This window comes from Camelus bactrianus, chromosome 10 (assembly GCF_048773025.1).
Source record: "Camelus bactrianus isolate YW-2024 breed Bactrian camel chromosome 10, ASM4877302v1, whole genome shotgun sequence".
NCBI lineage: Eukaryota > Metazoa > Chordata > Mammalia > Artiodactyla > Camelidae > Camelus > Camelus bactrianus.
The window spans coordinates 9,092,751-9,153,698 of record NC_133548.1 but is presented as its reverse complement, the minus strand read 5'-3'; the positions used below and the strand labels follow the sequence as shown (position 1 = coordinate 9,153,698).

The 60,948-nt window shown below is 51.6% G+C and overlaps 2 protein-coding genes across 8 annotated transcripts; both read right to left on the bottom strand.

Moving 5' to 3' along the window:
* Positions 1-234: 234 nt before the first annotated feature.
* On the bottom strand, positions 235-15,202 carry FADS3 (fatty acid desaturase 3). Of its 2 annotated transcripts, none has more exons than XM_074371908.1 (12): positions 14,758-15,202; positions 5,899-5,985; positions 5,220-5,417; positions 4,668-4,769; positions 4,423-4,545; positions 4,084-4,144; positions 3,469-3,545; positions 2,873-2,970; positions 2,403-2,499; positions 2,189-2,268; positions 1,900-2,025; positions 235-558 (listed from the first exon to the last, which is right to left on the bottom strand). In XM_074371908.1, exons 1-12 carry the CDS (start codon positions 14,962-14,964, stop codon positions 507-509), a joined length of 1,308 nt encoding a protein of 435 aa, XP_074228009.1. In that variant the 5' UTR covers positions 14,965-15,202; the 3' UTR covers positions 235-506. The 2 variants fall into 2 exon arrangements, with proteins under 2 accessions (XP_074228009.1, XP_010954713.2); XM_010956411.2 differs by having other exon boundaries at positions 5,899-6,009; positions 14,758-15,198.
* Positions 15,203-20,518: 5,316 nt separating this feature from the next.
* Positions 20,519-40,525, bottom strand: RAB3IL1 (RAB3A interacting protein like 1). 6 transcript variants are annotated; one of them, XM_074371909.1, is made up of 11 exons: positions 40,267-40,522; positions 29,696-29,948; positions 29,247-29,342; positions 29,081-29,158; positions 28,191-28,409; positions 26,957-27,085; positions 26,745-26,857; positions 26,442-26,465; positions 25,216-25,315; positions 22,398-22,464; positions 20,519-21,561 (listed from the first exon to the last, which is right to left on the bottom strand). In XM_074371909.1, exons 1-11 carry the CDS (start codon positions 40,416-40,418, stop codon positions 21,479-21,481), a joined length of 1,314 nt encoding a protein of 437 aa, XP_074228010.1. In that variant the 5' UTR covers positions 40,419-40,522; the 3' UTR covers positions 20,519-21,478. The 6 variants fall into 6 exon arrangements, with proteins under 6 accessions (XP_074228010.1, XP_074228013.1, XP_074228011.1 ...); XM_074371912.1 differs by lacking the exon at positions 40,267-40,522 and adding an exon at positions 37,537-37,759; XM_074371910.1 differs by lacking the exon at positions 26,442-26,465 and having other exon boundaries at positions 40,267-40,523.
* Between the last annotated feature and the right edge of the window lie 20,423 nt (positions 40,526-60,948).

Here is a 60,948-nt window from a genome sequence, read left to right as displayed (position 1 = left end):
GCCCAATGTGACCGGCCACAGTTGCTGGTGAATAGGTGAAGAAAGGAAGAGACCAGGGCCTCAGGGCATCCAAGCCTGGAGCAGAGGCCAGCTCCCCCGCCCAGAAGAGGGGAACTCAGAAAGCCACTCCCCACCCTCCCACCCAGTCTGATGGCCCAAGGGCCTCAACTCCTCTCGGGGAGTCTCGGGCAGACTCCAGCTCCAAAAATCATACAAATTCAATACTCCACTCCATAATATATCTGGGTTTGTTTTTATAGAAAAATAACAGCTTTCCCTAAATTTTTCTCTAGGAAAACATGCCATGCTCACCATGTGACTTTATATACCACCCCCCTAGCCCTGGTCCTGTTGGGCCTAGGGCCAGGGCCGCAGGGCTGTGGAGCAGACCGGGGAGGGGCCCAGGAGGGTGGGCAGGGGCCGCAGGCTGAGGCAAGGCCGGGCTGGGGACTGCTGTGGAGCCCACCTAGGCAGCTTAGTGACTGCCGGGGCCCTGGATGCTGCCTTCACTGGTGGAGGTAGGCTTCCAGCCAGATGTCGCCAGACTTCTTCAGGGACCTGGGAGGCAGGGGTGGGAGAGTCGATTGCAAGATACTAACCCCCTCCCTCCAAAGTGATGAGTGTGAGTAGAAATGTCCGAGTTCCCTATGAGTCCCCTTCCCCTGGGGCAGGCAGCTGGGTGGGGCTGGAGGGGAGGGTTGGGAGAGGAGGCTACACTCATTAAATGGAGTGGGATCTAGACCTTGGGTCAGGGGAGAGGCATAGCTAAGGCCAAATCCAGGCAGAAGCCAGGGCGGGCCATCTCTCCTTCACCCAGCTCTCTCTGTTGCCTCGTCTGCTGGGCCCTGTGACCCAGAGATTTGTAAGGCATGGAATCTGCCCACCAGGAGGCTCACATCAGGCAGAGAAACCAGCAATAACAAGAATTTGCTGGAAAACCCCATGTTCTAAAGGGGCCATGCCAAGTGGCAAGGGGTCCAAGGACTGCACTGGGAAAGGTCGTGAAGGAGAAGCAGGAGTTCAAATACCAGTATAGAATGAAGGGAATCCAAATAAAGGGAACTGCATGTGCTAAGGCACAGAGGTGGAAGAGCTTTGGCTGGGAATCTGGCCTCTGTCCCTCACTGTCAAGGCTACCACTGGGACCAAGCCCCACCACTCCTTATCTGGACAGCTACAGGAAACCTCGCTCTGCTCTTTCGGCCCCATCAGTGCATTCCCACAGTCAGAGCAGCTTTCCAAAATCTACGTTCTGTGTGTTGCTCCTCCGCTCAGTGGTTCTCCCACACACCAGCATGCTCCTGCCTCAGGGCCTTTGCACAGCTGTTCCCTTGCCCCAGATGATCTTCTTTCAGATGTCTCCGTGGCCTGCCCTCTCTCCTCCTCCCTGTCTCTGCTCACATGCTGCCTTCTCAATACCACCCATCCTGCTACCCCACTAAAAACTGCAACCCAGCCTGGCACTCACCATGCCCTCTCCTGCCCCACCCTCAGGTTTTGTGGTTTTGTGTTGTTTTTGCCAAAGCACTTCTCTCCTTCTCTCATTTTCTGAAATTTACTTATTTTAACTGCTTGTTTTGTTTCCCCTTCTAGGACGTCAACCCCAGGAAGGCAGGGATCTCGGCCTGTTTTGCTCACTGATGTGTTCGTAGCACACCTAGGACGGGGCCTGGGCCCACGGCAGGGGGTCCCTACATCCTGGCTGTGTGAATAAATGCTGGGAAGGGAGGGAAGGCCCAGGCTGAGGACAGAAAAACTGATCCGAAAGGCCTTAAGTACCAGCTCTTAGAGAGTGACCCGTGTGGGCTCAGAGAGCCAGGTGGGAGCTCAGGACGAGGCTGACCAGGCAGAAGGTGGGCAGGGACCCTGGGGAAGCCCCTGTGAGCAGAGGGCCCTTACCTGATGATGTCCACCAGGGCGGTGAGGAAGGGCTTCACCTCATAGCTGAGGCCGTGCTTGGTGCACAGAGCCTTGACCAGTGGGGCCACCCTGTGATAGTTGTGCCTCGGCATTGTGGGGAAGAGGCTGCGAGGGGAGAGCGTGTGCTGGCACCCCCCCACTGCGATCTGGGCCCTGCTCACCACCTCCCTCAGGCCCTCCAGGAAGTTCAGGGCTCACGGGGGGAAGACCGGGCAGAGGGGCTCAGGCCTCACTCCCACCCCCGTGGGCCCCCAGGGCCTGTGCTCACTGGTGCTCGATCTGGAAGTTGAGGTGTCCGCTGAACCAGTCAATGAAGAGCGAGTGCTCCACGTTGCAGGTGGCCGCCAGCTGCCAGGAGTGGGCGGGGCACAGGTGAGGGAGGCTGGCATGGAGTCCTGCTCCTGTGGCAGCCCCTGACCCTGGCAGCCCCATCGGGGCCCCTGTCCCTCCCAGCTGGGGCCCCAGCCCCACCTCCAGCTCACCTGAGAGCTGGCCCAGTCCCGGTGCTTCTCGTGGCCAATCTCCTTGGGGATGTGGTTCATCTGTGTGATCCACACGAACCAGTGGCTCTCCAGGACCCTGCGAGGGGAGGCTCAGGCACTGCCCCGTGTCCAGCTCACCACTTGGACCTGGGCCTCAGCTTCCTCATCTGTACAATGGGATTGCAGCAGCCCCTTCCCGCTGGTGTTTCAATCAAGCACCAGTGAGCGCAGGCCCATTGCTGGGCTGAGCCCAGAGCAGCCCTGCTCGTGAGGGTGGACACCCAGAGGGCCACTTGTGAGCTAGGCCACTTCCCCTAGACCTGCCTCCCCCGGGATCCCGCCACTCAACCATCCAGGGAGACAGTACTGTTGTCCCCATCCTGTAGACAGGAACATGGAGGGCTGAGGTCAGGGTCCCTACCGCCTGTGGGTGAGCTCCTCATTCCCTGCTGTCCTGGCATTGGCCATACCTGACAGCCACAAAGAGGAGCAGCGCCCCAGGAACACCGTAGAAGGGGATGTAAGACAGGAAGAAGCGAGCGTAGAAGCTGGCCGCCCAGAGCAAGTCCTGCAGAGGAGGGTGGAGGAGGGCAGAGGACTCGAGTTAGCCAGGAGGGGGAACCAGGGTCATCCAGCCTTCTGCTTGATGTGCCTTGGGTGGACATGTCCTCACTCCACTCTGGGCCTGGTTTTCTCAGCCGGGTAAGGGCACAGAGTCCTTGCCAGCCTCATGGGGCTGACCACGGAGGTGAAGGGGCCAGGAAGGGGTGTGAGATGGGGGAACCCCTGCCTGGGACCAAACGCCTTGGAGGGATGCCTGGGATCCTGACCCCCAGGGAGGACACCCCATCATGAGACCCACACCCTGCCTGGTGCACATACTCACTCTCCCCTTTCAAACACACACGCACCCACTCCCCCTGTGCGCCTGCACACACATGTACCACCCCGTCACCTGTACACAAGCACACCTGTTTGCACTGGTGGACAAGGGCTGCCCTCTGTTGCCCCCCCTCCTGCCACCACAGTCACATGCCCAGGGGACCTGGGCAGGGCCCCCACTCACCGTCCACCGCATGTACATCAGCACATACGCCAGATTTTCCACTTCAAAGTTCACCAGAACGAGCAGCGGCGGGCCAACTGCAAGGAGAGGCATGAGGAGGCTCAGGAACAGGGCTGGGGCGCTGAGCAGGCTGGGCGGGGTGGGGGGCAGTGGGGCTCTGCTACTCCAGGAACGCCAGTGGGACTTAGTGCTGGTCTCATCTGGCTAGGGAGACCCCGCATCACCCACAAGGTCTGGTCCACACTCAGTCTGTCAGCGACTGAGCCTCGCCCCGGCGCCTCCTGTGTCTGTTTAGCAGGTCGGGGCCAGCTTACATATCCCCACCCTTGTTGGCCCAACAATTGCCCTAGGACTCTGGGTCACCCTGAAGTGAGGGCACGAAGGAACTCTGAAAGCCCTGGGCAAGGCTGTGGCTGTCTCTGGCCAGAAGGCATCCTGGGTGGACAAACGGCTGGGGCAGAGGCCTGGTGATGGGAGTGGGCACGGGCTGTGGGCGGAGCAACCAGAGACAGGCTGGGAGAGGCCTGGAGGTGCCGGCTTCTGTCCAGTACCGGTGGACGTGGTGTGGATGGCGCCGCCCCGGCCCTGTCCCCGGGAGGACAAGCGGACACTCACTCAGGAAGAAGTACAGGTGCTGGCGGTTGTAGGGTAGGTATCTGCGCTTCTTCTTGCCATACTGTGGAGACAGGCGGCCGCTGGGGAGGGCAGCTGGCCGGGCCCTCCTCGTCCCCAGCAGGGTCAGGGGGCTGGCGGGGGCTGAGGGCCAAGCTGGATTCTAGATTCTAGCACCTGGGCCCACCGTCCCCGGCAGGCTGGGAGGTGGGGAGGGGGTGCTCCTGGGGCAGGGGCTCCGCCTGGAGCTAGAGCAGGTGGCGTGGTCAGGAACCAGGGCTGGGGCCTAGTTCCCCTCAGCTGCAGGTCCAGCCCTAGTGTGTCCCCGTCCTCCCCACGCACCTCGATGGACAACTCCCCCAGCAGGAAGACAGGCGCCACGGTCACATCTGGGTCCTTGTGGAAGATGTTGGGCTTGGCATGGTGCCGGAAGTGGCGGAAGTTCCACCAGTGTGCAGAGAAGCCCTGCAGGGGAGGGGGGCCTCAGGGGTGGAGCCGGGCCGTGTCCACCACTCCATGCTGGCCCACTTGGGCAGACCCAGCACAGTCCCCCAAGCTCAGACCCTGGCTGCCTACCCCGTCCTCACCTTCAGCTGCCCCATCACAAACTGCTGGGCCACATGGTTCCACTGGGACTTCCTGAAGACAGAGGTGTGGCCCAGGTCGTGCTGCAGATACCAGCTCTGGGCCTGGGGAGAGGCAGGGTCAGGAGCTGGGGCAGGGAGCCACGTGGGGCTCAGCCCTGGAGCCCCAGCAAGCCCTCCCCGCTCCCAGGGCACACGCATAGCCAGCACGTCAGTCTAGACCCTTGTGGGCCGGCTTCCTTCTTTAAGAGACAAGGACAACTGAGTTTGGGAGGTAGAGGGGCTGCAAGTCTGTCGTGGAACTGTGGACACCAGCCTTCTGGCTCCCGGGCCTGGGCTCCCTCTGAGTTTATTAAGTAAGGCGCTTCCTCAGTTCATTTAAAATGCAGCTCGACCCACAGATACACGGCTTATGGGACTCTGGCTGGTCATTTGTTCATTCATTCATTCATTCATTCATTCATTCATTAAGCAAATATGTCCTGAGTGTCTGTGTGTACCAGGCCCCATGTCTGTTGGTCCGTTTAGGTGGCTGCAAGACAGTGCGGGGGTCACCTGGGAGATGACTAGGATGAGGGCAGCGACGGTGCTAGGCACCCAGCCGGGGCCGAGGAGGTAGATGGTGAGCCAGGCGAGCACCTCCATGGCCAGGATGTGGCCCAGCAGGAGAGCGAAGAAGGCGGGCTTGGCCTCAAACAGCTTCATGTCCTTGACAGCCTGGCGCAGGGCTCGGAAGTCCTCGACAAGCTGGGCCTGCCAGGGCGGAGTGGCCAGTTAGCTGAGTAAGCCAGGGAGTTCCCAGTCATCCCCAGAAGCCTCCCACAGCCACTCCTCCCCAGGGCCAAGCTCAAGGCCTCTGGCAGAAGGGGATGGAGGGATGAGAGCATCCAGCCTGGGGTGTGAGCTGGGTCGCTGGCTATCAGTGAAGGCTCCCCCAACAAAAGGTGTGGGGTGTGTGAGAAGTAGGGAAACCCTTAGAGCTCAGCTCATCAAAATTCTCATTGTAGATGGGGTCTCAGGGTCCAGAGCAGGAGAGGGGCTTGCCTGGGATTCCCTAGCAAGTACTGATACAGGTGTCCCTACAGCTCTGCCCTCAACATCTGCCCAGGAGGGGATGGCAAGCCCAGCCTCGGTCCTGGGCCCCTGGGGGTGATTCGGATGGAGCTGCTGCTGGCAATGCCTCCCACCCCTCCAGTCCCCACTGGGGGCTTAGCCAGAATATGGCCCTGCTCACATTCTGGGGTCCGTCCTGGCTGGGCTCCTCCGGGGCCAGCTCTCCAATCAGCAGGGGCTGCAGAAACTTGCACACGAAACTGAGGTCCTGGTGAAAGGCATGGAAGGCGTCCTGAAGGAGAGTAGACAGTCAGGTGGACAGACAGACAGGCAGCTGGAATAGCACCCAGAGGCAGGCAGAGACAAGGTAGGATTGTTGATGGAAGGGCAGGCAGACAGGCAGGCAGCTGGAATAGCACCCAGAGGCAGGCAGAGACAAGGTAGGATTGTTGATGGAAGGGCAGGCAGCTGGCTGTTCAGCAGTCACAGAACAGGCCCACACGGGTCAGCCTTGCCCCTGAGTTCTCCCTGGTCCTCCGCAGCCCCGGGGTGCCCCGCCAGGCACCCCTCAATTGCCAGGCTCTGGCTGTTTCACCCCGCCATGGTGCCCTTCTCCAAACCTGGTTGGGTGTGTGAAAATCTGGATTTATAGAAAGTTCTCCCTGGAAGACTCTGATTCCTTTCATCAAAGGGTTGGACTTTTCCAAAAAGATCTCTGGAAAGCTTTCTTGAAATCATATGCTTTTCTAGTGCGTCACAAACATAGATGTACCCAGCTTGCACAAACACAACTAGCAGGTAAAGTATAAGTGGGGAAACGTGTAATTGAGGACCACAGGGCCACTGGGAGAACAAAAATCAGTTGAGGGCCACACAGCGTGAATTCTCGGGGGGTTTGCAAGGAAGATGCTCAAATAGTTAAACTCATTTGATATTATAAATGGGAGTGGAAAATAGAATTTTTTAAAAAGTAAAGTAAACAAACAATCTAACATTCCTGTGGTTCTCTGTAAATAGGTGGGGGTGGGGTGAGAAAGGGTGAGAGGAAGAGCGAGACCCCCCTGGCAAAGATAAAGGGCTGGAGGCTGGAGGGCATAGCTCAAGCGGTAGAGTGTATGCTAAGCATGCCTGAGGTCCTGGGTTCAATCCCCAGTACCTCCTCTAAAAATAAATAAATAAACCTAATTACCACCACCCCCCCAAAAAAAAACTAAAAAAAGGGCTGGAGAAAGGGACCAGTCAGGAAGTGACCCCCCCCTCCCCCTCCCACCTCCTCCACCGGGCAGATCTGCAGTGTGAGTAAACTTGAACTTCACGCCTGGAGCTCACTCAGTCTTCCTGATCTAGCCCTGGTGTCACTGGCTCAGGCTTGTTCCCAGCTCTTCTGCTGATTTTTTTTTTAATTGAAGTATAGTTGATTTACAACGTTGTATTCGTTTCTGGCGTGCAGCACAGTGATTCAGTTACACATTCGGTTTTCATTGGAGGTCGCTACAAGCCACTGAATACAGTTCCCTGTGCGATACAGAGCTACACTCCTTGTTGCTCTACTCTGTACACAGCAGTTTGTCTCTGCCGATCCCAAACTCCCAATTCAGAGGCTCTCTCTGAGGGGAGGTGACTGCTGGCTGCTAGAGGGAACACCTTTGTGTTTCCTATTGTCCTCTCTCTAATGAACCTACCAGTTTCTGGTGGGAGTTAAAACAGCTGTGACAGCCAACAGCCGGGTCCCTGGACTTACTGCCGCACATTCCACACTGACCCAGGACGGAAACACCTTAGGCCCCTCCCGTCCCCACTTAGAGGCCACATCTGCAGGGTTCCCCAAGAGGTCCCCTTTCCTGTTGCCTGTGATCTTACTGGCCCAGGGCAACCTGAGGACCTGGGGGCTCAGAGGGTGCAGCTTCTGGAATAACCTAGGCCTTTGGGAAGGCTGACTTGGGGTCCCTCCTTGGAGCTCATGACAGGGGAGGGGGCTGTAATAGGTACAGATCTCATCCTTTCCAGGGAACAGCCTTGAAGGAGGGGCAGCACCCCTGGGAGAGAGGGGTGGTGGGGAGGCTGGCCCCACAGGAAGCTGCCCAGGGCCCAGGGACGGGGGGCGGGGTGCAGGTGACATTCCCAGGGGGGCTAAGAAGGAAGACTGCTCTTGGGCTCAGCTGACCTTGCTGACTGTGACCTTGAGCGAGTCCATTCTCCTGCCTGGAACTAGGCAAGTCCAGAGAGGGTAAGTCAAAGGGGCAAGACCCCAGGGCCTTTCTGGCTCTGGTGTAGAGCATTAACTTTTTTCTTTTCGATTATAGTCAAACATACATAAAATTTACCATTTTAACCATTTTTAAGTGTGCAGTTCAATGGCATCAAGTGTAGTCACATTGTTGGGCAACCATCGCCACCACTCATCTCCAAAACATCTTCACCTCTGCAGCTGGAACTCTGCCCCCACTAAACACTGCTCGCTCCCCACGTCCACCTCCCCCCGCCTCTGGCACCCACCGCTCTGCCTTCTGTCTCTATGAATTGACTACTCTAAGGACCTCACAGAAGAAGATGCATAGAATATTTGTCCTTTTGTGACTGACTTGTCACTTAGCACAATGTCTTCAAGGTCCATCCATGTGTAGCGTGTGTCAGAATTTCCTTCCTTTTTAAGGCTGAACGAGCATTGACTCTGACTCTCTCTCATTTCCTTTGAAACCCTCCGTGACCCCGGTGGCACATGGAGACCACATATGCACAGAGGTGCACAAGCACGCTCAGAGTGTGACACCAGAGGCACACACATGTCACAGAAATGCTGTGCCTTAAGCATGTGCCTTCACACATGCAGCCACCACCACCAGCCTGCCTCAGCACCAGGGCTCAGACACACAGACACATTCAGGAACACACACACAGGCAGAGCCATGAGAACACCCAGACTTAGCCACAAACTCACAGAACTGATGTGTGTCCTGAGGCTGCAGCCCCAGGACTTCCTCCCTCTCAGGCCTCCTCTCTCTCCTCCCCAAGTGGACCCCAGGTGCTCCAGGGCCGTGCCCTTGAGCTAAGAGTCTGTGGGAACAGGTCCACCTCATCGATGCCTTTCCCTTGGTCCTGATGCACCAAAGACAGGCCTAGAGACGCCCTGAGGGAAAGGACAGAGCCAGGCCTGCCTGAGGGACCTCCAGCCAGGTCTGTTCCTTGCAGTGATGTGGGGTGGTGTGAGCCCCCTCAGGGCCAGGTGGGGACATCTCAGAGCTCAAGAACAAGTCTCCAGCTACAGGGAGGGGATGGACAGAGCTGCAGCTCCTTGGAAAGCAGCTCAGCCTTGTGGGGCTGGGTGGGCTGCGCTGAGCCTATGTGTCTTGTGCTCTGAGTCCCAACAAGGTGGGTCCCTGGCCTCAGACCAGAACCTCAGCAAACAAGTTTTTTTCTGAAACCTTGGCTGGGGCCATGTGACCCAGTCCTCTTTGGGCCTCTGCTTAAGGATTCAGGAGCTGGGCGGAAGACTCAGAGAGCCTGAGCCACTTACCCAAGGTCACACAGCTCCATTTGATGGAGGCTGGACCAGAACTTGGTCTGACTGTAAAACTGTGCTTGTGGCCACTTGGCTGTAGCCCCAGGGTAGCTACTCCTGGTCAGAGGGGAGGCAGTGAGTCTCCGAGGTGGGTGGGTGACGGGGTCCTCATCACGAGGCTGGTCACCATCCTGAATAGCCAAGGCCTTGGCTGCTCTGAGATTGGGCTGTGGGGGTCAGGAGGGTGGTCCTGGTGTTTCGGGGGTTTCACTGACCAAATTTCACAGTACTATGGGAGGCCCCACCCTCCCCTATCCCTGGTGCACCTGGAAATGTCCTCCCAGGGGCATGAGTGTGACCCCTGTGACCCTCCCCAACCTAATGAGTGGAAGGTGGTCTTCGGGGCTTCTCTCTAGGTCTTGGAAACTGCGGGGACAGGGACAGGCCCTGTTCACAGCGGTGTCCGCAGAGCTCTGCACAGAGCAGGGGCTGGACGAAAGGTGAGAATCAGCGGACAGGAGTCAAGCCTCCACAGCCCACAAGCCAGGGGTCTGACCCATCCTCCCGGGGAGGAAACAGAGGCTCAGAGTGGTGGGGACAGCTGCCCAGGGCAGAGTCTGCAGTGGCGGAGCTGGGATTCAAACCCGGGTCTAACTTCTGCGACGTCCCTGCCCTCTCAGGATACAGCCACCACCCTTCCTGGCATCAGTCCCTGGAAGCCTTGGAGTGGCTCCTGCCCTGTCCCCTAGACCCGCTGTGAGCTCCGTGCAGCAGCTGGTGAAGGGCAGCCGTGGGGGGCACTTGGGAGCCAGCCTGCCAGGGATGGAACCTGAGCCACCACTTAGGGGTGGAGGCGTGGAGCTGCAGACAAGGTCACACTCCCTCTGTATTCTGCATTTTCTCCTCGGTAAGTCAGGAACCACAAATGCTCATCTCATGTGGCTTCTTAGAGCACTGAGGCAGTGCAGGGAGAGCACTTAGAAGGGCCTGGCGTCCAGCGAGCTCCAGCTGAGCTCCAGCTGAGCCCCAGTCTCCTCCCTGTGGTCTCCCATGCCCTCCTCCTGGGTCCAGCCAGAGATTCGGGCCACAGGCAAGAGGCACGAGGGTGGAGGTGGACCCTGCCAGTCAAGGCCTGACCGGCCTGAGGCTGAGAAGCAGGAGGGGCTGATAGCCTCCTTCCACTCCAGGGATAAGGTAGGGGTGGGGACCATTTCTGGTCACTCTCCGGAAGAATCTGGAATGTTCCAGATCAGGAAGCGGGTGGAGTAGGGAGGGAATGGAGCAGGGCTGCTGGGGGCTCAGGGAGTCTGGGTCTGCTCCTTAAGCCTCGGCTGGGGAGGCAGTAGTGGGTTGTGGAGATGGGGGTGGGGGGCTATATGCCTCAAAGGACACACCCAGGAACTGGTCCCTTTCTCCCTCTCCCCGGGGGAAAGATAACACAGGATCTCAAGCCCAGCAGTCAGATGCTCCTTCCTGTCCTCTTCTGGCCACTCCCCACAGGGCCAATGAGGAGGTACTATCATATCCCCATTTTATAGGTGAGGAAACTGAGGCACAAAGAGGCCAAAGGGCACACAGCTCTGAACAGGAACATGCAACTCCTGCCCGTGCAGCAGAGCCCAGCTCAAAGACAGATGTCCCTGAGAAGCTGCCCCCCGAGTCCCCCAGCACCCCTGGTGATGGGCGTGGGGGTGGAGGGGATCCTCCTTCAAGCACCCTTGGCCTCACAGGTGTCACTGACCCAGCGATGATGGCCCAAAGCGGCCAGGCCTTCTGGCCCTGGGTCCTCTCCACCACTGAGCTCTGGCTCTTTCCCGCTGTCTCATAAGAAACCCACGCAGCTTGCGCGCCCTGGGGTGGGGAATGCAGGAGGCTGCCAGGGTGCTTAGGCTACCTGCATATCTCTGCTCCCAGAGTTCTACATAGTCCTGATGCCTCTGCTCGGGCACTGCACCCCTCAACCCTGCGTGAAGTATTGAGTGGGTAGGGACATTACAGAACTGTCTCCTATGACGCTCAGAGAGGTCACTCTTCATGGGGAGCAGCCATCAGGCAGCCCTCAGGGCAGCCAACATGGTGGGTGGAAGCAGTGTGGGCCCCGGAGCCAGGCTGTCTACATTCATGGCCAGGCCCCACTCTGCGGCCCCACCCTCACTCCAGAGCCTAGAATCTGCCCAGTCCTGCTCCTCCCTAACTCTCACCAGATACAACCCCCACCCTCTAAGCCCAACGACAAAGGCCCTGATCTTTGAAGGTTCCAAGAAGGTCCCTTTAAATCACCCATATTCAGCCTCAGTCTCAGCATCGGCAAAATGGGCTCACGTTAGGACTGCCTCTTGAGATTGTTGTCTGAAGACCACATGAGCTAAATCTTAATGGTTCCCACTGGGGCACCTGTGCTCACAGCATAATGTGCCCCATCCTGGACACACCTGCACTTCAGGACCCAGGTGAACGGCCACCTCTTCCAAGTGGCCTGCCCTGGGGAGGGCAAGTCCCCATCATCTCTTAGTCTCCCAACCACCCTTCTCCTCGGAGGCTCTGCCTTCCCCCTCCTCATTTGGGATCCTTTTAAATAGATTCCCCTGTCTTCCCTGCTCTGCCCTCCACGCTCCCCTTAGAATAAAACCAAAGTCCTGCTTCCCTTGATACCTCTGGGCCTCACTGCCTGCCCTTCTCACTGCCCTACCCCAGCCAAACTGACAGCTTTGCTGGTTTTTGAATGCACGGAGTTCAGTCCCACCTCTGAGCCTTTGCCCCAGCTGGTGCCTCTGCCAGGGAACTCCCTCCTCGCAGATTTTTCATTCACAGCTGTATCTTCAGAGGTCAGAACAGAGTTTGGCACATAGGATATGCTCATTGGATATCTGCTGATGCATTTGATGATTCAATAATTGAAGAGTGAATGAATGAAATAAACAGCTCAGTGTCAGTGGAGCAGGAGGTTCAGAGCTTGGGTTGTGGATTCAAATCCCAGACCTAGCACCTAATTTCAGTGACTTTGCCTCTCTGAGTCTCAGTTTTCTCATCTGTAAAATGGAAATAACAATACCAAGCACCTGTCCCTTGTTTCTTGAAGGGTAAAAGGCAGTATCTATAAATCAAGCAGTGAATTCGGAGCCTGGCACACAGTAGGTGCTCGGCGCACAGCCATGGTGCACCCGTGACCAGCAGTGGCTGGGCCTCACCCCTTCCTGGCTGGCTTCACTAGTCACAGGCCATCTATGACTCTTAGACAAACCTGGCCCAAGGCCCAGAGCACTCTCCCCAGGGTACCCGGCTTTGTATCCCAGGATGGCCACAAGCTGATTTCATGGTACAGGAACTCTGGGAATTTCCTGGCAGGAAGGCTTCCATCGCCTAAACATGAGAACAGCTGATGGGCGGCAGGGGCTAGTAAGGGGTGGCTGCAGGAATACAGCCCTGGCCAGACGGCTGTCCCCCACCTGTGCTCCAGGGCCAGGGATGAGGCGCCTGCGGTCTGGGCTGGACCACACAGGGCACTGGGCTGATCCAATCCCTGCTCTGCCCTTTGGGCCCCCATGGACAAAGACTGGCAACCCCCAACCCCAGCTTCCTCAAAGCCCCTTTGGCCTGAACAGACCAGGTATTTCTGGCAACTCCAGCCCAGTGTTTGGGGCCTTGGGGAAGCTAAGAGATGGTTTAGCACAACTCTTTCCTGCTACAGACATGAATAAATGAGATAAGGTCACTCAGCAAAGGAATGGCTATGCCATGGCTGTCTACTGCACTCTACAGTCTGCAGAGCACTCACACTTATCAGCAGGCAACATACAGTGACCTGGAACAACTACGTGGCAGCTCTGGGGCCACAGAGCTGCGAAGGCACAGTCCTGCCCTTAGCCGGCTCACTGTCTCAGCTGTTCCCACTCTACAAGTGAGGAAACTGAGGCTTCGAAGAGTGACATGCCTGGTTCAAGGTCATTCAGAGCCTCCAGTGGCAGAGCCAGGACCCTGCCCCAGGGAACAGACAGGGTGTCTTAATGGAAATGGGAAAACAGACCTTACTGATGACGAATCAATGAGAAAACTAGCATGTGGAGGTCTCAGGGTTGAGAGCTAAAGGTACAACGAGGTTTCCACACATAAGGACCCCCAGCACGGGCCTAGGCACCAAGCAGGAAATAGCGATGAACACCCTCCATGGTCTTCCTCTCACCAGCCTCCATCCTGTCCTTCAGGTCAGAGGTTGAAAAAGGCCAGAGCAGTCACCCCTGGGATCCTGGAGGGGTGGCCAGGATTCAGCCCGGCTGAAGGGGAGGGGCTCTGACACCTCACATCCCCCCACACGCCGGCAGCAATGCACACGCGTGTAACTACACACACAAACATGTGCAGCGCTCACGCATGTGTGGGCCTGGACACACTCACACACTCACTGGCCCACAGTCAGCTTCAACTCCGTGGCCACCGCCTGGCCCCTCAGCACCATGCACAAGGCTTTCTGTCAGTTTCTAGAATTTTGGGAGGTTTCTGATCCTAACCTCTCAGCTTCCTGGGGTGAGGGGAAGTGAGGAAGAGAGACTTTTTCCCCTAAAGAGTCCCGTGAAGTTCGCCCAACCCATGGGAGAAGGCAGCGGGCAGGGAGCAGAGAGTCCCAGCAACAGGGACACTGACCCCTTCAGGGATCAGACATAATCTCTTTTCTTATCTAAAGTTTGCCCGTTAGGGATTCCTCTCCTGGAATCTCAAAGACTTTCCTGATACCCAGTGTGACCAACCCAGAATTCTGAATGGTCAAGGACAGAGTATCATGGCCCCAAGTCCTATTGTCCAGATGGGGGACTGTGGGAAAGGGGTTGGTAGGAGTCTCGTCTTGATAGTTGCTCTGCCAAATGGTCCCACTGGACAGACCACTTTCCTCCTTAACTAAGACATGTCTAGACATGGCTGGAAAGGGGAAGTTGGGGTCTACAGAAGCCAGCCTGTTCCTGGGGTGACTATGGTTCGAGATGAGGCCTTTCCCAGCCTGGCTGGCAAAATTCTCCCACATGCAGCTGCCAGCCCAGGAGAGGTGAGTCACTGCCCCTCAGCGCCATTTACAGCAGCTCTTGGGAAAGCCACAGACCTCCAGGCCCTGCCCAAGCTTTGCTGCCCAGCCTCCAGCCACTGATGGCACCACTTTGCCAGCCTGTGGGGAGCCCGCCCTACCGCTGGCATCCAGCAAGCACCCAGCACGAGGAATCGGGTCTGGGAGAGGAGGAGGAGGAACCTCAGAGAATTAGGGAGGACTCTCATCTAGGGCAAGTGCTTGCTGCCATGACACACCCACCTCTGAGAGCCCCTTCCCCCCCGCATGGATCTGTTCCAGCCCAGCCCTGGTCCATGGCCTGGTCTGCGGGTCCTCACGCCAGGACGTCGCCTCTTAACTCCACATCAAGCCCCGGCTAGTCCATCCCAACTCTGGGTCCCTAGCCAGGAGGTCAAAGGTCACAGAGTAGGAAGGATGCTACGGCCCGGCGGGTGGAGCAGGCCCTAGCGAGCGCCACGCTCCACCCTGCCAGCGGTGGGCGACCTTACCGTGGCGTCCTCAGCGCCGTGGTGGCCGATGAGGCGGCTGCCCCCGGGGTGCCGCTGTGCCCAGCGGCTGATGTCGTAGACGCGACGCTCGATGACCAGCCACTTGTCGCCCGGCAGGTTGTGCGGGCGGATCTGCTCCCAGCGGAAGGTGGGCAGAGGCGCCCCCGGCTGCGCGGGTCCCCGGCCGGGCTCCCCGACGCCACCCATGACTGCGTGCAAAAGTCCTAGCGAACCCGGGACCTCGCTGAGGCCGGAGCGAGACTCTGAAGGGAGCGTTCCCGGGGACTTCCTCCGCCGCCACTCGCTGCTCCGCGGCCCCGCCCAGCCGCTGCGGCCGCCGTACGAGCGTGCGCCTGCCCGGCTCTCGGCGGGCAACTTTTCCCTTATAATCGCGCTGACAGCGCTCGCCTTGCCCCCTCCCCGCGCCCCGGCCCCCTCCCGCCGCTGTCCCCGCGCCCGCCCCAATCCCGGCGCAGCGCCTCGGCCCCCATTGGCTGCACCGCGCTCCGGCGGGGCTGGCGAGGCGGGCGGCGTCGAGGCGGGGGCGCCCCGCCCTCAAGACTCCTAGGCCACCACATCCTGGCCTGCTGGGAGCACTGTCCGCACCCGCCGCCCCCCCACCCCCACCCCCACCCCCACCCCCACCCCGCCCTGGCTCGCGTCTCGGTGGGGCGGGGCAGGAGCCGGGGTCTGCCGCGCCCTCGGGGGCGGGGCCCAGTCGGCTCCGGGTGGGACCCCCAGAACAACCGAGTCTGCGAATAATGGGCTTCCGGCCGCGCCTCCTAGAACGTTAAATCCTGAGCACACAGAGGTGGGGACAGTACCCTGGGCTGACAGTAAACAGCTCTCAGACCACGGGTCCCCAACATCGGCGCAGCGAGGCCTCCCCATCGGGCCGAGGTTACTGGCCTGGCAGCCCCCACCCACGAGGGCATCATCTGGGGAGGTCGTTGGACTTCCTGCCGTCGGGGCTACAGGGTTGGGGATGCTGCAGGGTAGCCACCGGGGAAGGGGGAAGAAGAGCAGGAGCACCTGAGTGGGGAGTGGGGTGCTGTCATTCACCGGATGCTGATGCTCCGCTGGCTGGCTTACTCGTGATAGTACCTTCTCTTATTTTTCACTTAAATCCCTTTTGAGAGTGTAGGTTGCTCCCCAGATTACATTTTTTTTTTTGAGACAAAGATACCTGTTTCTAAAAGTTAAAAATTCACACTTGACTTGGAATGAAATGAGATGAAGGTTATACTACAGGGCAGCAGGTGTCAAACTTGAGAGCACCTCAGAATCACTGGAGGGCCTGTTAAGACAGACTGCTGGGCTCACCCCCAGAATGGGATTCAGCACGTCTGCTTTGGGGGCGGAGAACTGCATTTTAACAAGTTCTCGGGTGATGCTGATGTACTGGTTTGGAGAACACACTTTGAGAATCCTAAATTTTATCTTGGTTTAACAATTTGTAGGAAATCATTGTCACTAATATTGGTGGGACAGGTGGGCCAGGGTCCAAAGAAGGGGTGAGGGGGCCTCTGGGTTCTCCTTGGTACCAGGAGCACCTGTCTTCTGTTACCAGGACAACCAGTAAGGCCTTGCTGTCACCAGAGCTGTGGGCTGCCTGAGCTCTCTCCACTGAGGCGTCCTCAAACCCCTTCCCTGAGCATGTGTTGGGGTAGAGGAGTGTGGTTGGCAGTTGAGCCTGGAGGTGACTTCAGATACCCCTGCCTCTATCATGTTCACACATGGGCACAAGGATGGAGGAGGCATGGCCCTCACCCTGTCTTCAGTAGCCCTCGGTGGTCAGCTGCTGACCCTTGACCCTTTCCCTGGGCCTTGACCTTGAGAAGGAAAAGCCAGGCTGGACCAACTCGTAAATCTAAGTGTCAGTTTACTGATCTGCTTCCTGCTGGGCCTACTCGTAAATCTAAGTTTAATTAGTGTCGGTAACTGATCAGGTCTTATTGGGTAAGTTCTGGTTTACTGATACCCTGCTTCCCTTTTGTGATATTGCTGAGCTGTTTGCGCCTTATTGGCCAATATACCCCAAGCTTGTAATCTACCCTATAAAACCTCACTTACACTTCTTAGAGGTGCTCAGAGCCCCGGAGGGATAGCCCTTCTGAGCCTGCCAGCGTAAAAAACCTGAGTACTCCAACCCTCCGAGTCGTGTTTGCTTCTTGGCTGGCCTGTCATTTCCATAACAACCTCATCTCAGTTCATGTGAGGTAGTGGGAATTAGGGTGGGTTAGAACCTCCACTTGCCCCCAGCTGCCCCCAGAGAGATGCGGAAGATGAAGACCTGTGCAGGATCTCATAGGAGGTAAATAGGCTCAGGACTAGACCACTGCCTCCAGCTGCTTCATCCCAACAGAGGGAGAGAGGTGGCTGAGCCCTCCTGCTACATGGAGTTGTGTTGCTGCGAAGCCTGAAGTGTGTCTCCTCCCCACAGCCTAAACTTCAGTCTCCCACATTTCTCCACGGGCCTCAGGGCCTTCCGTAGCCTCTCTGGGCTTCAATGCAGTGGACCCGGCAAATTTCCTGGAATCAGGGGCCCTGGAGGAACTTGGGATTCCATTGTCCATCCAAACCCCCAGCAGGACAGTGAGGCCTCTTAGAGTGCTTGGAAAGAGAGAGGTACCACTTGACATTCCTGAGCTGCCGTGGGGCCACTGTCATGGCGTTGGGTTTAGGCAACGGGAGGGGAGAAGTAGCCAAAAGGCAAAAGAGGATCTGCCAGCTAGAGCAGTTTGGGGGGGGGGGCACATAGGTTTGAGGGAAGTCCCTCAAACCACTTGAATCCAGCCCCTGTCCCAGCTGCTGCTGGGCTTCTCTGCGCCCTGAGCTGCTACACAGGCATCTCAGACACACAGAAGTCTCCGCCCACTATGGTGCCGCCAGCCACGGTCCTGGAGCCAAGTGATGCTTGTGCCAGTGGGGGCTCAGGCAAGGGCAAGCCGTGTAGGGGCAGCAGCGGCCCAATCAGGCAACTTTACAAAAAAGCTCTGGGCCTAGCAGGTAGAACAGTCACAAAGCCCCGTCATTGGTTCTGCAGAAGACACACAAAGTGGTCCCAGGTCAGAAATTTACGATTTGGCTTTGAGTCAAAGCTCACCACGCTGCGAGCTTGGTTATGAGGCCCTGGGCACAACTGATCAGTGAAGAGTTATTATTCAAATGAATTATTGACGCGCTGTGGCCCTACCAGCCATGAAAGACTCTCTCCGAAGGCATCACGATGATGGAGCAGCAGAGCTCCTTAGAATACCCCTTAGTAAAAACAAGAGGGTGTGGCATACAAATGGCCAACAAGCATATGGAAAGATGCTCAACATTACTAATTATCAGAGAAATGCAAGTCCAAACCACATTGAGACATCACCCCATAGACATTAGGGTGGCTATTATCAATGAACACCAACGGAGAGGGGAGGGCGTAAACTCAGTGGTAAAGTGTGCACCTAGCATGCACGAAGTCTTGAGTTCGATCTGCAGAAACTCCATTAAAAATAAGTAAATATATAAAATAAATCTAATTGCCCCCCAAATTACAAAAAAAAACCCCAAACCCAAAAAACCAAACAACAACGAAACAAATGTTGGCAAGGATCTGGAGATATTGGAACACTTGTACACTGTTGGTGGGATTGTCAGATAGTGTAGCTACTATGGAAAATGCTAGGGAGGTTCCTCACAAAATTAAAAATAGAACTACCATATCATCCAGCAATCCCACCTCAGTATAAATATCCGAAAGAATTGAATCCAGGGACTCAAAGAGGTAGCTGTACTCCCATGTTCATAGCAATATTGTTCACAATAGCTAAGAGGTGGAAGCAACCCAAATGTCCATGAATATAAAGAGATAAACAAAATGTGGTCTCTGCATACAACAGAATATTAATTAGCCCTAAAAGGAAGGAAATCCTGTCCTATGCTACAACACGGATGAACCTTGAAGATATTATGCTGAGTAAAATATGCCAGTCACCAAAAGACAAATATTGCATGATTCTACTTATATAAAATACCTACAGGAGAGAATGGTGGTTGCCAGGGGTGGAGGGTGGGGACTTGTTTAGGGGTATATAGTTTCAGACTTGCAAGGTGAAAAAGTTCTGGAGATCTGGTTCACGTAACACTACTGAACTGTACGCTCAAATCACAATCCAAAATGGTTGAGAGTAACCTTTTTCCTTTTTTTTAAAATTTATTTTAAAGATAGTAAACTTTGTCTTAATTTTTTGTTTTAACTTTTTAAAAATTTTTTGAGGGGGGAAGTATTAGATTTACTTATTTTTAGAGGTGGTACTGGGGATTGAACCCAGGACCTTGTGTATAGTAAGCATGCCCTCTATCACTTGAGCTATACCCACCCCCCATTTTACTTTATTTTTAAGATGGTAAATTTTATGTCTTTTTAAACCACAAAATGAATGGGAAAAAAAAAAAAAAGGGAAGGAGTTAGAAAAGTCATTCAGTCCAATATTCCCAACTCAAAGATGAGAAAGCTGAGGCCCGGAGAGGAAAAACTTGCCCAGGTACACAGCCCTGGCAGGACCAAATCAAGACAGGCTTGACAGATGGTAAAATGTGACACAGCAGTGCAGTGTGTGAGGCCAGTGTGGGGCTGGGCTCAGGCTCAGTGGCTGTGGTTGGTGCTGGCTTCTAAGTGGTGGCCATCTGAGTGGGTTATCTAGAAAATTCACTTAAGAGGAACAGCTCCTGTGTGGCTGTTGTCAGCTAACCTTCCCCTCCCAATTCCAAAAGCAAAAGTCCTGGGGCGTCCCCAACCCAACCCCAGAAGCCTGCAGATCAGGGGTAGGGGCGCTTTCATGGGGTACAATTTGGGCACCAAACCTAGATTAAAATCCAGCTCTGCCACGAGCCTCAGTTTCTACATCTCAGAAAAACAGGGAAGGGCCTAATTCAGCAGTGGTTCTTTTGGGGGGGAGGGGAGGAAATTAGGTTTGTTTGTGTATTCATTATTTATTTACTTTTAGGGGGCAGTAGTGGGGATTGAACCCAGGACCCTGTGCATACTAAGCACGCACTCTGCCGCTTGAGCCATACTCTCCCCTCTGGTTCTTAGAGTCTAGGATGCTGGCCAACACTATGCGCTCTGGAACTGGGCTTGTTCATCCCTATCCTGGGGCCACTGTTTCCTCTTGGTGCCTCAGTCGACTCATCTGCAAAATGGGAGAACTAGTACCTCTGATGGCTGCAGTGAGGATTAAGTGAATTTGTTTATTTAAAGGGCTTGCAACCCAGGACTTCAGGGGCCTGGGCCACCCCAACTTCTAACACCTGTCACTATTGTCCCTCATTAAGAATCCATGGGGGAGTCAGGGTTACTACAGTCCCTGCCTGTGCTGCTGGCAGACATCACCGGTCATCAATCCTGCCTTCATCCTGTGTGCTCGGCAGCCCTGACACCTTGACTGAGCTCCAGGCTCCTGTTAGACTAGGCAGGGAGATGGGAAGGGGATCTGCTCAAGGTTTTCTGTGAGGCAGCGGCAAAGCCCCCACTCTCCTGACAGCAAGCAGCTCCACATGGAGAGGAAGCCAGGCTCAGCCTCCAGTAACCCAAGCCCTGGGGAACCCTGGGGAGGACTCCAGTGATGCTCCCTGCAGAAATCCCTTCAGGATTTGGGTTTAATCCCAAGCACGAGGGTGGGCGAGGAAAGGATTTTGTTTCATTCCTTCAGAGGCCCAAGCCTTGGCCCAAGCCCCAGGGCGCAGGAGTAAAGGCTCGTGGCCACCCCGCCTCTACCAACAAAGCCGTCCTTTATTAAATAGAGATCGCATTACATTCCGTTCAGAGGAGGAAATCAGACGTGGTGAGGGATGTGTCCAGGTTGGCCTTGGACCCTGGTACCGAGTAGGCTGTGAGAGGTGAGGAGGGGCCCGGGGCCTGCCCACCCCACCCCAGTCCTGGGTGCAGGGCGCCCTCTGCCCCTGTTCTCTGGATGGCCATCCACGGCTGTAAACAGGCCAGGGCGTCCACTGTGTTTTACTTTGGGAGATGAGTGCCCCAATCCTTCCAGGAGCGGTGGGGGCAGGACTTCTTCAGCATAGGGCTCGGATGGGGAGGGGAGGGGGAAGGTTGAGAGGGAGGGCAGGAAGAGGGACCCTGCTACATCTTGAGAACATTTGGGGGCAGTTTTCAGGCAGACATAGGATGGAGTAGAAGACAGCCAGGGAGGCCCTGGCAGTCACAACTCTGCGGCCCCGTGGGCACCTGGGACTGCAGGCCTGCTGGGCTTTCTGATGCGGAGGCCTCCTGGGAAAGTGGTGAAGGATGGCCACAAGGGGGTGCTGGTGCCCAGGGACTTGGGAACTAGCCTGTCGGATACCCTTGAGATCCAGCCAACAAGGCGCCTGCAGGCAGCAGCTCCTGGGACTGGGGAGGGGGTGCTGGCTGCCCCAGGGGCCCCTCCCAAGGGCTGAGCCTCTCTGTATGGCTCCAAGCTCCTTGGTCTTTGGTGCTTTCTTGAAAGTCTCCTAGTGGCTGTAGTACCACTAGGGAAGAGAGGTCACCTCTTGAGGTCCTGTCCAGGGATGGACGTTTGGTGCCAGCTCGGCGCTGCCTCCATTGCCTGGCCATTTGTCCTTCTGTTCAGTTTCTGGCTAAGGGCTGGCTCAAGGACCCTGTCCTGCTGTATGTCTGTCTATCATGGAGTGGGTGTTGGCTCCAGCTCAGAGCCCCACTCCAGGCCTGGGCCATGCCCTAGGCCTCCTGGGGGAAGAAGCCAAGCTTGGCCAGCGACATCTCCTTCCGCAGCCTTGTGATCTCCCAGAACATCGGCTCCGCTGCAGGCAGAGAGAGCGTGGACAGCTCAGTGACCACTCAGGATCACCTCAAGCAGACGGCCTGGCCCCTTTCCCTGGCTTTGGGCAGGGCAGCTAATGGGCACCCTGAGGCTCCCCAGTCTCCCAGGATCGATGGCCTTAGTGAGTGGCTGGACCTCTTTGAGGCTCCACTTTGAGGCCTTGCAAACTGTTGAGTGCTGAACACATGGGAGAGATGGAGGTGACGGTCACCCCCAGAGCCTGACGTGGGCATTCATGTACCCACTGCCACACACTTGAGAGGCTGCAAATGCTCTCCAACCCCATCTCCCCGGGCTCTCCAGCGACCCAGAGAGTAGACAGATCCAAAGCGTCAATCAGGGCCCTCAAAGTCCATCCCCTGCTGGCAGAATGGGGCAAGGGGACAATGGGTGGACGGACTCAAGTCAGGCAAGGGTACCAGGGAGGTGGATGAGCCTGTGTTCAGGCGACCACACTGCGAGGGGAGGAGATTCCGTAGGGCCTCGAATGCCAGGCCAGTAACAGGAATGCAGTCCCTACTGGCCCCGGGGCTGGGAAAGGTTTCTGGGCAGGAGAAAGCAGTTGGATCCAGGAACGCGGGGGGTCAGGCTTGTTTTCCTGGTGAGGCAGGGCCCAAGAGGACCGTTCTGCTGTTAGTCTTTCCACAGAACTCAACAACAGGGGTTCACGAGCCCTTTACTAACCCACAACCTTCCCGCTCGCAGAATCCTCATTTCGGACCCGGGCAGCAAAGCTCTGGGGTTGGCCCTGCCGCCGCTGGCCCGCCCCGCCCCTTCCAGGGCACCACCCACCGCCAGCCACCAGGGGGCGCTCACCGTCCTGCCGCACCAGGCCTTGCTGGATGTAGCGGATGTAGGTGAAGAAGTTGCACACAGCAGTTATCTGTGGGCGGAGGGGGCAGGGTGTGATCCGCCGGCCTCATACTTGGGGTTCCCCCGCAAAAAAAAACCAGCGCAGACGAGAGACAGGGCAGAGCGGGAAAACCCACATCAGAGCCAGAGCTGGGCTCTAAAACTGTAATTAACAGCCCCAATACTATCACACCTAATAAAAAAATGATAGCAACAATTAAGCGTAATCAAGTAGTTCAAGTAGGCGTATCCTACGAGGCAGACATGCCCATCATTCCCATGCTGCACGTGGGGAGAACGGGGGCTCCAAGAACGACCTAACAACAACTGTGGAGGTCACAGAACTTGTAAGTGGCCGAGCTGGAAGATAAACTGGGCAGGATGCCAAGAATCCACTTCCCTGGTCCCCCACCCCCAACCCTCGCCCCAACCAGGGGCCTGCTTGCCCTGGATGCTGGAGGCCTTGGCCAGCCAGGCCTTACCAGGGGCTATCTGTAATGCCAGGAAAGGCAAGGGGATCAGAAGGTGCTCACCTGGCTGCCCTGGAGCCCCTCGCCTGAAGCCCCCAGCCTGGCCATGAAGACTCTCATACCGTGGAAAGAGTGCTGTTGGTGCACTGTCCTGGCCACTTCTGCAGGCTGGGGCCCCATCTCCCTGCTGTTCAGAGTGTTGCCCCTCTGTACCCTCTACCCCCACAGGCCTCAACCAATGACTGACTGACATCTGAGATGTAAAAGGCCAGCCCACCCCAGGGTGGAACCCACTCTGGGCTCCAGTCCCTGTGGATCAGGCTGAGCCAGACTCTAGCTGAGGCCACACCTTCGCCTGTTTCCCTCACCCCATTCTGCTTCTCCCACTCGCCTCCTGAGAATTGCACACAATCTCCATCTTAGGCTCTGCTTCTAGGGAACCCAACCTAAGACAGGGTGGGAGGTGGCTGGCAGCTGTGCCCACAGCTGCTCCTGCTAAATATCCAAGTGCTTTGAGGGAGGGATGTCAAGTGTGTGTGGGCCACAGGCCAGGGAGCGGAGACGGTCAAAGGGTGAGGCGGTGCTTCTGATAGGCCCTCAAACACCCAGGAGCCCTTGCCAGGAGGACAAAGTGGGTCAGAGGCAGGGAGGTTTGAAAGCCAGGTCAGGGGACTGACCCAGCGTGGCCGAAGTGCCACCTGGGAGGGCCGAGGAGGGGCTGCGTGGGGTGCAAGCAGGACAGGAGAAGCTCGCATCTCAGGCCATGGTGATGTGCAGTGGCCAGTGGGCCCCACGGGAGCAGGGGATGACAGGAGTGGCGGGCCTCCCCCCAGTGCTGCTCCTTGGGGACTGAACTCTCTTCTCCCTGTGGATTCCACACTCCGTGGTCTCTTCAGGATGGAGACCACATCCTAAAACTTCACACCCTTCTCATCTACCCAGTTCTGCCCAGCACAGCGTGGACACACAGGCCTGGCAGATAGGACGTTCTAGATGTCATTTTGTTGGCATGGGAATGTCTGGCATGGATCCCCGGTGTTGGTATCAGAAAACACAAAGGGCCAATGGCCATCGAACAAGGCCGTGGGCACAGATGCACAGGGCGGAGGCTGGATTCAGAAAGGGGAGACCTGGGTCTAGGATGAGTTGCCTGGGGCATACCTCTTTCCTTTCTTTTTTGGGGGGGAGAGTAATTAGGTTTATTTTATTTATTTTAATGGAGGAACTGGGAATTGAACCCAGGACCTTGTGCATGTAAGCACACGCTCTACCATGGAACTACACCCTGCCCCCTCTCCTTTCTAAGGCTCAGACTCCCTGTCTCTAATGGGGGCCCAGCTTGTTGCTGTGGGATTGGCCAGGACATCATGCTGGGCTACCCTGCAGAAGCTTTCAGGACCAGATAAGCTGCCTTTGCTTGTCAGTCTGGTGCCTGATGATGGGGGCCATTTGTCCACTTTAGTCCCAGGAGGCGCCTCTGGGAGGTCAAGGGGAGGAGATGGTTCCTCTAAGAGGGCCCGTCCACACTGTGTCAACTTTGCACCAAGCTTCATTGTTTTCCAAATTTTTGTTTCTTCCAATCATCTTTACTGTCTTTGAAGGGACAGAAGAACGGGGACCACCTCACCCTCATCCCAGCTCAGTAGGTCCCCTGATCCAGCCTGGGTCACTTGGCAGGTGAGGACAGTAGCTGGGATTCCTGGAGGCCCCTCAGCACCCACAGCTGACTGTCAGCTTTATGTGACAGACAAGTCTCAGAACATTCTCCAAAACCTGGGGCCGGACGGAGCTGGAGCCAGAAGTCAGGAGCCTGGAACTTTAACCTGAACTTCCGTGTGGTTCCCTTGGTTAGGTTACTTTAAATGACAGGTGATGGGTGTCATTTTCACGATTACTTTTTAGCCAGCAAGAACATGGCTACCTCAGTCCTTCAACCACAAGGAACTGACTTCTGCCAAGAGCCATGTGAGCTCAGAAGGGGGCCCTGATCGTCAGAAAGGACGCAGCTGCTGACACCCTCATTGCAGCCCATGAGACCCTGGCAAAGGACCTAGCTAAGCTGTGCCTGGACTCTGGATCCAGGGAGACTGAGATAATAAATGAGTGTCACTAAGTTCATGGAAATTTGTTGCACAGAAATAGCAAACCAATACACCTGGCTTGGCTGTGTAGCCCAAGTCAATCTCTGCAGCTCTCTGAGCCTGTGCCCTGCCCTACTCTGGAGATAGAGGTTGTGCTCCTAGGCCTGGGGACTGGAGTCTCAGCTCAGGGAGCCCTAAGGAGCCAGGTAATTCCCCCATTGGATGACTCACCCTGGCTCGGGAAGATGGCGAAATGTAGTAGTGGCTCTTGGAGTCCCCAAGCCGGATTCGGTGGCGACAGGCACAGGCCAGCCCACTCAGGGCACATGTACTAGGGGAAAGCAGAGGGGGTTGTGGGGGCTGACTGGGGCTTGCCCATTCAGCTCATGCAGGGAGGATGCGGCAGCCAGGAGGAGGCCATAGAGGGAGAGGCAGGCAGGCAGACAGCAGGGTGGGGCCTGACATCCTCTCCCCTGGCGTCCCAAGGAGTCTGCAGCCAGGCCAAGCGGGAGTAGGGGCAGTCCTGGAAATCCCTGCGAGGGACCTTTAACCAAGCTGGACCCCATCCCTAAGCCCCTCACCTCACCCTTGGTGGGCAGGGGAGCTTGGTCAGCTTCATGCCAGGTGTACCAAAGCTCCACCCTCTGAAGGCCCTGAAAATGCCCCCCTACTTTACTGGGGCCCTCAGACCCAGTCACCCCTTCCCCCAATTAAGCAGGAGTCTGCTCTCTCTTCCACTGAGCCTTTTGCTTTATCTCTACTCTTTATTGTTACAGCCAAGGGCTCCTCAAAAATCCACATCTAGCCCACAATCTTTCCCTGCTGCCTTCTTATTGCCCAGGAAATGGCTATGGAGAATCCCGAGTAAATGAAGGATAAATAGGCTCCTTGGTTGCAGGACTTATCAGAGCCTTTGCTGCCTCCAGGTTCAATGTGTCTCTCTGATTGGACCTGGGAACCTTCTTTTCAGGGAACATTTATCGATGATTTGTGAAATTCTGGTCTAGTGGGTCAAAGCCCCAGCCTCATTCGAGGCCCTTTACACTCTGGCCCCAAACACCCTCTGTGGCCTCAGCCCCAGCTCCTTGCCCACTCACTCAAATGCTCCACCCACCAACCCAGGGGAGTCTCCATTAATACTCTGGCTTCTCATACCTTCACTTATCCCGTTGCCTCTGCCTGAAAGGTCCTTCCCTGCTTGGCAGACTGTTATTCATCCTTCAAAACCCCGCTCAAATGTTCCCCTCAGTGACAAGGCTCCCACCCCAGGACCTCCCTCTCAGGCCAGATCCTGGGCTGCTGAGGGGAAGTGCTCCCCAGTCCCTGCTCTCTCCACACTGTGGCAGTTTCACTTGGCTGCTGGCCCCGCCCAAAGCCAGCTGAGAAGCAGGGAGGACTAGACGCCAGGGCTGTCCGGTTATTGGCAGGAGGCAGAGCCAACAACCAATATAACTTACGTGTCAATCGGGGCCCGGAACCCACTGTGGGAGAGAGGGAGTGGGAGAGGGAGGCACGTCAGGGCAGCCGGGAAGGGAGAGACCCTGGCTCCGTGACGAAAGGCAGGAATTTCTACCAAAGATGCCTCCCTGCCCTGCGTGGGGGCAGCCACAGTCCCCACCCAGTGAGGTGCCCTGGCCCACCCACACCAGGCCCCAGCAGGCAGGCCTGAGGCTCAGTCCTCCCAGGCCACCCCCTTGGCGGGGGCCCAAGGCTACGCAGGGGTTTCCCAGGGGCCTGGAAGGGTGCAGAGCTAAGCTTACTTGGTGCGGCCACACTCGACAGCGGCCACCTTCACTGAGGGCAGTGTTTGCGAAGCCACAGGCTCAATGGTGAGCGTGTTGTCCTCCACGGCGGCCCGGACCAGTGCCGAGAGCTGCTCCAGAGCAGGGCGGTGGGTGAGGTGGTGAGAGGCTGGTCCCTGGCTGGGGGGCCGGCCTCCCCTCCCCAGCTGGCCGCCCTCTGCCCACCTCACCTCCTGCATGGTGAAGTCCAGGCAGGGGCCCACGTCCTCCCGGTACACCCTTTCCAGGAAGGGGCAGGTCTTGTCCAGGGAAGGTGATTCCCTCCAGGCTTGGAACTCTGCAAACAGGGTCGCATCCACCTGTAGGGGAGGGCGAGGGGGGTGGGTGGGGGTTAGGGTGCTGGGGGCCAGCACAGCAGAGACAGGCAGAGCCGAAGGTGGTGGGGAGCCAGGGAGGACGCAGGGCAGGCCCAGTGGGGACCACGCAGGGGAGCCAAGTCCCAAAGAACTCATCTCCTGTCGCTGCACCGAGAATGCAGAATTCAAAGTTGCACTTTCAGGCGTGTTTTCAGTTTCTCGGCACTAGAGAATTACAGACTTGGGTCCGGGGCCTCGTCCTGAAGACCCTCCCCACCTCCTTGAGGAGGAAAAGTTGAAGAGTGACCCCGCAGGGACCCACGGGTACACGCCGGGACCCGCAGCACACACAGGCATGGTACACGGGAGGAAAGACACACGCCCCCCCGGAGCACATGCAGTGAGAGGCTGGGTGGGCGGGAGCGGGGCGGCCCCTCTCCGGAGCCATTACCTGTCGGGAAAAGGAGAGAGAGGTGGCAGAGGTGGGGCCCACAGGCAGCTCACCAGGTGGGAGCTGCCAGGCCGGCTCGTAGGTGAGGTGAACCGCCCTGCTGGGGACCACGCAGAGGAGCAGAGAGAGGAGGGGGGGCAGCCCGGGCTGGACGCACAGGGCAGACAGACAGACAGGTGCACAGAGACAGAAGGAAGGAGATGTTAGTGTCCAGTTGGAAGCTTAGAGCCAGAAGAGGGTTGAAGGCCCCCCCCGTGCCTCCTCCTTGGAAGCTCCGGAGGCCTGGGGCAGGATGGAGCTGGGGGCCACCTTGGCATCAGAGACCCCAGGAAGCTGAGTCCCACTACATCCCTCATGGGTGTTCACTGGGCGCAGCCCTGAGTGAACTCCTGAGGACCCACAGCCAAGGACATTGCAGCTCATTGTCCAGCCTGGACCAGACCCCCATGTACCCCACTGAGGGCCAAACACCTCATATCACAAGGAACCTGCCCAAAGGAGCCCTCATAGCCAAAGGACACAGAAGTCCAGAGAGGGTGGGACAGGCTCCTGGTCACACAGCAGGAGTCAGGCAGGTCCCCACTGGGCATCACTGCCCGGCTGACAGTGGGCGCTGTCTCTCTTTCTGGTGTCCACTGTCTGCCCGCAGCCTCTCACCTCTCTGCCCTCCTTGTCCGGGGCCAGGGCGTGTCCTGCAGCAGGGCACACAGCAGGGCAGGGGGCGCTGCTGGTGCTCTTATGACGCAAGTGGCCCTTGCGGGGTCCGGCCTTGGTGGGGCTGAGAAGCTGCGGGTGGAGCTCGCGGTTGGGAGAGGCTGGTGTGGACGTGATGACCAGTGTCTTCAAGGCTGTCACCTCTGCCTGCAGCATGTCGATCTGGCCGGAATGAGATGGCTGTAAGTGTTAGCCCAGGGTTGACTCTGCCCTGGCTGCCACCACCTGTCACCCCAGCTCAGGATGGCCCACCCTGACTAGTACCTAACTCTACCTGTTACAGCTTTTGAAGTGGGAGCTGAGATACCCATTTTACAGATCAGGAAACTGACGCTCAGAAAGAAGACATGGCCTGGCTTAGGTCACTTTGATAGCCAGGACTCTGTTTGATACACGTGTCTGAGAGCTGGTTGGGTCTCCCACTGAGTGGCCCCTAGGAGCCAGGAACAGCCCAGCCCACACATTTTACAGATGGGCAAACAGGCTTGGAAAGCTAAAGCTCCTTGCCCAGGCTCATACAGCCAAACTGAGGTTTCTGCTTTGCAAAGGGGACATAGGAGGAGGGAAAAGAAACTACAACGGTTACAAGATCCTCCCAGACCCAGAAAGGGCCCAGAAAGATCTCCTTGGTGCAACAGAAGCACAGCTGGGGTCCCAGGGAGCTGGACTTCCACCCCAGCGGGCTGTGTTCCAGCGGGGTCATTCAGATGCCTCTGTCCCTTCCTTCTGGGCCTTGGTTGGCCCATCCCAACCGGCATCCATCCCCTGGCCAATGGCAGGGCTGGGAGGGGGTCAGGAGCTCTGGGCTGGCCGAGTAGGTAGGAGGGCCTCACCTTGCCCCGCGCCTCCTTCAGCTGCTTTTCTGACGCTGCCTGCTTCATGTTGGCTTCTCGCACCATCTTGTGGGCTTCCTGGGAAGAGGGCAGGCTCCAAGTGAGTGGGGCCATGCTGACAGATGCCCTGCAGACTCCCTCCCCAGCCTGCGCCCAGGCCCCGTACCTCAAACAGGCTGGCCGTCAGCTCCTCCAGCTCCTGTTCCAGCTGCTCCCGCACCTTGGACAGCCGCTCACACTCCTCATCCTTCAGTTTCAGCTCCTGGGGGGCACAGGGGACAGAGCCGTCAGCCCCACTGGGGGACCCCAGGCCTGGCACTGGGGGCGCCAGGCCCACTTGACCAGGCCCCATTCCCTGGGGTCATCTTCCGTGGGCCTCTGGAGCTGACTTCCTCCATGGCCCTACAGTTTACCATGTGTTTTCCATTTAGCTTATAGCATGAGGTTGGAGTCAGGACTTCTAAAAGTCGATTAAAAGTCACAGGAAGCACTGGTCTCCCCTTTGTTTGTGCTGCCCTCATGCTCAGCACAGGCCTGGCATGCAAGTGGCCTTGACAGGTGCATGACGTCTCCCCAGGCCGGCCCCTGGCCCCCCACCCCACCCCCAGGCCCCACCTTCTGGGCTTTGTGCAGCTCCTCCTTCAGGAACTCCGAGCCCTTCTCGCGGATCTCCATGGAAGAGCTGCGCAGGCGCGACACGTCCAGCCGGGTAGCCACAGGACCCTCCTCGCCTTGCACCTCCTCCCCTGCAGGGGTCTCCGCCAGGCCTCCCGGGGACTCCCTGTGGCTTTTGCAGGGGCCCACACTCTTCCAGGGGACTGGGACAGCTTCCAGGGGTGGCGGGTGGCCCTCGTCCGGGTGGGGCTGGCTGCCAGGCAGAGAGCAGATACAGGGTGGGGTCCTAAGGCCTGGAGAGCTGAGCCCAGGGACCAAGCCCAGGCAACACACCTGCCACTCTGGGCCTCAGTCTCCCCATCTGTAAAATAGGCTATCACCAGGGTTGTCACAAGGGCAGAATGACCAAGCACAGGGTCCCCTGGGGGCAAGGACAGGGCTCATTCATCTATGTCAACCACCCGCTCCAGCCCAGGCCCACAGTAGGTGCCCAGCACACAGCAGGTGTTCCTGTTGGTTCGCCCAACAGATACTGTAAATGCATCAATGGTGAGGGCCTGCGTTTCCGCCTCTTTAAAATGGGGAGGATCCAAACGGCCCTACCACAGGGGTCACTGACTAGATCAGAGATGTGCAGAAAGCCTTGGCACACGAGACACTTAAGTGGGAAGTGCCTTCATTGCTACTGTCAGGGTGGACCAGAGAGGAAGGACCAGCGGGGACAGGCAGAGCTCAGGCAGGAAGGTTCTGCAAATGGCCCCGGGGAAGGCAGCCCACTTCCTGCCCTCTGGACCTTGTGGGGAGCAATCCCAGTTCTCCACTGGTCCACCTTGTGACCTCAGGCAAACTCCCCTCTCTCTGAGCCTCAGGACACTCTTCTCCCTGAAGTTGAGGAACCCGGAGGCAGTGCAGGGCGCCCCCCGCCTGTCCACGCTCCCCTCTTCGCAGCAGACCCTAAGGAGTGGGGGAAGGAGAGGGCTGGGCAGTGGTGGTTTGTGCCAAGACAGCACCTCTGGACTCGCTCACTCAGCAAAAGTTGGCGGCTCCTGAGCCAGCAGCTTCTGAGCTGCAGTGGCTGGACTGAGGGTGGGGGGCTGGGCTGCTGATCGAAAGGGGAAGTGGAGGGGAAGGGGCTCAGAGGGGCCCACACAGGAGGGAGGAAAGACAAGTCCAAGGGGTCGTGGAATTCAGAATTGCCAAGAGGAAATGGGAAAGACAGGGCTGCGGTCTGGTCCCTCCTCCCCGTCCTCTGGACCCAGGGACCATCACTTAAGCAGCCCCCTATGTTTTGTGTTTCCCCTTCGGTAACACAAAAGGACCTGGTGCCCAGGGACCCTAGCAATGAACCCATTCCCAGCCCTCCAAGTGGCCCAGTCCAGCCACCAACCCAGCCTGCCCTCTGCTGGAACTAGCCGAGTGTGGTCTTGGGTTCCTCGGGCTGGGTCCTGCCCAGCAGGGACGCAGGCTTTGACGACTAAAATTGGAACACACACCCATCACTGCATTAACAGCATTTATGCTGGACAGGGATCTTTCCTAATACCCTTGTCTGAGGGGTCTTGTTGGCCAGCGGGTCCCTGAGGCTTAAGGAGCTGTGGCAGCGCTGTGGTGGCCCCAGGCTGAGTCTGCACCCAGGGGACTCCCAGGTGCTCTGCTCATGTTATCTCACTTAAAACTCTCAGCCGAGGAGGGGAGGGGATAGCTCAGTGGCAGACGTGTGCTTAGCATGCATGAGGTCCTGGGTTCAGTCCCCAGTACCTCCATTAAAAAAAAAAAAAAAGAAATCTGATTACCCCTCAAAACAAACAAACAAACAGAAGCTGCACTTGTGGTATTGTCTCCATTCTACAGATGAGAGAGGTGATGGGACTTGCCCAGGGTCACACAGCTGGTCAGCAGCAGTGCTAGGAATGGTGGCCAGGTCGTCAGCCCAGGCTCCCAAAGCTCCCCAGCTACAGCGGACCGGTGGGCGGTGGGCAGTGGGTGGGCGGTGGCATCGTGCATCTGCCTCTGGATCAAGGGCCACTGGGTCCAGGGGTACCCAGGAGGCTCTTCCTCAGCTGCGCAGGGAAATCTGACCCAATTCCAGCCTGAACTGGCTTCTCAGCCTCTGCTCCGGCCCAGAAACTGCCCCCGAGAAAGGAGGCCAGGGCTGGCGGCAGGGGGGCTGTGGCTGAGCACACAGGCCAGTCGGGCAAGGATGGGTCCATGCCAGGCTCCGACCCTTGGTACCTGCGAGCCCCTGGGAAGGTTACTGAAATTCTCTCAGCCTGCCTCCCCATCTGTGGGTTGGGGGTAAAACCTGCAGGAAGCGCACTAAGAATGGAACTGAGTCACTGGACAAGGCACGGGGAGAACAGTGGACTGTCTGCAGCTATGTTTGGCAGGGACCCCCACTACCCCGCCCCCCATCATGTCTGCCCAGGCTCTGGATCCTGCAGCTAAAACTGTGGGCCCTCAGGAGGTTCCCCCACTGGAGGCCTGCAGTCCAGTACCGTCCCCTCAGTGGAGAAGATGGCCAAAGTAGTCATTCAGGCTTGGTGGGGTCAGACCCCACGTCGGGACTGCCCACTACGATAGAATGAGCAACAAGTATAGGCCAAGGGCAGGGGGTGACTTCCAGGGACAGCAAAGGGCACAAGGCAGGATCCCAGGTCTCAGATCCCCAGCCCCATGGCAAGGACCACCCCAGCCATCACCTGCATCCCCTGCCTAGGGGAACAAGGCAGCCAGACACCTCCCGCGAATAATAAGCTTCGTCCACAGGTGTGGGCTTGGCCTCTGGCCACAGTGAAGGACACACACTCTCCTGCTGGTCCCCAGGGCATGGGCTGGGGGTGTGGCCAGACAGCTCCCATCATTTTCCCAACAGGTTCTCATTTCAACCCACTGCTAGGGGGATGGGGCCCAATTTTGCAGCCAGAGGAAACTGTCCCAGGGAGGCCTGAGACAGAGTCCCAGTGATACCTTCCCCTTCTCCCTCCTCGTCCCCCTCTCCCCAGTGGAAAAGCCCAATGTATAAATCCTCATGGCAAAAAGCATGGATGGCTGGGGAGTCCCTAACAGCCCAATGCCTGGGCCGGGGGTGCACAAGCAGGAGGGAAAGAAGGGCCCACTCTGCACTGGGAGGGAAGCTGGAATCTGTAGACCCTCCTGCTTACACTCTGGGCCATAAGGCCAGCTCCTGTGACTCAAATTTCAGAAGTAGAGGAGACCCCAGGCCCCTTGGGTCCAGCCAACTCAGAATCCATTATCTTCTACATACTTTAGAGGCCCAAAATCCTGGGCGTGAACATCTATGGTGGAGGGAGTTCACTCTTTGGGCACGCATGAGCTATCAAGTTCTTCTGTGCTATGCCTACTCCCTCGGCCCCTAGTCCAGGTCCACAGTGCTCTGCTCAAACCTTCTCAGTCCCCATTCCCCACAGAAACAGAGTCCAACATCCAGGATATGCCACTACGGAGGGGTCTGCTCAGCGGCAGGAGATAGTAAGAGTCAAGGTCGGGTAGGTGGGGGCAGCCAACATCCCCATCCCGAAGCCGGCTCCCCTGCCTAGAGCCCAGGGCAGTTCACACAGGAAAGGCGCTGCGGGGTCACTTCCCCAGGAAACACACAAGGGCTGGGGGAAAGCAGCAACCCCCAGGCCCTTTCTCAGAGGGCCCCTGGGGCTTTTGTTCCCATCTACGAAACATGGCAACATGAGGGCCACCTCTGGGTTCAGTGGTCCCCAGTCACCCAGCAACCCCCACTGGACGAGGAGGGCCTGCCCGGAGGCCACACCCAGGGCCAGAAGGGCCCAAATCCGGTCCTGTGAACCTTCCTCCAGCTTTGGCCCAGCCAGCCTACCATGCCCTGAACCTCTCCCTCTCTGCCCACCAGTGCCCAGGTCACCTCCTTGAGTTAAAGATGCCTCCTGTGTGCTAACAGACATGACGGCTTCATTACTCAAGCAGGGGGAGGAGCCAGCATGGGATACTCTGAAAACCAGGGGAGAGAAAGGAATCAGGGCTCACACTGGGACCCTCACCTTCTGCCTCGGGCCACAGAGCCCAGGCTCCAGGGCAGCTGAAGCTTGTCTGGTCTGCAGGAACCCCGACCTGGGCCCAGCTCCGGGACAGTGCCGCAGCGCAGGGGCCGGGTTCAGAATCACACTCACACACTTACAGGCAGCCCAGTAAGCCCTGAGAGCCCTGAGGCTGAAGCCCAGTGACTCTCGTCCAGGGGCCAGCGGGGTCCCAGGAAAGGTTTCCTGTGTTGGTTCCCTGACCGACCCGCAAACCCAGCCAAGCTCAGCCCACAGAGAGTGGCCAAGTCCTCAGCTCCAGACCCACAAACATCAGATTCCCGAGCTCCCACTCCCATCTGTGCCAGCCCCCCACTCCACAGATGTCATCACGCGTGCACCTCATTACACTGCGACAAGGAGAGGCTCTCTCCAACCCAGTTTGAATGAAGAGGCGCCCGAGGTTCAGAGAGGGGTGGCGATCTGGCGAACACACAATGAGGAAGTGGCAGGGTGGGACCTGAACCCAGAAACCAGGCTCTAGTGTCATGTGAACTGTCACCCAGAAGAGTCAGGACAGGAGGAAAGGGGATGAATGGTGGTTTCAGAGAAGTGAGGCAGGACGCAGATGGAGGTTTGAGGAAGTTTGAGGCAGTGTGGGAACGGTGGTGGTGGTGGGGTTCCACCCACGGCTGCTGTTCTAGCTGGGTAGGCTCTGGCCTGGGAGGGGATAGGCAGAGGGGAAACACAGAGAAAGACTTGGCGGGGGAATCATGGGACGACCAGGGGCTGGAGAGGGGGACAAGACAAAATGGCAGTAGTTAAGATAACTACAAACCAAGAACAAGGTGAATGAGAACAGTAGTGCCCGTGAGTGGAATGAGGAACTGGGAAGGGGTCTTTCAGGGAAGAGAAGGGGGTGGCTGAAGCATTTGGGAAGTGGCAGCCCACAGGGAGCAGCTGCAGCCCGAGCCTGGATGAGGGGATGGGTGACAGAGGAGCTGAGGGTTCCAGAAGAATGGACAATGGTGTTGTCCAGGGAAGTGAGTCGAGTAGGACCCCCGGGGTAGGAGAGGGTGCGTCTGGACCACTCCAGGAAGGGTAGGTGTGTGCACGGGAGGCTGGAGCAGCAGCAGTGCCTTGTTCCTACAAGGAACACGGAGCAGGAGGGAGGAGGAGGCCAGGAACAGCCTCGGGATGGTTGGAACCCTTGAAGCAGGTGGGCCAGGCCAAGCCTCTTCCTGCCACAGACCCAGGCCCGCCAGCCCAGCCTCTGCCCTGATGAGGAAGGGAAGCCAGCCCTGCCTCCACCGGGAGCCAGCCCAAGGCCCAGAGCCTTAAGGTGACTTTCTCAAGATCACACAGCCTATCTGTAGCCCTGGAGCTCCCCAGCACCATGCCTGCAGCAACGACACAGTCCCCCATCCCTAGGAGGTTAGGGTGGTCTCTCTCATTCCCAGGCCATCCAACAGTCTGTCCCTGCCTAGAGACAGGCATGATCTGACAGACAGGGAAACAGACTGGGGGCTACACCAATGTCATCTGGCCACCAAGTGGCAGAAAACTAGCCCAGAACCCAAACTCTGGCCTCTGAGGACCAAGTCGCAAGTGCCCAGCACTGTGTGAGCAACAGAAGTACCCAAATTGCCCACCCCATCACCTTGGAGCTGGCTTGGTGCCCCAGACTATGGACATGGGATGCTGTGGGGGATGGGAAGGGAGCAGCCTGCTTTGTGGGGAGGCGTCTCTGGATTCAGAGTTCAGGGCCCACACTCAAGGAGTCCCCATGAAGCAGGTCCACCTGAGCTCCTGAAAAGTCTTGCCGCTGCCTCCCACCCCAGGGGAGCAGCCCTTGGTCTAGAGCCAAGAAGCCGAGCTGGCACCTTGACCCAGCCACTAACAGAGCAGTCATCCAAGAATCCTATCTCAGGCATCTTCCACATGAGGAAACCAAGCCCTAGAGTCATGAGAGGCTTAGCCAGGGTTACCGACTGCTCAGCCAGATTCCTCCCAGTCTAGGAGGACGGATCCCAAGGATACACTTGCCCAAAGTTATCACAGCAGCTCTGTCTGCTACCTGGGCAAGTGTGACCCCGAGCAGCGTCCCTCCCAGCTGCTGCTGGAGTCTGGGTGAGCTCCTAGGACAGAGTCCCCCAGTGGGTGCTGGCAGCTTGGCCCCTGATCTTTCAATCCCTGCCTCCAACAATATTCAAGTGAGAGGTCCATAAAAAGGCAGTGCTCAAGGTAACCCCCAAACTCTACCTCTTGTTCCCCAGGTGCCCAGCTCCTCACTCTGCCCCTCGTGCCTTCCATCTGCACGTATGAAGCATCCACTACGTGCTCTGCACCTGGCTAGGTCCTGGAGGATCCAAATCTACCTCCAGGAAGTGAGCCATATTGAGGATTGAGTTGGGTTCGACTTGGCAGCCTGATCCATCCAGAAAGGTCCTGGGACTTTTTGATCCCTTCTTTAAAGTCAGCACCCGTCTACCAGCAGCCCCCAGACTTGTCTGTCTGGCCCTGGCCTGGGTGCCTCCAGGAAAGGACAATCTCTGGGCCTGGATCACTTCCCCACCACAATCCACACATGTCACCTAGAGGCCCAGAGAAGTGAGGCTGTACTCTCAAGATCACACAGGTGGCTGAGTTTTGCCTGGGTGTACCCAACACAAGGGGTCACCAGCTTCCTCCCCCAGCTCCTCAAAGACAATTAACCTCAGGCAGGATCGCCTTAACCTCTCCGGATGTCACCAATCCAACTCAACCACTTTCTCCCTAAACTCAGTCTCCTTCCCCCAGGGCACAATTCCAAAGAATCCAGGCTCCACTTAACTCTCTCCTTTTAAGTGTCTAGGGCTTCTTCACGCCTCACCCCTACCAGGAGCCCACTCTCCCAGCAGCCCCTGCTGGGGATGACTTTCCATGCCTCCCTTAGCATCTCAGCTCATGCTTTGCTTGGTGCCATGGAGTAAGGCGGATTCAGCCTGTATCGGAACTCTCCAGCCCGCCAGCCTCCCCACTGGGGTGTCCCTCACTCTCCAGCTGTGGCTGAGAAGGAGCCCTGTCCTGGGACCTCCCATCTGGCCCAGTTCTTTACAGGAATACATATAACCCACTCCCACTCTGGCCACATCTCCTCTAGGACCTGATCTTCCCAGGCCATGGGGAAGAAGTGTTTACCAAACTGCATGAAAAGACCACAGCACATACAGAGAAAGGGTCCCACACCAGGTTGGCCAGGGACTGGGGCCACCCGTGAGAATCAGTGAACAGATATGGGTACTGAAGCCACTAACCCAGGGCCCAGGGTCTGTGTTGCCCTGGTCCAGGCTGCAGGGAAGTCCCACACCACACCTTTGAGCCCAGCAGGCGCCAGGAGCCTTAGATGGAGGTTCACCAACTTGCAAGTGACCTTGGCAAAGACCCAGCCTCCCCCTTCCCAAATGCACTGCTTTTAGAGGGTTCACCCAGCCTGGAGGGGGGGGGGGTTCCCGTTCTCTAGGTGCATAGCAGAGTTATTCCGGCTTGCACTCTACCCCTCCTACCCCAGCTCACTTGCTCTCCGATCAATTAGAAGTTGGCGCTGTCATGGCAGGACGGTCTGCAGCCCACCCTTCGCACTCTCTGCCTCCAGAGAGACCCCCTGACACCTCCACGCGGAGTGTCCTTCCATCTTCAGTTGCGAGTCGCCTTGCCTGTCCTCGTGTTCCAACAGGGCAGGAATAGAGGCGCAGAGCACCTCCCAGTGGGGGTGCACACACTCCCAGGACCCCACCCCCACCCTCCCCGACGTCCCACCCCGGGAGGCAGCAGCGTCCCGACCCCTCGCGAACCTACCCGCTCCACATCCCGGCGCCTCGGGGCGCCCGGGAGTCGGTTCCACGCGCCGCCGCCGCCGCCGCCGCCGCCGCCGCCGCCGCCGCGATCTCCCCGCGCCGCCCCCGCCGCGTCCCCGCCAGCCGCCGACTCCGCCCAGGCCCGCCGGGCTGCCCCGCCGCCTGTCAGTCCTGCCCGCTGCCTGTCCCTCTGTGCGGCCCCGGCCCGCGCCCCGGCCCCCAAGCCTGCCGCGACCCTGCCCTCGGTCGGTCACGTGGCCGAGGGGTGGCCCGAGGACACGTGCCCAGCCCCGCCCCTCCGGCCACCGACGCCGAGAGCTCGCGCGCGCTCGGAGCCCAGTCCCGCTCCGGCCGCCCTCCCCGGGACAGTGCGACGGCCAGAGTGGGGGAGGAGCCGGTCCCCATCATCCTGCGGCCAGCGCAGCTCCCGGACGCTCCCAGCTGACTCCCCTCCAATCACCCGCCGCGCGGCACAACGCTGCACCCTCCCAGGGCCACCCCTGCCCAAGAACCTACAGTGGCTCTCTGGCTTTCAGCTCCCTGACTCTTAGCGGACTGTCTCTCAAGGCCAGCAGGCACGCTCTCACCCCCTAACCTGGCACTCCTTCCCTGGGCTCCCTGCTCTGTGTCTCTCCCGGCAACATCCTTCCGGATGAGAAGGGGGGCTGACCCCCAAACAAGTTTTCTCTCTCCTCCTCAGGGCTTATCTTGTGGGAGATCCCACCTTTGGCCCCAAGTCTCCAGCCCCAGCCTCTCCTCCCAACCAGGGGCCACCCTTCTTGCTCTGAACAGACTCTGCCCATCCCTGCCTTTGCCCACCATCTAGTCTCTGCCAGAATGCGCCCTCCCCACCCCATATACACACCTATTAGGTCCCACGTCTGTAAAACCATTCCTTGGATGCTAGATCACTGGTCTTCCTTGTCCCTCAGCCCCTCTGTCCCTCTGTGACCTCTCCTGAGTCCTGACCATTGACTCAACTTCAGCCTTGGGCTCAACCAGTGAGAGCATAACCCTGCTTCTCTCTTGCCAGAGACCATGACCCCCATCCTCCATATCTAGAGGAGGCCTAGGAGTCTGGGAGCAGGTACTTTCCCTTTCAGGTGCTACTCTCAGATCCAGAGTCGGGACCCCAGGCTTAAGTTTGTCAGATCTTCATCTGGGAACACACATTTCATTCATTTGTGCACGCATTCAACCACCCCTTCTGAGCACAAACTATGGGCCGTCCAAGGACTGGGGGACCCAAAGGGAAACTGCATAGACACAGGCTCTGTACCCCCTGGGGTTCCAGTATGGTGGGGAGATGGGCAGTGGGGGAGATACTCAAGGACCTCCACTTCCAGGGCCACTTCTCAGCCAGGGTGCACCTTACTAAATGAATGATGTCCTTGTTCAAAATAGAGGACAATATTCCTCTCCTTGGGGGACATGGCCCATGCCAAGGTACAGGACTTGGTGAGCGGAGGGCAGACCAGATTTGATGTAATGCTCACATGCTCCCGTGGCTGGCACCTTGCTCAGTGAGCAACCTGCACCAGCCCTCTGTGACATCCCTTTCATTCTGCCCAGGCCTCCCATATCCTTCTCTCTGCAGGGCCATTGTTTCCACAACTGTGGTTTCCCAAGGGCAGGGACCAGCTCCTCCTTGGAGCTGTGTTTCTCCACCCACCACAGCCTAGCCTAGGGTCTGGCCCAAAGGAGATGTCATTCTGTATTTGTTGACGAATCCTTCACCAGATAAGTCTTGAGCAACTGCTGTCTTCCTGGACCTTACTCTGTTCACTGTTAGGGGAACCAGGAGGGGATGACACACAAGGAGCTCAGGACAGGACGCTTACCCTCCAAGTCTTCACAAGCCCGGGCAGGAGATAAGACCTGGTCCAAGTCGTGGTAACCCAGACTGGTGGGAGATAAGGGATGGAAGGGGTATCAGCCCAGGGCTACAGGCCCAGAGGAAGAGTCCTCAGCCCGGGAGGACTAGTGGGCTGGAAGGCCCTTGAGTGAGGCTTCAAAAGACAAGTGTGGGGTCACTGTCACCACCCCAATTACCAGCCAAAAATATCCCATGATCTCTTACCTTGGGCTCTCAAGGCCTCACTAGCTCCTCCCACAGCCCAGTGAGCTCTGCTCCTTAGCTGAAAAGGACGGGCTCAGAGAAGTTAAGAAAACTGCCTGATGCCACACAGCCAGGGATGGTGGGGCTGAGACCCCTTACACCGGTTTTCTGAAAAGACAGCCCAGAAACCAAAGAGCTCTGTGGAAATGGCAGTTACATGCAACAAGGGGACCCTACTAGGTTGGGAGGTTGGCAGGTTGGGAGGGAAAAATAAAAGGTGTGTCTTCTGCCTCCAAGCCACTGTCCTCCCCAAACTTCCCCCCTCACCCTGGCCATCCGCAGCCTGGCAGCCCTGGCCACAGACCCATCCAGGACACTGCCAGCTTCAACAACCCAGGCCCTGATTCTGGACTTCAGTCTGTCCTCGATTCACTGTGCGACCCAGGATGAGTGTCTTGCCCTCTCTGAGCCTTAGATTCTACATCTTACAACAACCAAGTTAGACAAGACAATCAGGGCCACCCCTGGTGCTGACCTTGAAGGAGGCTCATGATATCCTCATAGTTCTATGCCAGTCCACTGTCCAGTGCCCCGCTTCTCATCCCTCCCCCAAGGCCCCTGCAGAGTGACAAGGTTCCTCCTTCCCCTCCGCCTCCCAGGCCACTAGCTCACCTGTCTGTGGCCCAGGGCTGCTCTCCCAAGTGCCCCTCAAGTTCAGGACCCAGACCTGAAGGGGCATAGCGGACAGCCCCTGAGCTCACTGCCAGGAACACGGGACATTTTCCTCGGGCAGGACACTCAGAGCGCTCATTAGCAGCGTCCATGGCTGGTGGGCCAGATCGAGAGTCCCCCTAGAGACTGCCAGGTGGGGAGGTGGCGGGAGCCTTCTCGCCACCCCCAGGCTGAGACTCACACTAACCTTTGCTATCTCCGAGGAGCAGCAGCCTGTGAGGGAGGCGCCTCCCAGACAGACCTCTATCTCCTTAAACCCAGTAATTATTAACTCCCATGGCTCAGCGGGCAGCAGAGAATGCTGGGCCCTCCTTCCTGCCTGAGCCAGGGAAGTTGAGATACCTTGAAGGGAAATGGGAGGCTTCCTCTGCGTGTCCAAGGCCCCAGGCTTAACTAAGCCCATGGGACAAGGCTGCCTGTCCTCTCCCCGCCCAGGTTGGCAAGTTGGAAAGAGCCTGTCCAGCTCTGGCCCTGTCACTGGCTGGCTGTGTGGTCTTGGGCAAGGTCCCCCACCTCCCCGTGGTCCCTGGCTTCAAAACACCCTTAAAACTTTCAACCACCAACAAAAATGGACCAGTTGTGTAGCAGTTAGGAACACAGACCTGGAATCAGACAGGCTGGATTCAACCCCACTTCCAGACTGTGAACCTTTGGGCACATTAGGCTCTCTGTGCCTCAGTTTCCCTAACTATGAAATGGCACCTCACCCTCTAAGGCACAGCAGGCCAGCTGCTATTGCCCAGACGTGCCCTATAACCCCCCCCCACTTTCCTCACACTGTTCCCACTCTCTGCAGCCTCCACCCCATCCCAAGCCCTCAGATAAAATTGTCTTCTGCTCATACCCCCTCCTCCAGGAAGTCTTCCCCTGTGTTTTGGTTTTTTCCTCTGCAGACATTGGGTTGGAGCCCTCTGACACGTGGACCACCTTATGTCATGACAAGAGCCCCATGGCACTGTCAGACACCCCTCACACAAACTGAGTAAGCCGTGGGCAGAGGCTGGCCCATGCTCATCACCAAATCCGTGGTGCCCCCTTGCCTGGCACACAATCAGCCTCAGTGCACCCATGGGATGCCTTGAATGTTCCACTTCAGCTCATTTGGCTTGAATTCTAATCCGAGCTCCACCATCCCCTGACTGTGTGACCTCCGGCAAGTCACTTAACCTCTCTGGGCCTCAGTTCTCACAAGTAGAAAATGGGAACAATTTTCCCCGCCCCCCACCCCATGAAGTTGTGACTATCAAAGAAGGTAACATTCATGGAGTGTCAGTCACCATGGAGACTGAAATGAGTTTCCTATTTCCTTCTCCCTCGCCTTCCCTCTTCTTTCCTGTCAGCCTCTGAGTTCAGAGTTCCCGCTGGGAGAAGCTGCCAATTCCTGCCTAGTCGTCACACCCTGCCTGCCCTGCGGATATCTCCCACTCAGGCTTTGGGCTTCGAAGCTCTCCCAGCCTAATGCAAACCAGATGCTGGCCTCTCTTTCCTGGCAATGAATTTTCCATGGCCTGCTCCCACCTCCTTCCTGTTTTTGCTCCTCACTCATCCCCCTGCTAAATCCTCGAGGGCCTCCACCTTCCTCTGCAGGGCAACCTCTGGGCCCACCTGGAAACAATTAATGAAAAACAGGAAGTGTGAAATAGGAGGGAGGGGTCTCCCCATCACCCCTGACATGGAGGGAGGAGGAGGGGCTCAGCCTGGCTGGTGACAAGTGTGGAAGCCTTGGTGCCTCCCTGCCAAGCCCAGCCATCCTCTCAGAGGGGAAACTGAGTCCAAGAGGTTCTGGGCACTATTTAGAAAATCTTGATACTTTTTGGACATTTAGGCATAGCTGGGGCTGCGTGGGGAGCTATGGGAACTTTGTCCTTGGCTGTGACTTAGAAAAATCAGGGCCAGAAGGAGCCCAACCACCTCCTGTTAGCAGGTGAGGAAACTGAGGCTCAGACACTCATCCCAGGTCCCTGGTGAGTCAAAGCCAAGAGGCAGCCAGGTCTGGGGCCGCTTGCCAGTAAAAGCTACTGCCCTAAGGCACCTCCCGAGCAGCTATCTCTGTGTCATTCTCCACCTGCCCTTCCCCCGTCACCGCACATAGCTCAGTCACGAGGGGATGCTCACAAGGCAGCCAGAGCTCGCTGCCCAGCCACCTCCCGGCATAAGGCGGCCATGCACACCTGGTCAGGCAGACCTGGCTCTACCCAACTGGGGGCTGGGCACTTGGGGAGGCCTTGGGCAAGCCCCAAGGTGCAGGTCGGGGAGGCTCTTCCTTTATCCTCTCAGCCCTGTGAATCCCCACAGGGCATCCAGGGCTGGCCCTCTGAATGAGGACTCAGCCACTTCCATGAAAACAACAGCCCAAGGGCTCCCTGAGAGCCGGGCCCTGGCCCCTCCCTCCGCCAGCTGTGCAGAGTGTTTGGACAACTGGATGGAATGTTTTGCAGGGAGAGTCCTCCCTGGATCCCTGAGCTCCATTTCAAGAGGGAGGGAATAGAGGATGCTGGCTGCAGGAAGGGGCTTAAGAGGTCATCTGTGGGCTTGCTGACCACCCCCCCAATCAGGCCTGACCAATACCGCTGCCCGCCCAGCCCCAGTACTGGTGGGGGCGGGGGGGGGGTTAGTCAGCCCAGGCCCCTGGGAGAAGGACAAGACAGAGGGCGGAGGCAGTGGAATGGTGTCAGAGCTTTGTTGGGGCCAATTGGGTGAAGTCGGGCCCAGGGGAATGCCTGGGCTCAGGGAAGGCCCAGGCCCAGGATGGCATTTTGATAACACGACTGTGATCTATCTGTCTACCAAGACTGGCATTTTGCAGAGAAAGCAACTGGGGTCCAGAGTGGGCAGGCACTCGTCCCAGGTGACATAGCATGCTGGGTGTAGAACTGGGCTGGAACCCAAGGCTCCTGATCCTAAGCTTGCTCTTCTCACTGTCCAGACTGTCCCCACCCTCACCCCCAGCCCCCAGAACACACACCCACCCCAGCCAGTGAATTGTCATCCTTCCCCAAACAACACAGGCAAAATATCCTACTCAAGTGCTGGACTCTAGTTTCACAAGATACAGACACTGAGCTCCCCGCCAGCCTCCCTGCCAGCTTCTGAGAGTGGCATTAACCCATTGAGCACCAGGATTCCTGCACCATCTCCTACTCTGGGGCCAGAGTTCCCCCCAGATTCCCAGAGCCCCTTGAGTAAGGCTAAGAAGACACACCAATTCTAGACCCAACGATCTGGAAGACAGTCTGAGCCTCAGTTTACCCACCTTAAAATTGGGAGTATTATCTTCACTCTACTTGACTCCTCATCGTCCTGGGTGCTGATGGCAAGGGGCAGAGGGTGATGGCAGGTCTCTTAGGAGACTTAATATTTCCCAGGGACAAAACCACTGAAATTCCAAAGAAAGGAAAGGGGATTCTTTTGGGCCCAAATGGGTGTGAGAGTCCCACCAAGGTGCCTGGGGGCCGGGGCTGGATTTCTTGAAGTGGAACCTGTTTGCCCACTCCCTGCTCCAGAGCAGGAAAGCTCAGCCACCTAATGGAATTAGAACCAGCCAAACCTTGAGGGACAAATATGAGTAGAGGGGGAGGGTATGACCCCAGGGTAGCCAGAAGGTGACTCCCTTCCAGTATGGCAGCATATGGGGTGGGGACCATGCTAGGATCTTTGGTATCAGACTTTAGTTCACCTTGGCCACCACCCATGTGGTCCTTTCATTGCTTTCTGTTCCCATTTTAAAGATGAGGGAACTGAGGTGTGGACTTGGCAGCAGTGAACAAGTGAAGGAACTGGGATGTTAATCCAGACTTGTTTGATTCTGAAAACTCATGTTCTTACCCCTCCACCATTCATCTTCGCAGGAGGAGGGGTAAAGGAGGCTTTTTAGAGAAAATAGGGGGAGAGTATAGCGCAGTGGTAGAGTGTGTGCTTAGCACGCATGAGGTCCTGGGATCAATGCCCTGTACCTCTGTTTAAATAGAAAAACCTAATTACCTCCTCCTGCCAAAAAAAAAAAAAATGGTTAAAAAAAAAAGAAAACCAGGCTTGAAGAATAAGCAGGATTATTATATAAAATAATTATTAATATATAGAATATAATAATTATTAAATATATAGAAGTGGAGGAAGGGCATTCCATATAGAAGGAGCGTCAGAAACAAAGGCTTGGAGGTGGGACAGAGCAGGGCGCAGGGAAAAGGAATCCCCTCACTTCATTCAGGCTAAGCTGGGAGACAGTAAAGAAAAGATTATACAGGCAAGCTTGGGATGAGTCATGAAAAGCCTGGGGTCCAAGTTAAAGAGTTTGGAGTTTATCCTAAAAGCTCCAAGGAAGCAGTTAAACATTTTTAAGCAGGAGAGTGACATGATTGGAGCCGCGCTTTGGGAAGATGAAACTGACAGCAGTGTACACAGAAAATAAAAGTGAACACTTATCAAATATCCAGAGAGGGAAAGACTTGCTAAGCTTAGAAACGTCTGAAGAGACCTCAAAAGAAAAAGTCAATTGATCTGCTGACATTAAAATTTAAAACTTCTCTATGTTCTTCCCTCCACCAAAAAACCCCTCAAAAATCCCCAAAACCAACCAAAATTAAAAGGCAAATAGCTGGGGAAAATATTCCCAGCTAATGGCAAAATGTTAACATCTGTAAGGTAAAGAATTCAAGAAATCAATAAGAAAAATACTGGGAGCCCAGTAAATGTGCTTCATTCATTCAGCAAATATTTAATGAGCAGCTGGGTGAGGTGCCGAGAGAGAATACTAGTGGACAAGACCAAGTTTCTGCAATCATGAAGTATACAGCTTGGGGGAGGAGTGTGTAGGGTGAGTCAAACATCGAATTATTATTATTATTATTATTATTATTATTATTATTATTATTATTATTATTATTATTATTATTATTATTATTATTTTATCTTTAACACCTTTGTTGTGGTATGATTCCTGTACAGTAAACTACACATATTTCAGATGTACAATTTGATGAATTTTGATAGATGTATACACCCATGAAACCACCACCACAATCAAGATAGCTCACATTTCCATCACTCCCCAAGAGATGCAAATTTCAAACTCCCAATTTACCCCCACCCCCACTTTACCTCCTGGTAACCGTAAGTTCAAACATCAAATTGTAATACTGTGTGACAGGTACAAGGATGACAAGTACATTGAAGAACTCCTAACCTAGACTTGTGGTCTGGGAAAGAGTTTGAGAGTGGAAAGGGGGACTATTGAAAGAAATGAGTTTGTAATGGGAGTCAGAGACCAGAACACGTGGGGCCTTGTAAGCTGGGAGAGGAGTTCAAACTTGATACTTAAGGATGGAAGAGAGTTGTTGAAGGGTTTAAGCAGGAGTATGATGTGATCAGAACTACACGGCAAAAAAGAAGGCTCCTACGGATGTGTATGGAATGGGCTGGAGAATTTCTGCTGCTTATCATGTGGTAGACTTGGAGCAGTGAGGAACTTTCTTGCTACAGAAAAAGAACATCCTGCAAAGAGAGGCCATGATTCTTTGAGGACCTGTTGTCTACCAAGATTTCCAAAGCCACTTCCTGGGATCAGTCCCCATTACCTCCATTTAAAAACAAACAAACAAACAAACAAACCTAATTACCTTCCCCACCAAAAAAAAAATAAAAACTGAATTTTAAGACAAGAAGCATTATTTATTAAGCATAGAAATGGTCACTACGCAGCAATAACAAAGTGATGACAAAGTTAAGTAAAATAAAATTAAATTCACCAGAAAGATATAACAAATTCTAAATTAATATGTGCCTAATAAAATAGTCTAAAAATATTTAACGCAAAGATCATTAGCGTGACGGGGGAAATTAGACAAACCCGTCACTATAAGATGGGGTATCAACAAGTCTGTCCCAATGATGAGTAGGTCACGGAAGCAAACAATCAGGAACTGGCAGCTACAGAGACCCCTAGCATTGGTAGTAAAGGCCAAAATGTGGAGCTTTAGATCAAAGCCGATTGAAAAGCCGTTTGATCCTACATCCCCTCCCCTACTTCATGCCACTGAGCAAATTCTCCTTTCTGAGTCTAGCCTAAGACTGAAAATTCATTCTCTGGAGATGGTAAAACAGAGAGTCTTTGGGCCAGGAAGTGACTAAGGGGATTAAGTAACTGCGTACAAGTTGAAACACTGAGACCCCACACCAACTCTCTTCCTTACCTGGCAACCAGAATAGTGACAGCCAGATTTTCACTTTCCAGGCAACAGGTTGGAAGAGCCTTCCCTGGGACACAGACCAGTCCAAGAAGAGAGAGCTAAAGCCCCTAAGACCAGTGTGACCCACGAAATGCCCAGCCAGAGCACCATATTGTAAAGCTCCAACTCAGCATGCTTAGAGCTTCCCATCAGTTTCTAAGCTCCCATTCTTAGCAATGAAAACCACTTATTAGACAGCTAAGGAGAACCTTTAACACAAAAGGAATCAAACCTAGTAAGCAGATAGAAAACTTGCAGGAAACAGAAACTCTGAGACAAAGAAGAAGAAGAAAAACACCCACCATTAATATCCCTCAGAGAGAGCAAAATCAGGCATTGCATTCATGAAACAAGAACATGATTTTATAGAAGTGAACTTTGAGAGAACAAAAAGAACTCATGGAAATTAATTTAAAAAACAAACAAACCAAAAAACATGATGGTAGAAATGAACAATGCTGAGGAAGGGCTGAGGGAATATCCCCCAAAGTAAAGAAATGAAGAATAGAAAAACAATCAGAAAATTCCAGGAGAAATTTAGGAAGCTCAATATCTGCATTGTAAAGATTCCAGAGAGAACAGAAGAAACTGGAGATAAAGCATCAAGTAAATAATTCAAGATCATTTCCCCAAATTGAAGTACATGATTTTTTTCAAAATGAAGAGGTCCACACTGTGCCTAGTAGACTCAAAGAAAATACTAAGCTGCATCGGTGTACGTTTTCAGGAAACTGGGGACAAAAAGAAGATCTTCCAAGCTTCCAGAAACACACACACAAATCTCAGAAAAGGACCTGGAATCAGAATAGATTTGGATTTCGCACTAGCAGCACCAGAAACAAGAGAACAATGGGGAATAAACGCCTTCAAAATTCTGACTGAAGATTATTTCCAATCTAGAATTCGATGCCAACCAAACTTTTATTCAAGTATATACACTGGGTCTCAAAAACTTTAACTTTTACATACTCTTTTTCTCACAAACCACTGAAGGATGCACTCCAACAAAATGAAGGGGGAACCAAGAGAAAAAAATACTCTATAGGTCAGGAGACTAGAAAGCCAGCATAGGATTAAGGGGAAGGGAATCTTCAGGCTGATCGTGAGGGCAGATGCTGGGATCCTGTGTAGGCAAAGATGGCAATCAGACCAAACTGGAAGAGAGAAGATCAAGAAGCTGGTATGTAAAGAAGAGTCATCACCTTCTGCCACTGTACAACCACTTTGAATTAATCAACTATTACAGGGTGTATTCCACCAAGACAGAAGAGTTAACTGTATGAAAGACAAGGGATACAGGAACACGAGGACTCCAACCCAGGAGAATGAGAAAGATTATTCCAAGGTCAACAGCAAAGTCCCAGGACAATGGCTGTGTAGCAGCATGGAGAGGAACCAGACCAGACAGAGGAGAATGATGCTCACCAGGAATAATGTCTCCAAGAAAGATCATTGGAATGGATAGATTAACTGATATGACTGAAGATATTGGAAAGTGTGGAAGAATTAGCAATAGGGACAATGAAACCTGAACAATTAAAGAAAAAACATGACAGGGCGGGGGCATATATAGCTCAAGTGGTAGAGCACATGCTTAGCATTCACATGGTCCTGGGTTCAACCCCCAGTACCTCCTCCAAATGTAAATAAATAAAAAAACCTAATTACCTCCCCCTCATAAAACAAACAAACGAAAAACATGACAATTACTAACTTTAGGGAAAGCCGAAAGTACAAAATATAATCTTATTAGTGCTCAGCTGTGAATAATATTTGAGAAGACACAAAAATGTAAACATCAAATATTCCCTTAAACAGTATGATTTAACACACAGTGGTATCAGAGAATTAAATCCTTATCTATTAAATAAGAAGTCAATAAATTAAATGATAAATAAAAAGCTGTCAGTATACACATTATTTAGAGATATGAAAATATATAAATCCTGGAAGGAACAGCTAGTAAAAACCAACAAAACTTTAGCATTTAGACTCTAAAAGAAATTCTCGTAAGTCAATAAAAATAATTCATTAGAAAAATGGGCAAAGACCTGAACATGCAATTTCACAGAAGAGGCATTACAAATGGCCAATGAGAATTTGAAAAAATACTGAGGCCTAATAAAATTGGCAATCAGTGAAACTCCAATAAAACCACAATGACACACCATCTCATACTAGGATCGACAACAACTAAGAAACCTGATAATGCCAAATGATGAACAAAACAGGAATCAACAGGACGTATAGTGTTAGTAGGTGTGTAAATTGGTGCAACTGTAGCACATTTGTACATGTAAACATGTACAAGACTGTTCATAATGACAACCCAGTCGTCCAATGAACAGAGACTGGATAAATGTATTGTGTTATCGTTAGTTTCCGAGAACAACTGTAACAAGTTGCCATAAACTCGGAGGCTTAAAACAACAGAAATTTATTCGTCCAACATTCTGGAGACCAGAAATCCAAAATTAGTATCGCTGGACCAAAATAAAGACATCAAGATGTCCATGCCCTCTCTGGAGGCTAGAAGAGAATTTGTTCCTTGCTTCTGGCTTCTGGCAGTTGCTGGCATTCCTTGGCTTGTGGCCTCACCATTTCTCCATCATCTTCACATTGCCTTCTTCTCTTTTGTCTGTGTCAAATCTCCTGCTGCCTCCCTCTTAAGATTGCATTTAGAGCCCACACCGATAAACCAAGATAATCCCCACATCTCAGGATCCTTAACTTAATCACATCTGCAAAGACTGTTTCCATATGAGGTAGCATTTACAGGTTTCAGGAATTAGGATCTGATATCTTTTGGCCTCAAAATATTCTGTCACACAAGCAAAATACATTTATCCCATCCCAGTATCTCCAAAAGTCTTGATCTATCATTATATCAACTCAGGTCCAAATCTCATCTAAATGTCATCAGCTCGAAATCTCTAATCGCATCATCTAAACCAAGTGCAGGTGGGAATCTGGGTATCCTCTGCTCTGAAGAAAAATTTCCTTTCCATCCCTAGAGCTGTAAAACTGAAAACAAGTGATCTGTTCCCCAGATACAATGGTGGGACAGGCATAGTATAATAGTTATAAACATTCCTAGAAATGTTTATAGAAAAAGAGAAAATAGAAGAGATGAAGGGCAAATTTCACTAGATTTTCCAAGGCCTAGGAATAATCTGTCATTCCCAGTTCCAGCCTCTGCATCCTTAGCTCTGATTTCTAGGCCTGAGGCTCTTCCTTTTGAGTAATTCTTCCTGTTTCATAAAGGTAAGCACAGGGTGGAAGCTGAGTTTTATAAGCCTATTTCCTTCCTGCAGAATTTTGGGAGTCCAACAGCCTTCCTTCATTTCCTTGCCTCTGTTCCTTCCAGTTCAAGCTGGCAGTATTTCTGTGGTATAACATTCTCCAAGGCTTTATGGTTCTCCTTTGTATGTCACAGAGACTCACGTCATTTAAATAAGAGTCCCCCACAGATCTTTCCTGGAAAATACCCTCTCTTATTCCTGGCTTCTGCTGAGATGGTTGAGTGGGTCCATGAATCATACATCTAAAATCCTCAACACTAGCAAAACCTACCACACCCATGGCCTTCTCTCTAGAGCACACTTTTCTAAACGTACATTGCCTAATTTTAGCATCTTTTGCAATCTAAATAGGCAGCAAATTTCCAAAATCATCAAGTGTCAGTTCCTTTTTTCATAATAATTGTGTTCTCAATATCTTTTTGTTCTCACATTTTCCTGTAATCAGCAAGAAGAAACCAGGCCACATCTTTAAAAGTACTGCTTTCCACCACACAATTCAGCTAGACTTCTGCTACTATATAAGAGAGATCACCTCCTTCAGTTTCCAGTTAAATTTTCCTCATTTTGTCCTCAGCCCTCCCTGGCAGAGCCTTAAACATCCAGTTTTCTACCAATAGTTTGTTCGAGGCAATCTGGGATTTTTCTGTTGTGCTTCTCAAAATTCTTCCGGCCTCTACCCATTACCCAATTCCAAAGCCATCTCCACATTTTTAGTTACCTGTTACAGTAGCACCTTGCTCTCATTTTCAGAAATCTGTATTAGCTTTCTATGGTAACTGTAACAGATTTCCACAGACTAGGCAGTTTTAAGCAACAGAAATTTATTTGTCACAATTCTGGAGGCCAAAATTCCAAAATCCCCAAATTAAGTATGAGTGGGCCCAAGTCAAAATATTGTAGGTCTGTGTTCCCTTCCGAGGCTCCAGGGAATTCTCCATCCCTTGCTTCTTCCAGCTTCTGGTGGCTGCTGGCTTTACTCTGATCTCTGCCTCCATTGTCATATGCCTTTTCCTTTTCTGTACATGTCAAACCACCCTTTCCTCCCTCTTATAAGGACCCATGAGGTTGCATTTAAGACCCACCCCAATAAAGCTGATCATCTCCGCATCTCAAGATCTTAACTTAAGCATGTCTGCAAAGACCCTGTTTCCATATTAGGTAACATTTATAGGTTTCAGGGATTAGGACCTGATATCTTTGCTGGGACCGTTTTCATACTATCACACTTATGTTCTTAGTATATTACACAGCAGTAAAAGTGACTCTTTATATGCCTCGTATTTCTCTCCTTTCTAGAATGTAAGCTCCATGACAGCAGGACAATGTTTTACTCACTGCTGTTTACTTGGTCCTTGAAGAGTGACCACTAGATAAATAGTACCCAATAAATATCTGATAAATGAACTACTAAAATGAATAATTATAAATATAGATAACTAGAATTAAAAATTATTTATTTGGAGGGAGGAATTAGGTTGGTTGGTTTGTTTGTTTTTTAATGGAGGTACTGGGGATTGAACCCAGGACCTTGTGCATGCTAAGCACACACTCTACCACTGACCTATATCCTCCCCCCAAATTGAAATTTTTATGATATGACATTAAGTGGGAAAAAACAGTGCAAAATTTTATGTACCAAATAATTATTTTATGTAAAAATACTCAATGTTTTAAAAAAAGTGTTGGGAAAGCTGGACAGCTGCATGTAAATCAGTGAAGTCAGAACACTCTCTCATACCATACACAAAAATAAACTCAAAATGGTTTTAAATATAAGGCATAATGGAATAAAATTCCTGGAAGAGAACATAGGCAAAATGTTTTCTCACATAAATCATAGCAATTTTTTCTTACATCAGTCTCCCAAGGCAAAAGAAATAAAAGCAAAAATAAACAAATGGGACCTAATCAAACTTATAAGCTTTTGCACAGCAAAGGAAACCATTAAAATAATGCCATTTGCAGCAACATGGATGGACCTAGAGATCATCATTCTAAGTGAAGTCAGTCAGAAAGAGAAAGAAAAATACCATATGATATCACTCATATGTGGAATCTTGAAAAACAAGGACACTATGAACTCATCTACAAAACAGAAACAGACTCTTACTTAGTAAACAATTTTATGGTTACCAGGGAAAGGAGGTGGGAGGGGATAAATTTGAGAGTTTGAGATTTACAAATGTTAGTCACTATATATAAAAATAAATTTTAAAAAAAGTTTCTTTTGTATAGCACAGGGAACTATGCTCAATATCTTGCAATATACTTTAACGGAAAAATATGAAAACATATGCATGTATGTGAAAGACTGGGACATTGTGCTGTACACCAGAGATTGACGCATTGTAATTGTACTTCAATAAAAAAATTTTTTATAAGAAAAAAAGGAAATCGTAAACAAAATGAAAAGACAACCTATGGACTTGGAGAAAATATTTGCAAATGATGCAACTGACAAGGGCTTAATTTCCAAAATATATGAACAGCTCATACAGCTCAATATCAAAAAAACAAAGAACACAATCAATAAATGGGCAGAAGATCTAAATATACATTTCTCCAAAGAAGATATACAGATGGCCAACAGGCACATGAAAAGATGCTCAACACTGCTAATTATCAGAGAAACGGAAATCAAAACTACAATGAGGTATAACCTCACACCAGTCAGAATGGCCGTCATTAAAAATATTAAATGCTGCAGAGGGTGTGGAGAAAAAGGAAGCCTCCTACACTGTTGGTGGGAATGTAAATTGGTGTAAGCACTATGGAGAACAGTACTGAGACTATTTTGAGAAAAATAGAGTTATCATATGATCTAGCAATCCCATTCCTGGCATATATCCAGAAAAGATAGAAACTCTAATTTAAAAAGATACAGGCACATCAGTATTGACAGCAGCACTATTCACAACAGCCAAGACATGAAAGTAACCTAAATGCCCATCAACAGATGACTGGGTGAAGAAGATGTGTCCCTCTCTCTCTCTCTCTCTCTCTCTCTCTCTCTCTCTCTCTCTCTCACACACACACACACACACACACACACACACACACACACACACACAGGAATATTACTCTGCCATAAAAAAGAATGAAATAATGCCATTTGCAGCAACATGGATCTAAAGATTATCATGCTAAGTGAAGTAAATCAGAGAAAGAAAAAATTAAATGTTATCACTTGTATGTGGAATATGAAAAAAAAAGATACAAGTGGATTTATTTATAAAACAGAAACAGACTCAAACATTAAAAAAACAAATCAAAACTTATGGTTACCAAAGGGGAAAGAGGTGGAGGAATATGTTAGGAGTTTGGGATTAATAGATTCACACTACTATATATAAAATATACTATATATAAAATAGATAAACAACAAGGATCTACTGTATAGCACAGGGAACTATACGCAATATCTTGTAATAACCGATAATGGGAAAGAATCTGAAAAATAATATGTATGTGTATATAGAGATCTGAATGCTGTACACCTGAAACCAACACAACATTGTAAATCAACTCTGCCTCAATTTTTAAAAAAAGACTGAAGGTGTCAGTGAAAATGGAGTAGGGAACTCCAAGAAAAAAGCTAAGAAAAAGAAACTGGTAAAACTGTCAGAATCAGCTTTATCAGAACTCTGGAAACAAAGTTTACAGCAACCAGGTGAACATTTAACCAAGAAATAAATAGCTGAAACTCAGTAAGAGAACTGCATGATATTTTAACTTACCCTGGCCTATCCCCCACTCCCCAGCTCTGGAGCAGCCTTGAAGACAACAGCCTGCATTCCTGGTGTAAATTCCTAGTATTAGAGGGAGCAGAATGGACCTTCTGCTGAAATAGCTGTGGTTTTTGTTTTGACCTCCCTGGCGGCTCCCTGAAGGTCTGGCTCAAAGGGCTTGCCTTTAGTTTGCCTAGCTTAGAACTCTCCCAGGGCTGAGGTGACTACCTTGGGGGGCACTTCTTGAAAATATATAAAGGCAATTGTATTAGAAGCTGTCACCTGGGACAAAGGATAAAGTTTGGAGAAGACAACAAACCAACCAAAAAAAGCTTAGGAGGAAAGGCTGAGGAGTGAGGGGCCTTACGGAATAAGGACTTTGAAAAATGCCAACCTATTCCCGGGAACAGAAGTCCATCTCAGGGCTGGATGCATGCTCAGAAAAGACAGGAGAAGGCCCTAGCGTCTCACCTCCAGCTGACCTTCGGGCTCTGCGTGAGCAGGAAATGCAGGTCAAGGCGGAGCTGTAAACTGCTTGGCTGAGGGCTAAAGTTATGTCCCAGCACACACATAGGGCTCATCTGCAAAGAATGAGATTGTTGTTGTTGTTCCAGGCATTTAAGGAAATCTTTGCCAAATCACTAATTGACCACTAAGCTAATGGAAGAGACTTCAGTGCCACAGACAATAAAAAAACTTTACAAAATAAGTTCAGAAAAGTCACTAAACTAACAAACAGTTTCTACTACAAGCAGCAGGAATCAGCCCTAGCATTGTAGAGAATCTGATCTCCAGAGGTGCTCCATTATAGTACTAAAAATGTCCAGTTTAGAAAAGTTATGATGCATGCAAAGAAACAAGAGAGAATGACCTAAACACGAGGAAAAACAACTGTCCTTGAGGAAGTACAGACATTGGATTTAGTAGCCAAAGACTTTAAATCAACTGTTTAAAATATATTCGAAGACCTAAAGGAAACCATGTGCAAAGAACCAAAGGAAACCATGAGAATTATATCTCACCAAATAGAGAATATCAATAAAGAGACAGAAGTTATAAAAAAGAAACAAATAGAAATTCTAGAATTGAAGGATACTAGAGGAGTTCAACAGCAGATTTGAGCAGGCAGGAGTAAGAATCAGCATCCAGAAGATAAGTCAATTGAGATTACCCAGTCTGAGAAGCAGAAAGAAAGAAAGAAAAAAAAAAGAATGAAGAAAATGAATAAAGCTTAATCTGTGAGACACTGCCAAGCATACGAACATGTGCATAATGGAAGTCTCAGAAAGAGAGGAGGAAGAGAAATGGGGAGAATGAATATTTGAAGAAATAATGGCTGAAAATTTCTAAATTTGACCCAAGATGTAATTTATCCCAGAAGCTCAATTAACCCCAATTAGGATAACCTCCAAAGAGATGAACACCAAGAAATACTCAATGGTAAAAGGCCCAAACAAACAAAAAAAACGAATCCTTAAAACAGCAAAAGTGTGCAAGGGAATCTCAATAAGATTAATAGTTGATTTCTCATCAGAAATCTTGGAGGCTCAAAAGTAGGGAGATGAAGTCTATTGAAAATATATTTGAAGTTCTGAAAGGAAGTTGGAAAGGTCAATCAGGAATTTTATATCTGGAGAAATTATCCTTCAGGAATTAAGAAGACATTACCAGATAAACAAAACCTGGGATAGTTTGTCACTCTTGGACCTTCCTTACAAGAAATTTTAAAGGTAGTCCTTCAGGCTGATATGAAAGAACACTAGACAGTGACTCAAATCCACATGAAGAAATAAAGAACACTGGCCAAAATAAGTTCATAGGTAAATATAAAAGTCAGCACTGATGTGTTTTTAGAACATAATTCTTCTTTTTTTCCCCCATATGATTTAAAAGCCAACTACAATAACTACATAACTATGCTGATGAGAAAACAACGTATAAAGATGTAACTTGTGATAATAACAATGTAAAGGACAGGGAAAGGAGCCGTAGAGGAACACAAGTTTTGTATACTACTGAAAGCAAATTGATATTAATTTCAACTGGATTGTTATAAATTAAGATGTTAATTGTAATTCCCAGGACAACCACTAAATATATATATAAAATATATTTAATAAAAGAGACAAGAAGGGACTCAGAATGGTACACTAGAAAATACCTAACACAAAAGAAGACATTATTGGATGAATTGAGGTACAACAACATCAAAAAAGACATAAAACATAGGAAATAAATAGCAAAATGGCAGAAGTAAGTCCTTATTAGTAATTACATTAAATAAATGGATTAAATTCTCTAATTAAAAGAGAGTGGTAGAATGGATTTTTTAAAAAACACATGATCCAACTCTCTGCTGTCTATAAGACTTTTCTTTATTTTTAAAAATTTATTATTATTATTAAGATTTTTTTTCTTTAGCTCAAAAGACTCAAATTGGTTGAAAGTGAAAGGAAAGAAAAGATGAAGATTTATAACAACAACAACAACAAAAAGATGAAGTGGCTGTACTAATATAAAAAAATAGACTTTAAGGCAAAAATTATGAGACATTATGTAATGATAAAAGTCTCAATCCATCAAGAAGAGATAATAATTATAAACATACATTCATCTAACTTCAGAGCCCCAAAACATTTTAAGCAAAACCTGACAGGACTGAAGGGAGAAATAGACACTTCAACAATAATAAAGACTTCAATATTTTACTTTCAGTAATGGATAAGAACTACAGTTGACCCTTGAACAATGTGGGTCCATTATATGTGGATGTTTTTCAATAAATACACACTATAATACTACACAATATGTGTTGGTTGAATCTGTGGATATAAAACTCTGGATACGGAGGGCCAACTATAGTTATATATAGACTTTTGCCTGCATGGGGTGTGAGCACCCCTAACCCTTGCATCATTCAAGGATCAAGTGTACTACACAAAAGATAAACAAGGAAATAGAAGACTTGAACAACACTATAAACCCACTAGACCTAACTCCACACCAAAACAGCAGAAAACACATTCTTCTCAAGTGCACAAGAAACATTCCTCAGGAGAGACCATACTTAAACCACAAAACAAGTCTCAATAAGTTAAAAAATACTGAACTCATATGAAGTATCTTCTCTGACCACAATGAAATGAAACTAGAAATTAATAAAAAGGAAAACTGAAAATTTGAATACATGTGGAAATTAAACAATACGCTCAAATGCACAATGAATAAAAAAAAAATTCATGAGGGGAATTAGGTGGGATAAATGAAGATGAAAACTCAGCATACCAAAACTTATGAGATGCAGTAAAAGCAGTTTTCAGAAGAAAACTTCTAGCTGAAAACACTTATATTAAAAAGAAGAAAGATCTCTTTTTTTTAATAAGCCCAAAGAAAATCTATTGACTCATGTAACTTGAGTGTCTGAGCAGAACTTGCTTCAGACATGGACTGATTTAGGGGCTAAGTACTGTCCTCCAGATCCAGTGTCTTTCTTGTCCTCATCCTGGCTTGATTGTATTCTCAGATTGGTGCTCCCTCTTGGGAGCAAGATGGCTATGGAGTCTCCAACCTCATACCAGTTACTCAAGTCTTGTCCTAAGTTTCTAACTTAAGAAACTAGAAAGAGAAGAAAAAAGTAAACCCAAAGTGACCAGAAGGAAGAAAATAATAAATATTAGAGTGGAAATAAAGAAAATACAGAACAGAGAAACAACAGAGAGAATCAGTGAAAACAAAAATTGCTTCTTTGAAAAAGAGCAACAAAATTGATGAAACTTTAGTTAGACCAAGGGGGAAAAAAGGGACTCAAATTACTAAAATCAGGAATGAATGGAGGGACATTACTATCAATCTTATTAATATAAAGAGGATTATAAGAATATGCTATGAATAATTTTTTATCAACAAATCAGATAACCTAGATGAAAAAGACAAATTCCTAGAAACATACAAACTACTAAAACTGACTCAAGAAGAAATAAAAATCTGAATAGATCTATAACAAGAGATTGAATTGGTAACTGAAAAAGAAAGTCCAATAAAGAAAAGCCTAGGACTAGACTGCTTCATTGGTGAATTCTCTCAAACATTTAAAAAAAGAATTAACACCAATCCTTCTCAAACTCTTCCAAAAAATAGAGGTGTACTTCCTAATTTATTCTATAATGCCAATGTTACTTTGATACTAAAGTCAAAGACATCATAAGGAAAGAAATTTATAGGTCAATGTCCCTTATGAACATAGATACAAATGTCCTCAGAAAATTTTCCCTTTTTTATTTTTTATTGAATGACAGATTCATTAAATTCTATAGTGCTTTTACAATTTTCAAAAGTTTCACACACATGAGTTCATATAATCCCATAATAACCCCTCTCCTCCTACCCCTAAATAGCCCCAAAATACTAAAAAATTGAATCCAGAAACATACTAAAAGGATCATGTTTTATGGTCAAATGAGATTTATCCCAGGAATGCAAGGGTGGTTCAACATACAAAAATTAATCAATGCAATATATCATATTAATATTAAAGGAATTAAGAAAAACAACCACATTATCATCTCAATTCATGCAGAAAAATAATTCGATAAAACCCAACACTCTTATGAATGAACCTGGAGGATATTATGCTGTTAAATAAGCCAGTCACAAAAAGACAAATACTGTATGATTCTACTTGTTATGAAATACTTAGTGTAGCCAAAATCACAGAGACAAAGTAGAATAGTGGTTGCCAGGGGTTGGGGGAGTGAGGAGTTATTGTTTAATGGGTATAGAGTTTCTGTTTTACAAGATGACAAGTGTTTTAGAGATGGATAGTTGTGACGGTTGTACAACATTATAAGTATATTTAATACCACTGAACTGTACACTTAGGAATGGTTAATGTGTTAGATTTTATGTTGTACGTATTTGACCACAATAAAAAAGTTGGAGAAAAAAACGCCTAACACATTTTCATGATAAAAACACTCATAAAACTAGGACTAGAAGGGAACTTCCTCAGCTTGATAAAGGACATCTGTGAAAATCCAAAGTTAATATCATACTTAATGGTGAAAGACTGAAAGCTTTCCTCCTAAGATAAGAAGTAATACAAGAATGTCTGATCTTGCCACTTCTATTCAACATTTTACTGGAAGTTTTAGCCAGGGCAAGGAAAAAAAAAGTGTTAAATGGTATCGAAATTGGAAAAGAAATAGTGAAACAATCTTTGTTCACAGATAGCGTGATCTTACGTGTGAGAATTCTTAAAGAATCCACACAGGAACTATTATAGCTAATAAATGAATTGAACAAAGTTGCAGAATATAAGACCAACATACAAAAATCAGTATTTTTATATACTAGCAATGAAAAATCGTAAAATTAAGTTAATACAACAATTCTATTTATAATAGTATCAAAAATAGTGAAATATTTAGGAATAAATTTAACAAATACATTGAAAACTACAAAACATTGTTGAAAGAAATTAAAGAACTAAATAAATGAAAAGGCTTCTTATGCTCATGGAGTGAAAATTGTAATTACAATATTGTAAAAACAAAAAGTAAAATGATCTATAGATTCAATGCGACCTCTATCAAAATTCCACCTGCAATTTTCTTGCAAGAATGGGCAAATTGATCCTAAAATTTATATGAAATTTCAAGGGACCCTGAATAGACAAAACAATCTTGAAGAGACAGAAAAAGTTGGAGACTCACACTTTCTAATTCCAAAACTTCTACAGAACTACACCAAAACAGTGTGGCGTAAGTATAGATACACAGATTAATGGAATAGAATCGAGAGTCCAGAAATAAACCCATACATCTATTGTCACTTGATTTTCAACGAGAGTTCTATGATCATTCAATATGGGAAAATAAAAATATTAATTACAAATAATGGTGCTAGGACAACTGAATATCTTCATTCCAAAAGAATGAAGTTGGACCTTTACCTCACAACATACATAAAAATTAATTCAAAATAGATCAAAGACCTAAATGGAAGAGTTAAAGCTTTAAAACTCTTAGAAGAAAACTTAAGGGTAAATATCTATAATCTTTGATTTGGCAATGATTTCTTAGATATGACACCAAAAGCACAAGCAACAAGAGAAAAAAATACGCTAGACTTCATCAAAATTTAAGAAATTTTAAGCTTCAAAGGACATTTTCAAGAAGGTAAAAAGACAACCACAGAATGGGAGGAAACATTTGTAAATCATATAAGGCGTATATACCTTACAAGAGTCTAGTGTCCAGAATAAAGGAACTCTTACAACTCAACAATTAAAAAATGGGCAAAGGACTTGGATAGACATTTCTCCCAATGAAAATATACAAATGACCAATAGGCACATGACATGTTCAATCATTTGTCATTAAGGAAGTGCAAATCAAAACCACAGTGAGATACCACTGCACTCCCACTAGAATGGCTTTATTTTTTTTTTAATAAAAAGGAAAATAAAAAGTGTTGGAGAGGATGTAGAGAAATAGGAACCCTCATACAGTGTTGGTGGGAGTGTAAAATTGTACAGTCCCTGTGGAAAACAGTTTGGTAGTTCCTTGAATAGAACCATGGAATTACTATACGACCCAGCAATTCCATTCCTAGGTAGAGACCCAAAAGAATTGAAGATGGAAGTTTGAACAAAAACTTGTGTGTGAATATACATAATAGACAAAGAATGGAAACAGTCCAAATGTCCATTAATTGATGAATGAATAAACAAATCATGGTACATCCATACAACTGAATATTATTCAACTCAAAAAAGGAATGAAGTGCTAGCACATGCTACAAAATGGATGAATCTTGAAAACATGCTAAGTGAAAGAAGCCAGACACAAAAGGACAAATACTGCATGATTCCATTTATATAAAACACCAAGAAGAGACCAATCCATAGAGATGGACAGCAGATTAATGGTTGCTAGGGATTGTAGAGAAGGGTAAATGGAAGTGACTGCATAATAGGTACTGTGTAATAGTGGTAATGGTTGAATGAACTAAAAGGCATTGAATTTTTCACTTAAAATTATTAAAATGGTGAATTTTATAGTATAGGAATTTTACCTCAATATTAAGGGGAAAAAAAGACTGGCATGAGATACACCAAAATGATACCTTTGGCGATTTTAGGGTTTTTTGCTGCTCTACATTTTCCTGTTTACAATAAACATGGCGATCAGTAATACAGTTAAATCTCTCGTATCCCTCTTACAATCTGAAGCAAGCCTCTCACACTTTCATGTGCACACACATCTCCTGGGGCCTCTGTTAAAATATAGATTCTAAATACGTAGGTCTTGGGTGGAGGCCTGAGAGTCTGCATTTCTAAAAAAAGCTTCCAAATGATGTTGTTGCACT

Coding starts and splice junctions, on each gene's coding strand:
- FADS3 (XM_010956411.2), bottom strand. CDS start 14,964: ATGGGTGGCGTCGGGGAGCCCGGCCGGGGACCCGCGCAGCCGGGGGCG. Junction 4,770..5,219: donor TCATCCTAGTCATCTCCCAG/GTGACCCCCGCA, acceptor GCCTCTCCCCAG/GCCCAGAGCTGGTATCTGCA. Junction 4,546..4,667: donor TTGTGATGGGGCAGCTGAAG/GTGAGGACGGGG, acceptor CCTCCCCTGCAG/GGCTTCTCTGCACACTGGTG.
- RAB3IL1 (XM_074371909.1), bottom strand. CDS start 40,418: ATGGACGCTGCTAATGAGCGCTCTGAGTGTCCTGCCCGAGGAAAATGT. Junction 26,466..26,744: donor GTCGAGTGTGGCCGCACCAA/GTAAGCTTAGCT, acceptor TCTCTCCCACAG/TGGGTTCCGGGCCCCGATTG. Junction 22,465..25,215: donor CGCCATCTTCCCGAGCCAGG/GTGAGTCATCCA, acceptor CTCCGCCCACAG/ATAACTGCTGTGTGCAACTT.